Genomic DNA, 55,356 nt, shown 5'->3' with positions numbered 1-55,356 from the left:
AAACGGGTTTTCCTCACGGAAGGTCTGCATTTGTTAAAAATGAGCAAATAAAATATTTCAAATCAATCTTAAATGTTACTTACATTACTGATGATGCAAATAGCTGTGTAATAAGCAGGATAATGTACAGGCAGTAGGTTGTTATCACAAAATAAACCCCTTCATTGTTATACAAGACCCTTATTTCTCCGATAACAACCTGCTGCCTTTTCTCTTACATACTGTATATCAGGGCCATTGTTTTTTTCTCAAGATGCACACCAGTATTGTTTATTAGAATTTGTGAGTCAGTTGCAGCACCAAATCTGGCAGCAGGAACTGTGCCAGTTACAACAGATTTTAAAACCAAAATGTGTACCCATTCTTGTCATAGGACAACTCTGATTAACTTATTTGATCCACTTCAAATGTTGACTAGTATATTTTACTGCTTCTTGCATGTGATCATGTGCCCATCTTGCATTCTTTCCCCAGTGCCACAGCAACATCAAAGTGCTCATGTTAGCTTCTTTAATGTATACACATTTTACTTAGAATTTGAATAAATGTAGATCTGCCATTTAATTAATGGCATTTATTAATTGTATTTAACATCTCAACAGCAGACACATTTTAGAGAATTATTAGAAAACTCCTATACCTTCTATAAAATATTCTAAAATAAAATTTTATATAAATATTACAAAAACTATATAAACTTTAGACTCTAAATATTAAGTCTTTGAAATAGGCCTTATAATATAGTAACTGTATACAGTATAGTACAGTACAGTGCTCTCCAACATGGTGCCCGCACAGAGTTTGTGAGTGCCCACCAAAGAACAATAGCTTCATTTTTAATATTTGTGCATTACATATTATTATATTAGCTTGGCTTCTTTTATACATTTTAAAAATTGATAAAACAAATAAAATCAAAATCAACAAGTAAAAGAAAAAAGTTTTGAGTAGACTATATAAAAAGTAGCCCTATTATCCATTTTGGTAGCCCTTGCTCACAAAAAGGTTGGAGACCCCAGGTATAGTTTAGTGTAGTGCTGACTTTGAAAACATCCCAGCAAAGAGAACAGTTTACACAATAACAGCAGGGTTTTTATTCAGCCAGGACATGTAACAAAATAATTACTTTTTGTGTTTTTACAACCCTTATTTTGACAACCTTTATTGACAGCATAATTTCTTTTATTTTAAAAACAAACACAGCACCAGTATTTAGCTTTTTCAATTTGTGATTGTTTTTTAGATAAGAATCTCCACCATGTCGAGGTCAGAAAGGGCAATCTTCTTTCCTCCACTGAGCTGTGCTTGACCCTCTAGGCCTTTAGTGGATGAATAATCTGCACACAAACACAAACAAACACACACACACACACACACACACACACACACACACACACACACACACACACACACACAGTATCCATAATTAAAGGGATAGTTCACCCAAAAATAAAAATTCTGTCATCATTTACTGACCCTCATGTCCTTACAAACCTGTATATTCTTTGTTCTATTGAACACAAAGGAAGATATTTTGAAATGCTTTAAAATTGGTAAATCACGGCATGAACGAAATTTTATTTACACCATTAGTAAACAGTGTCTGGGGTATGCATGGTGAATGTTGTATCTGGGAAGATTTTTAAAGGTGTTAAAATGTACTATATATTTCCATTTTCTCCATTTTACTTACACCATAGCCTATTCAGTACAAAAAATACAACAACATATCACAAAACATAAATAAGGTGAAGTGTACATAGTCCACCAACGTGTAGAAAATCATACACTCTAAAAACAAACGGTGCTATATAGCACCGTTTGTTTTTAGAATTTGCACGGCGTACATTTATAGACAACAACAATACGTAAGGACATGTTTATGTAAGCAATAAGGTACGAGAGGCTGTGCTGTATCGTGAATAAGTAACGGCTGAAGGGCGTTGTTAGGCACGACGCGAAGCGGAGTGCCTGCAACCCCTTCAGCCGTAACTTATTCACGATACAGCACTTGCCTTGAGTACCTTATTGCTTTTATAAAACGGTTACCACACAATATTAAAGGGAAAAAAATATTAGTGCAACTTTCATGAAGTTAAATTAATAAAAGCATTCCTTCCGCTAGAAAAAAATAGTCCCTGACTGCGAACAACAACATGAAAGTTCAAATAAAAACAACAAACTGTTCTCAGACTTTGTCTCATTATATGTTTATGTGTTGCTAAGGGTGTTGCTAAGGGCGCAGTGATATTAAATAGAACCGTTGGGTGAAGCGGTCATAGCAGTGTTTTATTGTGAATAAAGCACACCTATTGACCAATCAGAATCAAGGATTGGAACTAACCGTTTTATAATTATCCATAGAGAATAAAATCATAGTACTTCTGAAATAATGTATGCAATATGCATCTAGCTCGAGTGTGGGGGAGAACCGTGAGAAACAAATTTCTAAAACACTGGTAAAGAACTACACTACCCACTATCTTAAAAGCCGGAGTGGAAAAGGGAGTCGGGCCAACTACCAAAACACACTTGTTGCGTGTCTACAAAACGGCATCGTTGCATGGGTTGTGTATGTGTGGGACGGGTCTATCAAAAGAAGGTGTTGGGGTAGGGGTGTATTTGTTTAGGTGATTTCAAATGTCAACATTGGCTTTCAGCGATCATGCACCCTGCCTTTAAGTGAGATCACGATTATAACAGCAGCGGCCATCATGAGACCTCGTGCAAGGGAACCCCAATAACATAAGAACGACATGCGGATGACATCAAGCCACGAGGGCGATTCGAGAAATCATACGGAAGAGTTTGCTTTCGAATCGCTCTCGTGGCACTTTGATGTCATCCATCTGTCTGTTCCTGTGTTATAGCATGAAGTCGAACACAAGTGTAAATGATCACTGTTAGTAATGTACTAAAGTTCAGATGTGTAAAAATATTTTAAATAATCTTTAATGAGAACCATTATAGCCTGTTAATTTCTGACGTTTTGTCTGAATGCTACTGTAGTGTACAGCAACTGCCGCCCCTGGAATCAGGCCTATTGTCTGCAGAACCACATTAGTTGGCAGCATCAAGTTTTATACAGAAAGAATTGTTCTTAATCTGTACTTTGGTATTGGCCAATAGTTGTTTTTTTACAATGAGTATCGGCCTAAAAAATCCTACTGGTGCATATTAATATATCCACTGGGAGTCAGGAAACCTGAAATCAGCTTTCATTGTAATGTGACGACACACAGATTTATGGCCTGGTTTCACAGACGTGACTTAGCTAGCCAGGACTAGGCCTTAATGAAATTAATACATTTATGCATCTTTTGTAAACATGAAAGCAGTTTCAGGTGTTTTCATTAGTCAGTTTCTTTTGTCTCACCTGTCTTCTCGTGTCTTGTAAAGGTTGCAGCTCTAAACATCTCAGGACTTTGTCCTGTTTGACTGCTGCTGTCTCTGCTGGCTGATTTTGAATGAAGGGACAGGAGAGGAGTAGATGGGAGAGAGAATGAAGCAAGAGGAGGTAGAGATGCAGAAGAGGGCAGGGGTAATGTTGAAGAGGTAGAGGGAGGGCTGGAGCGAGGAAGACGGGACAATGAGGGGATCAATGATGATCTTGAACCAGCAGAGGCCAGGAAGGGAGAAAAAGAGGATGACGAAAAAGATGGAGAGAGAGAGGAAGCAGGGATAGGTGAAGAGACAGAGACTGAAAGAGAGGGCAGTGAGGGTAGGATGTGCTGTACTGTATCTTTTCCCAGAAGTACACCTACAAATAAAATCAGAGATTCGTCTTTAAAAAAAAATAGTTTCCCACTAAGCAAAATGTAAAAGTTGTACTGTGCTCCGTTAAAATTACAAGAACCTACAAACTACATTAGTTACCTTTAAAGGATTACCTGCCAGCTGAAATTAAATCAAGTCAGGTTTTTTGGCCATGCAGTGTATACAGTTATGTACTTGGCTATTTACGTTTTACTTACTAATTACTTGTTTTCTAACTAATTACTTACTAATTACTTGAAAGCAGACACTACAACTAGCACTGAGATGCTACAAAAATTATTTAAGAAAATATGGGAGGAAGAACAGATCCCACTAGAATGGAAAGAAGGTCATCTCATTAAGCTCCCAAAGAAAGGAGATCTTAGTTCCTGCTCCAATTACAGAGGAATAACTCTGCTGTCAATACCAAGCAAAGTATTTAGCAGAATACTGCTAAACAGAATGAGGGAGGCAATAGACACCCACCTTAGGGACCAACAAGCAGGCTTCAGAAAAGATAGATCTTGCACCGATCAGATTGCAACACTGCGAATTATAGTGGAACAATCTCTGGAGTGGAACTCATCACTATACATCAACTTCATAGATTACGAGAAGGCCTTTGATAGTGTCGACAGAGATACTTTGTGGAAACTGTTAAGACACTACGGGGTACCACAAAAATTAACAGAGATAATCAAGGCCTCCTATGAAGGACTATCCTGCAGAATTGTTCATGGCCAACAAACAACCGAGGCCTTTGGAGTACAGACTGGTGTCAGACAGGGCTGTTTGCTTTCACCCTTCTTATTCTTGTTGGCCATTGACTGGATCATGAAAATGTCTACAGAGCAAAAGAGAAATGGCATTCAGTGGACACTATGGAAACAGCTTGATGACCTGGATTTCGCAGATGACCTGGACCTACTATCACATACACAGCAACAAATGCAAGAGAAAACCAGCTCTGTAGCACATTACTCTGCATGCATCGGCCTGAACATACATAGAGAAAAGAGCAAAGTCCTAAAAGTTAATACATCAAGCACTTTACCTATAACACTAGAGGGGGCGATTCTGGAGGAAGTGGAAAGCTTCACTTATCTCGGAAGCATCATCAATATACAAGGAGGGACTGATGCTGACATAAAAGCAAGAATTGGCAAGGCAAGAGTTGCTTTCAACCAATTGAAAAAGATCTGGTCCTGTAGTAACTTGACCCTCAAGACTAAAGTCAGGTTATTCAACACCACTGTGAAGCCTGTCTTAATGTATGGAGCAGAAACATGGCGAACAACAGCAGCTGGCTTAAAAAAGCTACAGACATTTATCAATTCATGTCTCCGAAAGATCCTCAGAATCCGCTGGCCCAATATCATCTCCAATGAAGAGCTCTGGCGACGCACTCAACAGGAACCTATTGAAGAATTAATCCGTCAACGCAGATGGAAATGGATTGGCCGCACCCTCAGGGGGCCGGCCTCCAGCATCACCAGACAATCCCTTACCTGGAATCCGCAAGGCAAGAGGAAAAGAGGTCGTCCCAGAATAACCTGGAGAAGGGAGCTGGAGGCAGACATCAAAAAGAGTGGTCAAAATTGGGGACAGTTGGAAAGACTGGCCAAGGACCGAGACGCCTGGAGAGACTTTGTTTGTGGCCTATGTCCCAGACGAGACGACAGGCTATGATGATGATGATGAAATACAATCCTACAAATCATCTTAGACTTACGGACCATTTACCAAGATCATAACGTGTACTTGAATAATTGTAAATCACAGTCTGTACATCATAATGCAAGAGTTATAATAACACCTGCAGTATAACCATCAAATTGCATCTAAACTTTATTTCCATACAATGACTTTAATATCATGTTGTTTCAATGTATTTTTCTTCATTAGTTTCTTGTTCTAAAATTAAAATTGAATTGACTGAACATAAATTTATGAAGCAAGAAAGGAAAAAGTAAGAGGGGCAAGTTGTTATTCATAACAAAATAATGAATCGTTGCTGACAATAAAAATGACTGAAATACAGGACTACTGATTTTAAGTGTTTAAATTTGATATACTATCCTATCAGTACTTAGAGCAGGTTGCCCGGACAGAGTCTGTGAGGTGCCCGACAAAGCACATTCTATTAATAGTCTCAATTGTTATTTATTTATTAAATTTACTTCTTTTATGTATGTTAACATTTTAAAGAATGTTATAAAACGGTTAGTTCCAGTCCTTGATTCTGATTGGTCAATAGGTGTGCTTTATTCACGATAAAACACTGCTATGACCGCTTCACCCAACAGTTCTATTTAATATCACTGCGCCCTTAGCAAACCCTTAGCAACACATAAACATATAATGAGACAAAGTTTGAGAACAGTTTGTTGTTTTTATTTGAACTTTCATGTTATTGTTCGCAGTCAGGGACTATTTTTTCTTGTGGAAGGAATGCTTTTATTGATTTTACTTCATGAAAGTTGCACTAATATTTTTTTTACTTTAATATTGTGTAGTAACCGTTTTATAAAAGCAATAAGGTACTCGAGGCAAGTGCTGTATCGTGAATAAGTAACGGCTGAAGGGGTTGCAGGCACTCCGCTTCGCGTCGTGCCTAACAACGCCCTTCAGCCGTTACTTATTCACGATACAGCACAGCCTCTCGTACCTTATTGCTTACATAAAACATATCAACAAGTAAAATAAAATAAAGTCAAAACAAAGTAAAACAAAAAAGATTTGAATATACTATATCATATTATATATACATTTTTAAAGTTTTGGCTGTGAAAAGTTGACATATCTTATTAAATTAAATTGAAATTGTTTAACTTAAATTAGCCAATGGTCCGATTCACATTTTTAAATGACCTTTGGTGTGTAAGTGTATATTAGTACATGTTAATGATATGCAAAAGATACAGTAAACGATGGCGCAATTTAATATCTCCAATGTAAATCTCTTTTCTTGGGCTATAACAAACACACGGATTGTAGGCAAGAGTTTACTTCCTGAGATGTGTTACGTAATGAAGATCGACATTATCATAATTCCTCCCGCTTGGACTCACAGCCTGTAAGTTAACTCCTGTTAAAAAACTGAATTTCTTTGAACATGGTAAGGAGCGTCAGAGGTATACAGACCCATCACAACGTACAAATCTGGAGCTACAAAAATGTACGATATGTTGAAAATAATGTGTTTTCTGAACCATAAACCACGCAAACACATTGTATTATACCAAATACACAAAATAAGGTTGTTTTTATCAATGAAATAGGAGCTCTTTAAAGTAACATAAAATGTATGTTGATTTGACAAAAAAGCTGCATATTTTTTTACAGTGTGTGATTAAATGTTTTCAGACTGTAATGTTCATGTATCATAAGGGCCTTCTATTAGTGGAAAAGATGGTATGCAGTGTATGATACATGAACAGGTAGGGACCTGAAGACACTAAATACCTGATTTGCTAAGAAATTATATTGATTTGACCTTCCCTTCATTTATTTTGAGCTTTAAAGGTTCATAATGACCAAAGATTGTGCTCGATATAAATACTGTATGTATGTATAAAACAGTGTATAGAAAAGTGCACTGAAAAAAAGGATTCATTCAAATTTTTTTAAGGTAAGTGGTTGCAATCAATTTATTTCAGCTACATTTAAACAAAAAACAACAAAACAAAACAAAACAAAACAAAAAACTTTTGTTTAAAGGTAGCTTAAATAAATTGATCTGTCTGCGCATACAGAAATTCAGAAGCTACACAATACACTGGCCTTAATAATATCAAAAATAAACTAACAATATGAACAACCCACACCTCAATCCCAGACTCAAGATATAAAATGTATAGATCTTCTATCCTTATGTTTGAAAAAAACTATTAGCCGTTAACTATCAAAACACTACTGCCTCGAGTGGTTAGGCAAATACATGAATATTACAAAAATTAAAACAATTGGCAAAAGACATGGCACAAAAAAGCCCTTTTCGTTCAAATATTTTTGCACTATACTGCTGACATGGATTAGAAGATTTATACTACAATACTCACTTGTGCTGCCCTTCCAGCTGTGCTGGTCTCGGCGATCAGTCTGCGATGTCTGCCTTATGTGCAGCCCTGTTGCTATTGAAATGGAGGGCACAGAGTGTGCAGGTCGAAGAGGGGCAGGTTCCCGACGGGAGCGCTGTTGTAGGACTTTAATCATGGCGTCTTTCTCTAGCAGCTGAGCATGCAAGTCCTTCATTCTATAACAGGAAGCACACAGAGTGAAGCATTTTATTATTTTTCTACAGTTAAAAAAAGGTGTATGGAAGTTGTTTTCCCAATGCATGATGACATGATTCATTTACTCACTGAATAAATAAAATGCTTCTCAAAACAGCTTCACCAAACGGCTCTGTTGACATTGCAAGGCTTAATGACCAGAACCGATTTTTGTCCCATCTCTTTAAAATTGACTTAAAACAGGACTCATGTCTGATATCCGTGTTGACATTAATCTCGGCCTGCATCCCAGTTCGCCTACTACTTGTCATGGTCCTCCTGCCCTCATGTCATAGTTTTTGCTCCATGTGGCAGTATCATGGATGACAAGCATGGACAAATAAATAGATTTCCCTATTTAAGAAAATTCTTCAATAAATTCATATTGAATGATGAAATAACTAGTAGGAGTTTACATTCAACACTGATTTGATATTATAGAATTTTCTTCAAAATACATTATGATTTACATATTGAAAATAAAAGATAAACATGTTTTCCTGTTTATGTCATAATTACAAATTTTGAACTGGTGTACTTTTAAACTGACCTGCCTTTATATATACAAGCAAGACACTCCCTTAACAGTAAACTCTGATGCTATGCATGAGATTATGCGAGTATCTGGCAAACGCGAGCGCCTCTTTTATCATAAACCCTTTAGACGCGTCTGCAGCAGGCACTTGTTTTGATAAGACATGTGATGCACACAGGTTCACTTGACATGCAGAACACACATTTTGAAATTACGAACCACACACATGACGGGCTGCATACATGTTGTGACGAACTTCGCATCGAGCGAAGAAAAAAGAAGTCACCGGCCGCCACTGCTCTCCTGAAGGATTTGTGTTTGTGAAAATAATATGTTATATAGTGTTTATTGTATATGTGCGCATATGATGTTTAAAACAGTTGACCTTTGCTCCATTTCTTGACAGCGCCGGCCGGTCTGGGCTCTTTTCTCATCCTCATACTGCCAGAGTGAGCCATCACTGTAACTGCCATTACGAGAATGGTGGATTATAGTTGTGTCTCTGAAAACCAGCAAAACACACAACCACAAAGTCACTTTTGGGTTATTGAATATTTCAAGTTTAAGAAAACAAGACATTTGTAACATCTGCTGCACAGTGTTTTAGGTCAGGGGTTTGCCTTCCAGGGTACACAAACTGATAAAAAATTGATATATTTATGTAAAGTGCATTGGTTAAAAGCATCTTTCGAATACGTAAAATAAATCAAGGTTGTAAACGGTGGTGTAAACGTTTTATCCTGCAGCCTAGTATGTATTATTAAGGAGAGTTTTGTGAACACAATTTTCTTTCCTATTGAAACAGGATGCTAGGCTGCAACATATCAGAGGGCTGTTTTTTTAACAGCCAAAAGCCTTTACCTTCTCTTACAACCTCTCTCTCACAGCCTTGCCCTACTGGCACAGTGTGTCTTAAATTTTAGGATGCAGGAAAAAAGGGGAGAAATAAAGATCTGAGTGACATTGAGAAAGGCCAAATATGGCAAGGCAACTGGGTCTGAAACTTTAAGGCAGCAATGGTTACCAACAGTGGTCAGAGGAGGGACGAACCACAAACAAAGGGTGCTGTAAATAAGCACAGTTTTATAACAACACATAAGAAAAGAAGTGAACCTTTGGGTCTGCACACTGTCTATGTTAATGTGCTAAGCAGTGTGTGAGGCTTTAGGGACAAAATCAGTCCAAGAATTTATGTTGTGGATTTTCTCAATAGTACCAGGGTTTCCCGCAACACTTTGCAGTTCGGGCGGCCCGCCTAAGCTGGAAAACCCTACCGCCCTTAACTAGGTCGTCAAAAAAAGGCCGTCAAGTGCATCTCGAAGAATAGCATGGACGCGCTTCACAACACGAGTGGCCACAGGGCCGAAACGACGTGGTCCGTTGTCATGAGAAATCCGGTCCCCCTTGGCAATTCTGCCCCCTTAGGACCCCCGTGTGATTCCATTGGCTGAAAAAACTCCTCATGGGGAGTTTTCTTAGCGCCTTATTACCATTCCTACAAAATCGCGTTATGATTTATGTCGTTAGAACGTTGTTAAAATTACAATTGATGTCTTTTAAATGATATGTTTCATATAGTAGTATATAAATGAGGCTATAGGTGGGAGATCTACACATTGCTTGTGTCATTTTATTATTTAGATTATTATACTGTACCCTTTCCACATTTGTACTGTGTAAAGTTAATAAATTACTTATACAAAACATGATTACTACATCTTTAAATCAAACATTAAAATGATAATTTATAAGCCATGATTACTACACTTTTACTATTAAAAAAATACATTTCGAACGGTATGTTAATAATTAAAAAAATAAAAGTATTGTTTTTGTAAAAGCAGATGATGACACAAAAGTACTGGGGTCCTAGGGGGGACCGAATTGCTCATGACACGTTCACTGCACGTTCACTGTCTGAAGGATAACTAGCCAGTTGATAAAACATCTTGGTGTATATTCATGTAACAACAAAAACATAAAGTGCAGTACGATATCAGTATGTGGAGTTTGTTTATACCGAAGTGGAGCGAAGCATTCAGGAGTCTGATGGCCTGTGGGAAGAAACACCTCCTGAGTCTCTCAGTTTTGGCCATCAGGCTTCGGAAGCGTTTCCCAGATGGGATTAATCGCGGGATTTAACTTTGTGTCATGCAAAATTTTCAGTTGAGTTGAATATTTGCCACTTGCGCAAAAAATTGAGGCGTATAGTGCGTGTTTTTGCATCATTCACTTCACCCAATTTGCATAATTCGCATTGCTCCATAGTCGCGTCTTTACATTGACTTTGTATGTAATCTTCTCGTGCAAACCGTTGAATTCGCGTTTTGTATGTTAAGTGTATACTGACCTCTGTGCTGCTGCTGTTGCAGCGGCCTCCATGGCAAAGTGTCTCATTGCACTCTCCTCCAAATACTTCTGCTCCCAACGTGTCATATCAGCCTCTAATCCCAGAATCCTCTCCTCTCTTTCCCTCAGTAAATCTAGCAGAGCAGGGGCATTGGTCTCACAAGCAGCGAGGGGTACTCCTATGCCAGCACGCTACACACAGACACAAACACACACACCCACACACACACACACAAACACACACACACACACACACACACACACACATGACAGACAGTGATTATGGAAACTGTCGGGCTGGATAATTGCAGCCCTTCAACTTTTAGCCCTGCTGTGGTTGACAACTCCCTTGTGTGGCACTAAAGAAAGCAGACAATATGTCTCTGAGCCTGCACGTGGTATGGTGATGTACAGTACGTAATATATGTTGATGTATTTGTAATACCATTTAGGCTATTAAAAGACATGGTGAATAAATGTGTTTTTTTTTTGCATGCCTGTTGTGTTCGCAAGGCCTCCAGTTCTCTTTCCAGGCGAGTACGCAGACGTCTCTCGAGTTGTTCTCGTTTCTCACATGCTGCCTGGAGCTGTGCCAGTGCCTGCTGCAACCGTTCCACCCGCTCCACATACATCTGTTTTTTACTTAACTGTAAAACAGAACGAGAAAGACATGTACACTGTTTTATATATACTTATATATACTTGTCGGCCCCATGAAGAATAGCCACTACCTTGGTAATGGCTAATGGGGATCCAAATAAACAATAAACTTGTCACTTGAATGCTTTCAGTATTTTGTAAGGACTCACCTCTTCCTCTAGTCTGACAACTTTACTCTGAGCATTATTCAAAGCCTGTTCTAATATCTCAATGTGTCGCTGCTGATCTTCATTGGCTGATCGAAGACTTGATGCCTCCATTTGTAATTTCTCGAGATCTTTCAGACTTTCTCTTTCTGAGAATAAAAAAATAACATGTTAAATTCAATGTAGTTTATTTTAGTAAAAGTACCAGAGGCTTGTATAACCTCTTGAGTCATACGATCATGTGAATGAAAAAAAGCTGCCACCAGAATTGACAGTCACACACTCGTACATTCAGCTGCTCAAATGTTTTTTTAAACACAAAAAGCACGGCAGTGGTTCAGTGGTTCATGTAGGTTGTCTACACACCGGAAGGTTGGTGGTTCAATCCCCGGCTCCACCTGACCAAGTGTCGAGATGACCTTGAGCAAGACACCTAACCCCAGCTGCTCCCGATGAGCTGGATGGCACCTTGCATGGCTGACACCGCCGTGTGAGTGAATGGGTGAATGCAAGGCAATATGTAAAGCGCTTTGGATGGCCATGGGTCTATAAAAGCGCTATATAAATGCAGTCCATTTACAACAAGTGTTTATTTATGTCACAGACACAAAACAACAGCATAAGACCTACGGTAAATGATTGCATAAACATCAGTCATTAGTGATCGCCAACACCGCTCTTCTCTACTGTTTCGGTTGTATAAGTGACAACGTTTAATTGGTCTTTGCATTTAAAAGGTGCACTTATTGCCACCAACTATTAGCACTTTATTATAAGTGCTCATTTTTAATCATAATGTTGTTGATGAACCAGTGTTTTGGTGGCATGCAAGTAAATTTTTGAATATGTCTGCAGCTCTTAGAAACTTTTTTTGGTGGGCTTGAAAATATTTTGACCCAGCGGGGTTAATTGTAACGCTGTGTTACAACTAACTAACCCCTCAGCACTTACGATATGAAAACAGCTAAGGGTGTTTTCACATATGTTGGTGCGCACCGTGGTGCGGCCTCGGAGCGCACCAAAATACATTGTATCATTTTTCAGTTAGTGCGGTCCGTGTTCACATATTATTTTTTTTTACTGTACTTGAAATGCTGCACCGTACACCACGTGACAACGGTCAGCCCTGCCATTGGTCTCTGACAGCTTTTACCGTGTCATACGCACAACCGGCGCAACGTCATAGAATGTCTCTGAATAGGTTCACGCCCACTTTTGGGGGAAATCAGACTAGACCCTCCATTGGCTTCCACTCAAAACAGCGGAACAAAGCAACCTTCGTACACAGCCGGCAGGCGTAAACAACCCATGAAATCACTCAGATCAAACACGCTGAGATCATCTGTCCACCCTGATACGTTAACATATTTAATTTGGTCAATATAAAAACATGTCTCTTTCATTCTCCCAGCATCAAATTTGTGCACCCGAGTGTGGCTGTTGTGTTCACACTGACCCAAACGAACCGTACTCGGAGCAACACGTCATTTGGGCCGACCTAAACAGTGTATATGTGAAAACACCCTAACGTTCTTGCCGTTGTTTTAAATAGGCTACACACTAATGATTGGTGGCTGCCAACAAAATAAATGTGCCTATCATATCAAAAATCGTGTGTCAAATGTATTTTTGTTCATATCTTTAATATTGATTGAATAAGGTCACGTCAAATATTGAAATCACAATGAAATGAATGGCTAAAATCAGACTTTGATGCTCATCTCAGAATTTTATTTTGAAACTGTAGTATGGTTATTACAGACTGGGTCACATATAAACAAATGTTTGTCATAATTGTGCTGCTTTTTCTCACATATTTAGACATTTGTATTCATTTACAATTGAACTATTGATAGAAAAGTGCTGGATGAATGAATACAGTGTGGATACCGGTCTATTATAGACAGATATATAAACAATATCCACTTCAAGTATATTCACAAAATAATATTTGCCTACAACTAACCACCTGCCTGTTACAATTAACCCCACCTATGGGGTAAGTTGTAACGTTTGCACTTCTGTCACGTTTAATTGTCCAAGAATGGTAAGTACTAGAAACAAACTTCAAATGTTCATTTGTAGCAGAGATGTGTGTATTGCAGAGGTGTATAAAACTTAAGTATTTTAGTTACATTTTCCAAGCATCTATGCTTTATCAGAGTGTTTGTCTTGGGAAAAAATTTACTTTTCTTTACTAAAAAATGTTCACTACATTCTAAAGCATAAAATCATACTGTGTATTCATTATATATTGCATATTAAAATTGATTTAATGACTAATTACATATAAATTGTGTACTTTTACTTTCTTGAGTAAAAGTACGGAAAAAAAATGTACTTAAGTAAAAGTACAAAAAAATTACTAGATGTTTAATGTACTTAAATATTAAATATAAACCAAAAACTTGAATTTATGAAATGTAGTGGAGTAAAAATTATGATAATATGTTTTGGAATGTTTGTTTTCCAAAGAAAAACACTAATAAAATACGAATAATTGAAAATTGACGTTTATGTAGAAAGTAAAAATACTTAAGTACTATACAACTCTGGTGTGTTGCTTGTGTGAAATATAATTAATAAAACTCAAATATTTTTTGAATGATTGAGCCAAAACCAAAAAGCATTAGGTTGTGCCTTGCTCTCCCCTACTATGTGTCTTGTGGTTTACTGTAATGCTTGTTTACACAGACAGAATGATTTGAGTGTAAGAGATAAAGTAAAACAGGAAGTAAAGGGAGGCGCATAGGAAATAATTTGAGTAAATTTACACTAGACACATTTATTGCAGAGATCCGAACTGTAATCAAAAAATGTTCTAACAAACATTTGTGTAATAATGTACAACAACCAGAAAAAGATAAGTGTCTTACTTTGTGAAAGATAAAAGTGTCCATCTTCCTGTACCTTTAGCTCCTGATTGGCCAACTGTCGATTTGCCGTTTCCAAACGGTCTGGAACACATAATAAAAAAGTCTTATTACCAAGTGCCCCAAAACAGCAACATCATAACAATGTACAGTATTGTAAACAAATTAAATATAACTGCAGGCACCAATAACAAGGCCAACTGTAACATTAACAGCTCAAAGCAAATAAGCGTTTGACCCTCCTCCTGAAGGAGACCAGAACGTGTTTTATTTGAATTGATGTCAATGATTAGAGGCTTCAACCATTTTTGTGAGAAGAAAGTGTATTTATTAGTGTACTAAACTGACAGTCTGTCCGTTAATCTTCAACAAGTTTTACACTAAACAATACTTTTGTTGGGAACTGTATTTATTGTAGGTTTTCAGTAAAATGCTATTTTATAAGAGAAGGCAGAGTAGTGAATGTTACAACAGGTAGGACTCTTTTATGACATAAAACAAATTTATGACATTACCACCAGGGCCGTACACAGGATTTTATAAATACCGAGGTCCAAATATGTATTTTGCTAGGCCATGCATCCCAGAAAAAAAGAAATCTTATTTCCCTGCTCAACATATGTGAATTTAAAGGTCACGTTCCTGTAATGTTGCTATAATAGCATAAACAATACCTTTAAAATGATAAAGCTCAAGTTCACTGCCGGCAATATATTTTCTTTAACAGAATTCGCCTTTCAAAGCCTACAGCGAACGGCTGGTTTGGACTACAGTCCTCTACTTCCTGCTTTGATGACGTCACTAGAACAGTTTTTTGACTAAACTCTACCTACAGGAATGCTTGATTTTTTCCCCCAAACCAGTTCAGATAGGAGTTTTACTTAAAGCTCAGGGGCAGAAAGAAATTTGATTGGTTCACAAAAATGACCAATGAAAGTCCTCAACCGGAGCCTTCAAGGCAGCTTCTGCAGTGAAGCAATTCGAGCTCACCGTTGGTCAGGTGAGTAGCGCAGATGGTTAGATAGGAATGGCAAGTGACGGATGGATGAGCGATATAGCATTTTCCCAATGATGGATTGAGCTTGGAAACTTTTTTGGATTCTGTTTCTTGGGATTTGGAGTAACTGGCAGAGTCAATAATGGCCGTGGCTGCAACTAGAGCTGAGTTATATATCGCATGATTGTCATGTGCATCTCATCGGTCAAGCCGGTTCCGTGATTAGTAGTAAATTGCCATCACCTGCTTTCAGATAAAGCAGCATTTACTACATAGAGCCGTAGTTTACTGACAAGTTAGGCAAAATCACATTAATTATCGCAGGTGATAACATAATTCAGCCAGCAAAGAGAGTTTCATTTGATTATTGATTTAAACTTTTAAAAGGACGTTCAAGTCGCATCTGGGTAGTAAACATGGGTCAAGATGCTTGTTCCTTCTTTTCAATGCGCTCGGGAGGTTGCAATCCCATGACGTCTGCCGTTGCTAAGGTACCATGAGTGTGTTCTCCATGGTAGTTTGTATACAATCGCTTGCAATTACAACACCTCATAGGGAGGGAGAGCAGGAGATGTAATGCAACACATATTGAACTACGAAAAAAGAGAGACTTAAGGCATCAGGGGCTGGATTCACAAAACATTCTTAAGAAGAAAATTCGTCTTAAATGCCATTTTTATCTTCAATTCAAGCTTAAGAAAGAAAGAATATAGAGGGTATGCTTTTCCATGTGACCAAGCCAGAACTCGCCCTGTTGAGTGGCAAACGTTCAACAAAATGGTTGGTTTTCATAGCGGGTGCTGCGAAAATGCCAGTAAAACTGACTATTATCAGCTTAAATTGAATTTAGTTGGACTTGATAGCAGATGTGGACAATACTTAGTTACAATTTTAAAGCATCTGTGCTTTATTAGGATGTTTGTATGGGGATTTTTGTTTTACTTTACTACATTCTAAAGCATAATCATACTGTGTATTCTTTAATATTGCATATTAAAATTGATTTAATACCTAATTACATTAAAAATGTGTACTTTTACTTGAGTAAAAGTATGTTAATGTACTTACATTTTAAATGTAAAACAAAAACTTAATATTTATGAAATGTAATAAAGTAAAAATGATGATAATAATATGCTTTGGAATGTATGTTTTCCAAAGAAAAACACGGATAAAATACAAATACTTGAAAAGATGTGTTTAAATAGAAAGTAAAACCTCTGCTTGATAGTGACCCTAGCAACTTATCAACCCACCTGTGGTCTGTGGACGTTGGAATGAACGATCAATTTATTTCTCCTTTCGGTGTTTTTTGGCAGTCTGTAAAACGATAGCTCCGAATTCTTGTTAATCTGTTAGTGCAGTCTATCGCACAACACCATTTCGGCGAATTTTCGCCGATGTCACGCTGTACTCAAATGCTGCCGCTCTGTCTTTTGCCACTCAGTGGGCGTAACCACAGTCCCTCTCGCCGACGGTGACGTCACGTGCATACCCTCTATTTTGTATTCTCATAAAAGCTTTTTAAGAAAGTTCTTCTTTTTTCCTACACCTCCTAAGACCCGAGCTTTGTTTTTTTGTTTTTTTCAGATTTATTCCAGCTATTTGGGGTTATAAAGAACCAATAAATATAATAACCAAATATTTGTCTTTGAACCTGAAGCAGTGTAATTGTCCAAGTTTGTGTATAACAGATTTCAGTTACACAGTATGGTGCAAACAACAAAAAATGTGACGTCCACGTATGTAGACATCCAGGTCTTAGGAGGTGAAGGATGTTCATAAAAAATACTTAAGAATTCAAATTCTCAAAACAGAAACTGTCTTAAACATCTTAAAGATATGACAACCTCACAGCAGTCTTAAATCTCAAAATGTAAGATGTTTTATAAGTTAAATTGATTGTTTTAATTTAATGAAGAATTTCACACTCATAATAATAAAGTTTAATGGATAACTTCAGTAATATGTGACAAAACACATAAGTATTACTGATAATATTGCAGTAGCAAACATTTTACTTCCTTCATAATACATTTATTGTGAAATTACTAACTGCTCAAAGAGGCTATGAGCGGAAGTCAAACCGGTAATAGGTCCATCATGTGAGTTAAGCTCTCCGAAAGCCTGATAAAGTAAAGCACGCAAGGGGCCAGAGCGCTCCACCCGCATGACAGACCGATTGGGAGATTAGGGAATGATGTTTACTCACCACACCACCTTCATACACTAGCTGGCCTCTGTTACAACAGCAAATAACATATCACTCATCATTTATGTAGTATTTATCTCACATTACAGTTTTTCTCCTTTGCTAAAACACTATAACCAAGTTTTTTAACTAAAAATTCAAAACCATAACGTAATCTTTCAAAAAGCACATCCATTTTGCTTAACTATAAACACTACTCCTCTGCTTTAACACATGAGTCAGATATGGTGAACTGAAACTCTACACACAAATCCCTACATTTCTCGGTGCTTATACAATCTGGTCATATGGAAAGCACTAGCATTCAATACTGTTCACTCAAGTCAGCACAGCTTAGGCTCAATTAGCAAACAATTACCAAGGTGGAAACACTAGGAGTCAAAATTGAACTTAATAAGTTAAGATAATGATTAGAAATTAGTATATTAAAAAATAGAAACCACTGTTTATATATTTTTAATTATTAATATATGTTAAATAATATAATTTTAACATTTCATAAATATTGTGCTGTTTATGTTAAAATAGCTCAGCGGCCCTTCTACGAGACATCAATCTCAGAAACGGCCCAAACTAATTTGAGATCCCTCTCAGCATGGGGCAACGTGAGCCGAAATCACAGTCTGCGCTACTTTGTTAGGTGTCACTTCCCTTGGAAAAAGGCACAAAAACGTGAAGTATTTATTACAACAATGAAGTTACATTTACATTTTTAGTGACTAAAATCATATATAGACGGTTTCAGCAGTAACAACATAAACACGCGGCTTTCGTGGAACACACATAACTTCCGGTAAACTCTACTAAAAATAAATAACAACAAAGTCCTTTTAAAGTAGTTTATTTATATAACAAGCAAAATAAACAACGCATAGATTACCTAGAAAACCAAAACATTTGTTTTTTTCAACGAGGTATATCTTAAAGAGTTCAGTTTAGCAACTAGTCAGACCATTAAACAAACAGAAACCGGATGTAAAGTTTCCGTGCGTCCGATTTCATATATATATATATATATATATATATATATATATATATATATATATATATATATATATATATATATATATATATATATATTCACGTATACAGATAAAAATCTAATAATCTCATCTTAAATTGTGGCAAGAACTGTGAAACGTAAATGGCCACTGATGTCACTACAATTGAAGAGTTTCATTGCAAAACGACATAACTCCGTTTTTTAATTTTTTAGAAATCTCTTTTTTTTGGTTCTGCATTCCAATTAATATAAATTCAACTGCAGCTAAGTAGCACAATAACACAACATAATAACATAATAATAAACATGTTTTGACAAAAATGTTAAAAACAGAGTTATCTCGTTTTGCAAAGAAACTCTTCAAATATTGATGGGGTGATTGCTAGAGAATGAAATGCGTTTTTATTTCATCATAGAATGGGTGTATAGCTCTATCTATATTGCCAGACCTATGAGCGGTGTACAGAGACTAGAAAAGATGAAGCTTTAAAAACATCTCTGTTTTAGGAAGCCAGAACAAAGTGGGTTTAGAATCAAGGTCGAAAAATGTTTCTTCAGCATAGTCAAAACTGTGTCAAAGTATGTGTCTGTGTGTGCATGTGTCTCTGTAGTCACATATTAGACACATCAAACTTTATCAACTGCAGCTTTCATGGTGACAAAACAAAAGTCAAATACAAGTGCTTGTGCTGTCTGTTCAAAACTTGTCAAAGCAGATGCACAAATCTGCATTGTATGTAAGGTCAAGCTCAGACAGCACAAACACAGTTTTATAACAATCTGTAAACAATCTTTTAACCCTACACAGACCAACACAAGGTCCGTAAAGCATTTTGCAGACAGACATCCCAACCCGTTCAATTCAGTTACATTCCTGTCATTTTTTATTTAAACAAAGGGAATTAAATGCGCAAACAAGGCGGGAACCAAGTGGTGACCAAGAGAGAGTTTTAATGGTTTATTAAAATTTATAATTAAAACTGTCCTCGGGTATACACTCTCTGCCAAAAGTCTTGTCGCTTATCTATTTTGTAGAAACACTTGCTATTAACCTAGAAATAGCTCATATGAAACGCTAAAACCCTCCCAAATGATGTTTAACGCACTGAAATGAATTAGTTTCACTAAAAAAAAAAAAAAAAATTTATCATTTAATCAAGACAGAGTGGTCAAATTTTGGCAAGACAAAAGTTTTGTCGCCTGTACAGAAATTGAACAAATTTACTGCAAATACAAAAATATTTCAGCAAATTAAGTAGTGGTGCTGTGAGATCCAAATTTAATATCTTGTATGACTTCCATGAGCTTGAAGGACTGCATCCATGCGATTTGGCAAGGATTCATACAATGTATAGATGAAGTCATCCGGAATAGCAAAGAAAGCAGTCTTGCATGCCTCCTAGAGTTCATCAATATTCTTTGGTTTCATCTTCCATGCTTCCTCTTTCATCCTACCCCACATATGCTCAATGATGTTCATGTCTGGTGACTGGGCTGGCCAATCCTGGAGCATCTTGATCTTCTTCGCCTTGAGGAACTTTGATGTGGAGATGGAAGTATGCGATGGAGCACCATCCTGCTGCAGAATTTGGCCTCTTTTATGGTTGGGAATATAAGAGGTAGCTAAGATTTCTTGGTATTTTAGACTATTGATGTTGCCTTCCACTCTGCAGATCTCTTGCACACCCCCATACTGGATGTAACAGACCATGATTCTTCTGCCACCAAACTTCACTGTTTTCTGGGTGAATCTGGGATCCATGCGGGCTCCAGTAGGTCTCCTGCAATATTTGAGGTGACTTTGGTGTGTAATTTAACAGAAGATTCATCTGAAAAATCCACCTTCTGCTTTTCCAGCATCCATCCTTTCAGCAGGCTGTGGGCCTTGGCAAATGCCACATGGTTTTTCAATTGTCTTTTGTTTAGTGCTGGCTTCTGGGCACTGATTCGACCATGGAGGCCATTTTGAGACAAAATCCGACAAACTGTTCTGGTTGACACACAGACTTCAGGTGACCAGGTCTTGTGGAGCTCTGCTGCAATGGAAAATGGGCTGACCTTGGATTCTCTCGAGCAGTTGTCTTGCGGGGTCTGCCTTACCTTGGCTTGTCAAAAACATCTCCAGTCTCTTCAAATCTTTTTTTATCCTCTGTACTTGATGCTGAGACACATTGAAGGTGTCTGCCACATCAGCAGTGGATCTGGTCTTCAGCCTCTTGATAATCAAAACTTTAGTTTTAGGGTGAATCTTAGGCATGTTTGCAGAGGTCTAGTTGCACTTGATGTGAAGGTCTAGTGTACTAAGGTTCTTTTTATACACACCTGAGACCTAATTGATCCATCACAGATGAAGCTCATATGACAAGGTGACAAGACTTATGTCTTTGCAAAAATTGACTCAATGGGCTTTACTAAGCTGTGAATATTAAAATACTTTTTGACAGTTTAGTTTTACACTGAACCATCATTACAAAAGCTGTTGGGAAATGAGCCATTTCTTGAAAACAAATCTTGATTAGAAATATATTTTAGCGGCACTTTAGGTCAATTTGTACACAAGCAACAAGACTTTTGTCAGGGAGTGTACTTGAGTACTGACCAAAGTATCACTGGTATCATGACAACACTACGAGCCATGATGTAGCTATTGGAAAGTGTTTTCTGTTATCATGAGAATATCATGGAACGCTTTGTAACATTGCAGATCTTTACGTGGTCAAACAGCAACATTGCATACTAACTAAAGTTGAAAAGTACAATAGATCCAATTTCAAAATTCTTTTGATTATATAGATAAACTATAGTAAAGTTTTGTAGTAATATGCTATTGCATATGAAGAGTTTGGTTCCAAAACGCAATAAATCCATTTTGACAAATTTTGGTAAAAACGTGTTTTCTATACCAAGAAAGTGGCAAGATGAAAACAACTATTTTCTGTTACAAACTTTCACACAGCATCTTTAGGTTATAAAAACATAAAAAATTCAAATCCATAAGTTGATTTTCAAAGATTTATTATAAAAACGGATTATTTTTTCCACAAAATGCAATAAATCCATGACAAGTTTTTATTCAAAATGCTATAAATCTATTGAATCAATAGCCTATATAAATGTGCATTCATCTTTGCCATGTTATATTCATTTAGTTGACTAGTTGTACACACTAATTAAAAATATAAACATTAATGTTATTAATCAAAACACTTACTTTGTCATATTAAGAACCCTGTCATTGCGGTTACTTGACGTCTTCGCTTAACGTCTTTCACAGCGATCAGCTGTAAAATGTTTTTGGTCCTGCTCGATTTTCGTTGACTTTGAGTAAAATTATGTAAAGTTTTTCATAAGATCCTCTGGGGTCAATGTGTTATCATGAGAAGCTTGATGCTGTCGGGAGAACAAGCACCCGTCTCCCGAGTGCCTCTCAGGGAAATTATTAGATGTTGATGGCTTACGTTTCTTTCCCATCACAGAAAACCATCACAGGTTTAGCGATGCAATTAAAGTATTATTTTGTTTTGTTTGTTGATCACAAAGTACAAAGTAGATGAGGAAAACTAGGACTCCATGTACTCAGCGCGCCGCCATGTTTGTTTACATTGCGTGAATGGTGCACTGTGGGATTTATTGCGTTCTGTAAAAAAGGGGGAGTGGCGTTTATCGCATTTTGGGAAAAAAGGGAGAAAAGATGACAGAATAACACGGCGGATATTGGATTTTGCGTAAAATTAAGAATTTACTTTTAACTACTGACCTGATATAATGCTGATTTTGGCAATAACTCTTTTTTTTCAAAAATGGCGTTTATCGCGTTTTGGAACCAAACTCTTCATATACTGTTACAATACCATGACAGTTTTCTAAATGGCAATCTTCCAAAATTCCCATTCAAGGAACACTGATCAAAACTCTCAAATCAAAAATGTATGCCCCTAATCTAAAGATACCACACTCATGGTTTAAGGTCAAACCCTTTCAAAGTTAAATGCAAAAATGATCATATTGCATATCTTAGTAGACGGAAATATGCTGTATCAACCATCCTGCTTGTAAGAAAATGTTTCAAGATTCATGTCAAAATAGCAATGCCTTGCAAAGATACTGCCTTCTGGCCATTTTGGCAAACTTGTTAATGCAGTATTCAAAAGGGGTTCTTTTCTATCACAAATCTTTTTGTCATGACTGCATGGCAGTGGAAGAGGTTGAATGACTTTGCAAAAACAATAGGTGACTAAACACCTTTTTATAATTTTCTCTATATAGAAATGTTTATCAAAACCTGTTAAATATTGAAAAAGTTTAATTTTCAAAATAATTTTGTTGCTCTTTTAAGCTTTCGCAATGAAATGTGCCCAATTCTGACAAAACGGTTTCAAAAGATTTGCCAATACTCATTCTCACCTCTCAAGTCTCTGTTAAAGTCATGAAGTCGTCTGATCTCCCCCTCAAGTTTATTCCTCATGGTTTTATCTAGAGCCTCCCTTTTGGATGAACTCTTTACTAAACTCTCATATGTTTCAGAAAGGTGCTCAACCTCCATCTCCAACTGCAAAACACAGAAAAAGTGCCCATAAATGTTGCATAATAGAACAACCATATATTGCTGTCTATCATATTTAAATAAAAACAATTTTTAATTCAATCATTTTCAATTACATTTTCATTTTAACCTCCTAAGACCTGGTGTGTCCACATACTGTACATGGGCATCACATTTTTTGTTGTCTGCACCATAATACTTAATTCTGTGTAACTGAAACCTGTTGTACACAAATGTGGACAAAAACACTGCTTCATGTTCAAAGAAAATTATTTGGTTATTATATTTATTGGTTCTTCCTAACCCCAAATAGCGGGAAGAAATCTAAAATGCAAGCCAAACCAAAGCTCGGGTCTTTAGCCTGAGATACACTGCACGATTATTGACTATCCCAGACAAAAGATTGCCATCATGAAACAATCGTCGCGATTTCTGTGATCATGGCTCTTCAACAGTGGTCCTATGTCGTACAGTGAGTCAGGTTCAGGCTTACGTTTTCCCGGTCTTGCGTCCAAAGATAGCTTACGATAGTTTTCTGACAGTTGCACTAATGTGTGACTTAACCTAAAGCCTCCATGTCATCATTGTACATGCTTGTCGTACCCAAGTATAAACGATCCATGTCGCACAGTTTGATAAGGTCTTATAAGATCTTATAGGAGTGCAAAAATCCTGCAATGTATTCCAGGCTTTAGGAGGTTAATTTTTATGTTGACTGCATTGACAAATTGAAATATAAAATCCAACAGATGAGTTACTAGTGTAACTTTCGTCCCGACAGGAACTCATGACATTTAAACCCGATTTACTTTTGTTTTGAAAAACTCTGAGAAGGCAAACTTTGGGATGTATTACAACACTATATTACCTGTAGATTGATCAGTACCATAATACATGAAATGAGAAACACAACACGATACAAGAAAAAAATTACTGCTTTAGGAATTTACTTATCATTATTGACAATAGCTTTCTGGCCCTACACATGCAAAACCGTGACAAATAACACGATATTTGTTAGCTCTGTCAAGGGTTGCGTGCTAAAGATGCTGTCATGGTTTTGAATGCAAATGTAACCAGGGCTCTAAGAAAACCACTTTGTAACTTTCTTTCCCTGTTACTTTCGCCTCGGATCTCCCCTACACTGAAAAAAAATTGATTCATTCAATTTACTCAATTTTAAGGTAAGCGGCTGCAATCAATTTATTTAAACTACATTTAAACAAAAATAAAGAAAATAAATTGATTGCGACCACTTACCTTAAAAAATCGAGTAAATTGAATGAATCACTTTTTTCAGTTACTAAAATAGATAAAAGGAGAGGGGAAATATTTTATGTAAGGCCTTCATATAATTATTAAATATTATGATATAACACTATAATAGGATATATAATTTGGATTTAGGAAAGGATTAAGATTTGAACAAAACTGTTTATTACATTAAGCAATAAAAATAGTTTTCTATTCAAAAGTGGAGGAAAGGATGACAGTGAGTGACAAATGATGTTTATGACCGTGTACATTAGTTATTCCCAAAGACTGCAAAAACTGCAAAAGACCATAATGTGCTGTAAATTAAAAGCTTATCTTATATGTCACTTGTAAATTATGTTGTTAAGCCACAGTAAACATGCATGTATGCTTCACGATAGCTCCACCTTATTTTAAACCAGGAAAAACCCTGCAATAGCAACGAGCATTTCTTCAAAAAAAGCAAGCCTTCACTTTATGGGGCAGCACAGGCGATGCGTGGCACAGAATACAGATGTGAAGCTACTGTATGCCTTTTTTTTTAAAGTTGCTAAGTTGGGAACCCTGCTATGTATTAGAAACTCTCTGCTATGTGAGCAATTAAACCCACCCAATACGCTTTAAAAAAATGCAATTTTTGTCTTGCCTTGAGTAGTGCAAATGAAATGTCATATCATCAGTTGGATTTTATTTTTCAATTTGACAGGAAAGATGTATTATCACATTGAAAATGAAATTTGGCAAGTTTTCTATATTGAAATGGTTAATCGTGTTTTCATTTTTATTTTTATCATTTAATTATTTTATTTAAAATTGAAAGAATATGCCTTCCATAAAATATTTTCATTTTAAAATTTTAATTACTCATGCTATATAAATATTTTATTCTTACAGTATATTAAACTGTACTACTGTATATAATTTACATCCTTTAATATCCAGTATAATTATATTTTTCCCTGCCACATGTATGCTATTATTATGGAACAATTTAAAAAAACTTCTTATACAGCTACATAAAACATTGTTTTTTTATAAAGTCCAATTTTTCCTATAACACTAAAGCTTGTTACAAAGAGTTTTGTGTTTTCTAAACAGACGTATAGATAGATATTAGATCTACATTCTGTACCATAGACATTGTGCCACTGTGTAATTTTACACAGAAAGGGGAAATAAATAAAAATGTCAGATACCCGCTTTAGTTTGCCGGCTTTCTCACTTTGCTTGAGAAGTTCTTGTCTCAGACTTTGGTTCTCTTCTTTTAGGATCTCTAGCATCTGCTGGGTATGGCTTACCATAGCAAACACTTCACCTTGGAAAGGCTGCCCTAAAGGGGCCAGACGAACAGATGGCCCTCGGTTTACAGATTCAATCTGAGCAGAAGGAAATCTCATGGTATGTGGTTGTGATATATCCTGATTCTGCTGTTGAGAAGCCTGTGAAGGCAGGATACAGCTCTCAGTGTACACTAGACTGTTCGTCTGTTGGCATTGTGATGAAGCACTGGAAGATTCGGGCCACTGTCTAGAATGGAAAAAGACTGAGAGGTTGAAAATAGCCCAACATATTTTAGTGTAAGTTGAAAAAGCAGACCAATGTTATGAAAGTGTGTACTTTTTATTGGGCAAAATCAACCTATTTAATGACTCCTGGGATAAGAACAAGTCTTTTAAAAGGCAGCACATTACTTGTAATAGTCTGTAACAGTTACCTGGCTACATTCGTATGTTGTACTGTTTCCAGTAGGGGTGACGTCAACGTGTCACTGTGATGGTGAGTGTGTTCCAGAGACCCTGGGTTTAAGTTTAAAGTAGGTGGAAGTATTGTCTGTACCGTGAATTTGAAGGGATATTCTGGGGGAGGACCTCTTTGCTCCAAAGACCATTTTGGTGAGGGTAAGGGAGATGGTGGTTGTGTATTCGTAGCAGCCCTGCGAGTTGCAGAGAGGAAATTTGGTGTGCTTTCAGCCTCATGTGTAGAGTCTCCTGCACTGGAGAAAATCGAAGATCCTGCACTTTGCTTAGCTCCACTGGATTCCAGACCGAGTTGCATGATTCTTTCACTAAGTGAACGAACATGACCATGTTTCAACTCTGACAGGGCTTCATCTTGAAGAAACATACCAGCAGTGCCCCCTGGCTGGACCCATGGACGACCCTCCGCACTGGCCTTCACAGGTACTGCAGGGAGAGATGTTGACAAAGATGACAGAAATGGAGGGGATGAGAGCGAATGTGCGCTGGAGAGTGATGGAGGACAAGAGTGTGAACCAGTGGTGCTGTCAGATACTGTAGAACATTGTTGCATCTGCTGAATCTGGTTGCATTGTCGCTGACATTGGTGAACAAGGTTTTCATTGCTCTCAAGACTCTGGGGGCTTTGATTTTGGGACTGAGGGTCAATTTGACTCTGTTCTCTTATGTATTGCGGAGATTGGACCTTAGCCTCCTCATAAGACGGAAGCTGCAGGGTGTCAAACCCGGGCAAAGTAAGAGTTGGTTGGACTGCTCCACCTGCACCCTGGTTTACTTCAGAAATCTTTTCCATAGAGCTGCTATCCACTTGATGCTCCTGGCCTTGAGGTTCTTGTCGTGGCTGACTTTGTGGGAGCACAGGCTGATGGGCTCTCTGCCCCTCCTCTTGAAGGAGCAGGATCTCTGTAAAAGGTAAATTTCTTGGCATGCGAGAGCTGTTGCTGTCTATCTCTCCTCCAGTTCCACTTGTTCCGTATCGCAAATGTTCTTGCATGAGCCTCTGAAGTACGGTTCCAGATTCACTGTCCTCAGATCCATGCATGTCTGCTGCTGTGGAGGCGGGCAGGAGGTAGCAGGGATATTCACAAATGACCTTGATGATGTTACCTGAGAAAAGAGAAGCATTTAAATTTTTCACAGATATTTATTCATTTAGCAAATGTTGTTATGTAAAAAGACTTATTCTCTCATTTGTATTTGACATTTTTCTAAAAGCAACAATAAATAATCTTAATTTTTACATCCTTTCACAAGTAAAAATTACTAAATCATGCTTACAGATTCTATATTTTGTCTTCTATAAGAGTTCTAATGTACGGTTGTGTATATGTGCCATTCAAAAATCTGCAGTGACAATTAGGATTACCAAATGTTTAAAGGTTTGACAATGTAGAACCACCTACAAATTAATTAACCGACTGCACATATTTAAGGACCTGAGTCCTTTCAGCAAGTATAGTAAGATGCTTCACACATTCTTTTGATCTGTTGTCACCAGTGCCTCGTTCTACAGTATGCTGTATTGTGCCGGGTCACTAGGTTTAAAGGAACAGTATGTAAGAAATGTATATCAATTAATCATAAAATGGCCCTGATATGTCACTAGACATTAGGAAATAATTTTCATTTCAAATACTTATATCAATGACAACAGTGGTATGGCCAGGATATTGTCATTTCAAAAGTGGAGTTGCAGCCCTCAACTGATGTTTATGTTGTCATGTTGTGTATTGGCCACCAGCTGTGTGATTGCAGTACCCGTTTTAGCCACAAGTTTTGTGATTTAAAGGTTGATATTATTAAATCATGCTCTGTTATTGGAGTGAATCTGCACATGCTTGAGGCTATTGCAGAGAGAAGAATAATATTCAAACTCCTGACCATCATGGACAATACATTCATGACATAGTTGCTGAAATAAAAAGTACATTCAGCAATTGACTGATCCAGTCCAAGTACAACAGAGAACACTAGAGGAGGTCATTCATGCCTACTGCCTTCAGACTTTACAATTCATCCACCTTGTGCAGAGGTATCATTCATTAACCCTCTTTCATGGGACTCTTCATCTATTCTACACTGTTAAAAATCATATGGGATATCTACTTAAATAATGGGTTGGCACTGGCAAGAAAATTACAGGTAACATTTCTAAAAAATAAATCATGTGGAATTACCTAAAAAGTGAAATTATTTACACTGTAAAAATTATTACGATTTCTACTCAATTATATTATGGAAACAGATCACAAGCACTTAACTTGAAGTTAACTTCTTTATTTAAGTTTAACATCATGCATCATAATATACAATAAATATTATGAGCAACTTAAGAAGAGACTTATCTCAGAACTGGCATTAGCACAGTACTGTTCACTGAGTGATGCAACACACACCATGATGCTCATGTAGCCTCCCAGAGTCTAAACACAAGCACCACTCTTCTAAAGAATGGTAACCATAAAACACAAAAATAAAACAGAAGCTCTTCTAAATCTTGGAAGGTTGCTTTAACCTTTGTTGGGTCAAATATAAACATTCCCTGGGTTAATTTAACCCAATGGCTGGGTTTATCCCTTTTTGACCCAATGCTGGATTAAACATGACCCAGCATTAGGTTATTTTGGGTCATGTGCTCCATAAACATTTTTTTTAAAGATTAAACTCCTTTTTACAAATGTAAACATAACACAATAAAGTAAGATACACTTATTATGTGTTAATTTAGAATTACTCATATAAAATTGTTTTAAAAAATTTATAACACAGTGTATCAATACTATTAAATACACTACAAAAAAGTTAAATACATAATGCAAATTAATACAAAATAAAATCGCTGTACTATACTACTAATCGCTATGTACTATTTCACTGTTTCATTATTATCCGATCGTGGTGAAATCTCTATTCTTATTTTACTAGACCTTAGTGCAGCATTTGACACAATTAGATCACACAATCTTACTCAATAGACTAGAAAACTATTGGCATCAGTGATCAGGCGTTAGCATGGTTTAGATCAGTGGTCTCAAACTCCCGCCCTCCCCCTCTCTGCGGCCCGCGTCACCTTTCAAAAATATAACATAATCTGGCCCGCAGAAAGAATTTTTATTCACTTTGTTTTATATTTGTTTGATTTTTGATTTAAACGTTCAAGTGTTCGTTCACATGTCGCGTCTAACAACGCGTTAAAACGAGTCAAAGCATTACTTTCCAAAGTGCTCGGGAGCGGAAGTTGCGCTCCGTGGCGTGGGTCGCGTCACCCGTTGCTACGCAGCTATGAACCGTGCGCTCCGTGATGTCGAGGATAACGGAATGCGTGATCGGATTTTAATTCCTCAACTGAACCTTGCGTCAATCATACCATTGTCACCATGCGATCAGTTCATGTGGTCGGGACGTTGGCCCTGTTCCGCCCTTGTGCCCCTCAATGCGCATTCTCGCTAAGGGGTGCGAGACCGTAGGGTGTCCCAATCCTCTAATGCTGTTCTCCAGGGGTGATCATAAGTGCACTTAATGCACCCCTTTCGCAAGTGCGCATCAGACAACACTTTGCTATAGGCTATTACCCAGAATCCTTGTAGTGTCGTAACGTTTCCAACCGCTAAACAATGAGGGAGCAAAACGCTATGCTATTGCTATGGTCGGACGCCGGGAAAACTCAGAAGTAAAATAATTAAAAAGTTTACTTCACAAAGATTAGTTTAATGAATTTTATACTCATAAAATAATAAAGTTTAATGTCTTACTTCAGTAATATGTCATGAAACATATGTATTAGTGATAATATTAGCTTACATTTGACTTTATAATACATTAATTGATAAATTACTACAGCTCGAAAACGCTCTGAGACTGAGCAGGAGTCAAACTGGCAATCGATCCGCCATGTGAGTCGAACGCTCCGAAAGCCCGGGCACACTTCACCCTCCGCGTCCATATCTGTCAGGCGGACGCATGTGTACGGGAGACAGAACCAGGCATGTAGAGTTAAGCACCCGCATGATGGACCGATTGGGAGATTAGAGAATGATATTAAAGGAATAGTCTACTCATTTTCAATATTAAAATATGTTATTACCTTAACTAAGAATTGTTGATACATCCCTCTATCATCTGTGTGCGTGCACGTAAGCGCTGGAGCGCGCTGCGACACTTCGATAGCATTTAGCTTAGCCCCATTCATTCAATGGTACCATTTAGAGATAAAGTTAGAAGTGACCAAACACATCAACGTTCTTCCTATTTAAGACGAGTAGTTATATGAGCAAGTTTGGTGGTACAAAATAAAACGTAGCGCTTTTCTAAGCGGATTTAAAAGAGGAACTATATTTTATGACGTAATAGCACTTTTGGGAGTACTTCGACTCGCCTGAAAAGTCCGCTCCCCTTCTCCCTCTCATAATGGGAGAGGGAGGGTGTTACTGCGCCGAGTCGAAGTACTCCCAAAAGTGCTATTACGCCATAACATGTAGCTCCTCTTTTAAATCCGCTTAGAAAAGCGCTACATTTTATTTTGTACCACCAAACTTGCTCGTATAACTACTCGTCTTAAATAGGAAAAACGTTGATGTGTTTGGTCACTTCTAACTTTATCTCTATTTTCAAGTATAATTACACATTAAATAATAGAAATTAAACATGACATTTACAGAAATATTGTACTTTTTTGAACGTTAAAATAGCTCTGTGCCCCCCCATGAAATGTCTGTCTTAGAAATGGCCCCAAGGCAGTTTGAGTTTGAGATCAGGGGATTATCATGCGTGTTTCATCAGTAAAACCGGTTCCTTGATTAGATTTCGCTGACAATCAGGGCAATTTCGCATTAATTATCGAGGACATATCGCCTGCGATAATTAATGCGATATGGCCCAGCTTGTCAGTGAACTACGGCTTTGTGTAGTGAATGCACTCTGTCTGAAAGGAGCTGATGGCGATTTACTTCTAATCAGATGCAGAGAACCTTATCCACGCTTTTATGACCTCAAGATTAGATTATTGTAACTTGTTACTCAGGGGATGTCACAAAAATCAGGTAAATACGTTTCGGCTGTTTCAAAACGCCGCCGCAAGAGTGCTCACTCAATCTAAGTAGTATGACCACATAAGCCCAATTTTGGCATCTTTACACTGTTACCAGTTAAATATCGCATTGATTTTAAAGCTCATGCGCTGTTTCTGCATTTCTGATTTTAATCTGGAGTACCTATAGAGTAGTATTACATCCTTTAGTCTTTAGTTTAATCAGATTTATAAAAGAAAGATTAGCTTTACCGATTCTTTCCAATAACGTACAAAAAAAAATTAAGAAGGAGGAATTACTACCACGAGAGGAGCGCGTACGAGTCTTGCAACACTATACAACACTGTTTAACTGATTCACTACATGTTTGTGTCATTTATATAATATGCATGCGCCTATTTCCAACATAAGACAGAAGTCTTACTTACCGCATGCACCTCATAACCCAGTTGGGAAAATCCAGCGCATCAAACACACAAGCAAAACTCTGCTGCTACCCCGGATAATAAACTATATCCATTATTTCCATAAGGCTGACTTTCTTCTCCTTACATCCAAAAACACACTTCTTCTTTCGTGCCATTGTTGAGTTTTGAAATTAAACAAAGCTGTGTAGTGGGGTATGATGTTTGCAAGTTCTAGCGTCTCCCGCTGATTGACGGGTGGGCGGGGTTTTCCGGGGAATTGCCCATATAAAGAAGTGATACGTATAGAAACCCTTGAAACGTCAGCTGGAAAAAAACTTTCCGAAACTGGTACGAACCCTGGCGAAGTGCATTCGGCACAGAAATACTCTGTAACATGTCCAACTGCTTTTTTGACACTTTGCCTACTTTTAGCATGAGGAAACAACTCTTAAACAGTGTTAATAAGTCAGAATGCTTGAAATACCATTGAACCACCCTTTAAAATATTGCTAATCACCTATAAAGCCTTAAATGGCCTAGAACCTCCATATCAGAATACAATCCATCACGTACACTGCGGTCCCAAATTCTGGTTACTTAATTATCCCTAGAGTTTCAAAAGTATCTAAATGTGGTCGATCCTTTTCCTACTTAGCATCTAAGCTCTGAAATGATTTGCCAAAAAAAATCTGACACAGTCGATCAAATTAAGTCTAAATACATTTCTCTTTAACAAACCATTCACACAATTTGTCTAGTAAATTTACTTTACTTTTTAATTTATTGTGGTAGCCCTGTTGGAGACCCCTGTTCTAGACCCTTTAGAAATCAACACAGTTCACATTTTCAGTCATTTCTTTGCTATTGGTATTATGTCAAACAAGAGTAATGAAACCTCAACTATATAGGTTTTTGGTGTATAAACAAATAGAACTTTATAATTTTATATTATTTTCCTTTAAATGAAAAGAAGTTTTATTAGCTTGCGCACAAAGGTAGTCTCAGTGTCAAACCATAAGCCTTACCGAAAGAATGAACCATGTGAACTACAAACACTAAATGTTTTGCGTTTCATCCTACATTAATTGAAAAGTAAATACAACATTAATTATTTTGTAGAGTAGATTATTTTTCAGAAAATATTTTTTTAAAGATTTCTTTTACAGTGCCACAAACAAAAGCTAACCTTTAATAAAATAAACTAGGGATCAACGATACTTTGCAGTACGATATTTTGCGATACAAAAAAACTGTAATGGTACAATGTGCATTACAGAGTGATTGGGATGTTTATACTATATGACACACTTTTCATTTTATTTGATGACCAACTCCGCGTCAGCATCACGTGCGCTTCACCACAGTCACACAGATATCGCTTGAATCACCTGCAGCTTAAACTAAACATCAGGGCAACATGACTTTGGACAAAGCTGAAATTGAAATAGAGGATGCCCCGTCATCTTTTAAGTCGCACATCTGGAATAACCTAAACTTTTTTTAATGTAGGCACAATACTTAGTCCAAAGTATATTGCATGTCTTTCCAGGTCAAAAAGACGTAGTATTTAATGTATTAAAAATATACTTAAAATACAAATAGTATGTTTATAATACATTTGTATTTCCAACATACTTATTTGAAGTGTATTAAAAATACATTAAATTGCATTTAAACATATTTTTTAAAAGTATACTAGAAGTACACTGGTAATAAATATATACTTAATTACATTTTTAAGAAATATGCTAAACTTAAGAATATTTTTAATGTATTTATATTAAGTGTACTAGAAGTTGCATTAAACGTATAAACTAAATTAATCGGCGATCATGTTTCACCAGAGGACTTGGATAAAACAACTCGATTTAAAATGTGAGCAGTTTTAGTGCATCTGACGTCGTCGAGTGAAAAAGTATTTTGCTTTTTGTTTGGAGATGACACGAGACAACACGAGGGGGTAAGTGATGACCGATTTTCGCATTTCTTTATTTAGTTAACTATCAAGTAAGTAAAATATTACAGTTGTCCTGATTTTAACTCAGCTTCTTTATGTAATGTTATGTCGGTGTCACGTGTGGTAATTGGAACATCGTTATTGTGTGACTAAGCATTTCTTTTAAGCATTTCAGAAATCATTAAAACCTTTCATTTTTTTTAGCAAGGCGACATAAATATGACCAACCAGAGCCAAGTAGACAGGAACAAATGAAGATACAGCCCATAGAAATACTTATTCTTGGTGGTAAGTTTGTTAATAATAACATTAAGTTCACGTTTAAGTTTTTCTATTGCTTCTCTTGCAATGCTAACGTTAGTTTAAAATGAATGTTTGAGCTGTCTTACCTGAAAATACCATGATATTACCATATGGTTATTATAACTCTAGTAATGTTCAATGGCTAATGTATAGCAGTTCAATCTTGACAACCTTATTGTCTTTTTGTTTATTTTTAAATGGTATTTCTAAATATGGACACAAAAATGACATTGTAAGAAGGGATACTTTTATGCGAGATTGTAAAACTGTCGAGGCTGGGTTTGATTATATTATATTATATTGTCTTAAATATATTGTACCCAGGGTAAGAAATTCTTAAAAAGAAAACAAATCATTAATCATCATTTACCTGCCTGTTGTTTTTCAGATCAACTGCTATTGACATTTTTGAATCGGAACAAATGTGGAGTGATTCTGAAGAAAAACGTTTGCAGCACATCCATTCGAGGAGGCTAATTTTTTGTCCTTTTGAGTTATTCATGTAAAAACCAGTTTTTTTATTGTAAAGCTGTGAGGGACTTGGCCTAGTCATCCTTGCATATACCATTTGGCAGGGCTCCAGACTAACTTTTTTTACCAGGAGCACAGTGGCCCCCAACTGAAAATTTTAGGGGGGCAACCAGAAAATTTAGGGGCACACACTGTAAATCAACATGCTAACCAAATATTCACATGTCTACTAATTTCCACTGTATAACTAATAAATACTTTAATTATATATTCAGAAAGTACAATGTGCTGTTTCAAATTCAGTGTCATATCACAAAAAAAGTCAAATTTGCTGGTCGCACATTTCTGATTTCCTTAAATCTGCTTAAACAGAGGTGAACCTTAAGTTTGCAAGACCACAATAGACGGATGGAAAATGATCTAGGTTCAAATAAAACACAATTATCAATGTAAAACATATCCTGTAATACACACAGGTTGCTTTATATCATGAGCCTGTTCTAATCCTATTTTCATTCCCACTTGTAGAGTGCTGTGACACATAAACTGACACGCTTGATGAGGACACCGTCAAAGCTTTAAAAGGTAAACTGAAAAGTTAACAAAACTTCCATACATGCATATCTATGCCAATTTATTTTAAACATGGATAGCCAAATGTTCATTCATTATTGGTTAATTGGTATATTCTGTTTCCTTTTCACAGACCGTGTGATAAAGCAGTCTTCAATTACTATGGTGTCTGAATTGCAAGAAGAAGTGACCCTCCACTTAAACGTGACATCTAAACTGTTTTGTGTTTTAGTTCAGCTTTGTATAGGTTTATCTTAAGTTGGTTAAAGGCGGAGTGCACAATTTTTGAATGCCAATGTTAACATTTGAAATTACCTAATAACAAACATGCATCTACCCCAATAGAATCTGGACCTTCTTTTGATAGAGCCACCACACACATACGCAACCCCGGCAAGGATGTCGGTTAGTAGACACGCCCCTTACTGCTGGTTGGCTACAAGTGTGTTTTGGTAGTCGGCCCAACTCACTTTTCCAAAGCGTTTTTCAAACATTGTGCACTCCGGCTTTAAATTGCACTTAGGCATTCTTTTTTCAGTAACTTTTTATGCAGAGAATTACATTATGATTATTATATAATCATTGCTTATGCATATTTAGTGATTGCATATTCATAGTGTACTTTTCATTAATACATGTAATGTTAATGTTGTACAATTTGATAGAAGTAGCTCTGTAATTGCATTTCTCAGATATTTGTTTTATATTGTTTCTCTTTGGTATCTATGTCTCTGTGCTTGATTAATTTACTTTAGATATTTTTGTAATGTACACAACATAATATGAAGTATATTAAATTGTTCTGTATTCAAAATCTGTGTATGTGTCTTAATATTTAATGATGTTGCATATTTTAATATAACATTTTTAATATTAAAAACAGCTTTATAATAAAATAGTAGTGTAATGCTAATACATTTCTATTAATGTAATGCTAGTATATTTATAATATGCTGATGAAGTACTATTAAAGTGTTCTTAAAGCACAGTTAAATTAAGCTTTAAATGTATTCTAACTGTATTTTTTAGTGTATGAGAAGTGCATTTCAAATGAATTTTAAAGAAGTACACTTAAATTGCACTAAATATATTTGAAGTTGTTCCAATTTAACACAATTTCAATATATTAAATATATTGCAAATAGATTAAAATTGACTGATGCATTTAATATATTTGAAGTTGTTTCAATATAATACATTTAATATGTATTTAGTATAGTAGCATTTAAATATATTAAGTATGTCCCAAAAAATACTATTTAAATATATTTCTTTTTCACCTGGGTTTGCAAACATATTTTTATATTGTTTTTCACCATTATTTACTGTGTAACCATTAAGGTCCACCATATGTGTTTCAATGAGGAATCCATTTAATTACAAACTTTTTAGATTTTCTAAGTAAATTGTGTTTAATGATAACAGATCTTTGTGTGTTTTCACCTTACCAGCCTTTTACCTAACCTTACTTATTACCTCAATTTACAACTATATTTAGATGGGCCTAAAAAATTACACACTGTGTAATATCATTATATAATAGTTGTCTGCTAATGTGTATCATTTGTTCTCAGCAAGAAAAAGAAATACAGCACCTGTCCAAAAATTGCTGAGGCATGAAGCCTTAAACATAAGGGCACAGTAAAAATGTGTCTCTGCTAGCAAATCAGTTTGGAGTGGACAGAAAGTCTTCAAAGGAATAAATGAGGGGTTAAGAAAGCCAAGAGTTGATGCTCATTTGGGATGACCTGATGAATGTACTGTCAGGTGATGAGTGCTAGCAAACAACAGTAATTTATATTTATATATTTATATTTATATCTATTTATATATTTATGTAAATATTTATTTATTTATTTATTTCCCTGTAACTGAATAAATATACAAATATTTTTCTTTAATATTTTTTATATTTGTGAATCAATCATGCTGTGGGCGTATTTGGAACACATGCAGGCTTAAATGGTGCCAATACCGATAAAGCCCATGACAGACTTTTGACTTTATTCTTAAATAAATACAATCTAAATAATATATTTCGAAATGAGAGAGACATTGCATTTTAACACACCTTCCTTTTTATAAGCCAAGTAAATATCTATGATAAACACCTAAACATTTGGTGGTCTTAATGGGTACACTTACCCTGAATCAAAATACGGTATTTTTATGGGCTTCTGTTTTGGTATTATATTTTTATGCATCTATGATTTGGCTATTTCAAATTCTATTCTATTCTACTTTGTTACTTTTGTAACAACATTTTTTATTAGATTGCGTTTTTTATTATTTATTCATAAGCGTTATTTTAATCAGCACTATACACCTTCTTAGTGTACATTAATTTCTAACAGGAAACAAATATAATCAAGCCACGATTTTAAAGCTAATACGCAACACAAGATAAATGTCAGTAAGGGTGGGCAGGGAAACATCTACAGACCAGCAACACAACACATGCTGACACACATTTAACAAGTCCAAAATAGCACCACCAGAAGAACTTCAGCATTACGTAGTAAGCTTTTTATAAAGATCCCACAATACAGAAGACTCAGTAAAACACTGCAGGATTTTATCAGCCAAAATGTGTAATTAATGTATAGACTGAAGGCTTAAAAGTTTCAATTGAAACTTTGAATCCATTGTCCTGAAAAATAAATCTACCACAAGAAGCCTTGGTGCTTGATAGACTTTTCTGAACTACAGATGAGAGTTAGTAAACACGAGTCACATGTTACATTGATCCCATCATCCGCTACACTGAAACAACCAACCAAACTGCACACAAGGCGGAAAAGTGAGAAAACTTTCGTTGAAACATTACCCGGTAAAACCTTGACCACGGATTTATCAGTCTGTCACTTTTGTGAGTTTCCCTGGACCCTCGGGAGCTGATCGGAGGTCTGCCTTCGACGGCACATTTGTCGGATTCGCAACAATCACGTCCATTCACTGCGGCATGACAGGAATGCGCGTGTGCTCGGAGCGCTAACCTACGCGTGCACCTGGGTCCTAACGCCATACCCCACTCCTTCATCTCAAACGCACGGGCGATAAAAACTGTTTAGTCAGCTAAAACACTGCTTGAATCAAGTCTTATGAGGGGTCCTCAATAGCAAATCCAAAACGGCAAAACCTTTTAACACAACTGGATCGTTATAATTATAGTACTTATGATATCAAATAAAGAGTCAAATGTCAATAAAATGCTGTCCCTTCCTTGGGCTGAGAAAAAAAATATTATTATCCTTTTAAAAAGTTAAAGTTAGACAGTTTTGTGCTTAGAGTTCTTAGATGTATGTGCGTTCACATTTTTAAAGACACAACAAAACTATATATATATAAAAACTGAAAAACAGACTTTACATTTATTACTGTAAATAATTAAATCACAAAATATACTGCATCCAACAGATATTTGTCAACATTATCTTTACTAAAAGAAAAAATATTTAAGGGACACCCCCCCCATGAATATTTTGACTTCTTAAAGAGTGAGTTTGTCTTGAAAAAGAATGTCTAGGGTGCTCAGGGAGTTCAAAAATAAACATTTAAAGGTGCTCTTTGGGGTTGGGAATTCCAAATGAGTGTATCGAAAAGATAAATCCAAGGCACTCTTCTTCAGTGAAATTTTAAAAAGCCTTAATTGAACTGGCTACTTTATATTAGAAAATTAAAAATACATGGGGAAAAGAGGTAAGTATGTTTTATTCGGGCTCTCATGTCGAGCACTGAGCTGTGTGACGAGTATTCGCGGAGTTTCAATTGATTTTTGTAACGTGTTTTGAGAGACAGCTGGCGGAGACAGAAATGTCTGGATGCACACCCTGTTTATTTTCTTTATTTGACAAAAACACAAAGATCTGTTGTTATTGTGAATGAACACATATTAAAGAAGACCCTTTACCGTTTCATATGATGTCAAACACGTAAGTGTATGATTATTAATGATGGAGTATTTTAAGTTGATTCTGCCATGATAAGGAAAAAACACGTCAAAACCCGGCGCCGCGTTTTTGGACCCCAGGGGGTTAAAGTGTGCTCATCAGCGCCTCCTTTGCCCCCTTGATGCGGTCTTCAGCGAAGCCCGCACTGCAGCAGGCTTCGCGCACTTTACCAACCCAGAAGTCCTTGCGAAAGGGCAATCAGACCAATCAGACGACGGAAGGGAGGAGTTCACACTGACGGGCAATTTCTTTACCTATTTCCGGTGTGATGCTCGAGTCTGTCCCAAAATACGACTCCGATGCACCCACGTGGACTTGCATCAAGGGTCCCTAAAGTCTGGACTACATTAAAGTGTGGACTCTGAGGAGGACCACAAGTCCGGAGTGTGCCATTTGGGACAGGGTCAGTCTCGGCAAAGGAGAAGTGTTCACTAACAGAGATTTAAAGGGATTTGTGAACAATATTTGAGAGAAATTGTCCTTTTGTGAACATATTTAAGTTCAACTTAAAATGGGGACAAAAACAAGGGTGTTGCGTTTATAATTTTGTTCAGTGTAATTAAAGGAGCTGTATGTATTGTTTCTACTTAAACTAATCCCCTTTCAATTTCCTGTGTGTGAAGGGGTTGTAATCTCACATTAAAATGATCCACTTTGCGGGTTTTGCTATAACCTCTGAAAAAAAAATGTATTATTACCGGGTTGAATTTGGCGCGAAATCCAGTGACGTCACCTGCATGCGCGCTCCCGAGCCTCTCGCCTCGTCTACTGACTTTGCACTCAACAGCGACGACACTGCAACATGTCTGATAACATTAAGAAACGACCTGCTCACAACACAACACAGACTTCAACACAAACTCCACATATTTTGAAGAAAAAAAACGTGAATCGGATCAACTTCGGACAAAAACACGGATTAACATCGGCAGGGCATTTGAATTATGGAGAAACCTCCGCTTTGTTTTGGGTATAAAAACGGATCCGGAGTTGGCCTTTAGCTAAGCTAACATTACTACAAAGCTTGTAAAATATATTTTGATTATGTGCTTTAGTTTTTTAGATGTTGTTTTGGTTTGCTAGCCTTCGCTTTAGCGTGTGTTTGCCCAGCCATGTTGTTCCTCATTGGTTTCCCAGCATCAAAATGTCTGGTTGTTGCCATGCGCGTAATTTGCACGGGGGTTAAGGGGGTCATGACCCCTGCAAAAATCTAATCCAGCTAATATAAGCAGCATGAATATCATCAAATAATTCAGATTAAAATAAATATGAAATATTCCGAATTAACACTTTTGTTCATTTTCTTTATTCATTTCATTTGCCAGCAATAAAGATAGTATTAGATTTCAAATTATCTGTAATGTACCCCCCGCCCACCGCACCAGCTACTTGGTATTACCCAACCCGCTTTCTCTACCAAGTTTATTCACTATTTTGCGCGTGCGCAGTGTCTGGGATAAATGGTTGGAGAAAGCTGACGGTGCATGATGAAAAGGACACTGAAAGGCAGCCAGTCAAGCCAGACAACGATTTTTCAAACGAGGAAAAATCCTGTCCAAACGGAGGTACACACGCGTGAACACACGGTGAACAGTGCTATTTTTAGCCTTTCTTTGATAACACTAAAGCTGATCTCCGTAGTTTCATTTTGAAAGCGTGTGAAAGTTGTGCAATCCTATTTCCTCAATTGAGCTAAAAATTCAGAGAAAGCTCTAACATATACACATAAAAAACAATGTGCAGCATGTTTACTTGCTATACAAGCAGTGGACTCTGACATAATATTAGTTCGCGTCCATATAAACTCATAATTACTCCCGCTCGCATTTGAATGACAGCAGAGAGACTCGCCCACAGTCTCGACAGACCACCCTCACAGTATTCAGGACAGAAGCGGTCGAAAGTGCACAAAAGAGACGGATTTAAATACCATGTGTAAACGTGATGTGTTTCTCTCGTCCACATGTGATCTGATCGATGAAAACACATCTTAATACCAAGTGTATACAGACCCCAGGTTAGCACAACTATGACACAGCAGAGGCTGAACCATGTTGCAGTTTGTCACATCCATCAGGAAAAATTGGACGTCTTAAGTCAGTGTGTGCAAAGTTAATTTCTTTTACACTGAGACGTAAACAGGTGTTTGGTGTTTTTATCTGAATGGTATGTGTGTTAAGTTGCAGCCTAATATGTTGTAACATACCTTAAATGTGATTTACAGATAGGCCTTCTTTTACATGCTTTTGTTTAGATTTTGTTAGTGGATGGTGAGTTTTGGTGATGCCCAACAATATGTGAAATCTGTTCTGAATAAAGGTGCAAGCTGCACTTCAGTGTGCCACCCTGTATTATGTAATGTATTGAGAGTTGAATTGTTCATAATAGATTTGCTGCATGTAGGTGCCAATACACTGATGAAATTGATTCATCTTTAAGTTCTTGTTTCATTTTTGATAAAATATTGAACAAACAAAAAATGTGGAAACTGCCACCGCTGGCTAGTGCTTAAACACTTCATTTAACTACTGTGTCATTATGGCATAAATAGTCAAGTGAACAGCTGCATTTGCGTTAAGTAGTCTAGGGGCTCTATCTTACACCCGGCGCAATGCAGCGCAATGCGCGACGCAAGTGCTTTTCGCAAGTTTCCACCCTGCGCAATTATAATTTTCACGTTTAGCGCCATGTTGTTTGCATTTGCGCCCCCTTTTGCGCCCATAGGCGTTCTGGTCTGAAAACGATGTGTGTTCAGGCGCATTGTTGGCGCGTTGCTATTTTGAGGCAACTAAAATAGACTACGCCATTGACCAACAAAAACCTGGTCTAAAGTATAATGGCGCAATATGTTTTTTTGTTATTTAAAGAGCGCATTAGTAATATGCGCCTATAAACGGGAGGACAACGCGGGTTTGCTTATCACATAGTACATGAATGCGCAGCAGCACAAAAAGGCTTTTAAATATGAAAGATTAAAGGATTGAATTTAAGAGATTATTATTGAGTCTCTTGGACATAAATGAGGACTAATTATGAGACGTTAGAAGGCACAAAGAGCTGCTTTACCTGAAGCCTGGTAAGTAAATAAATGCTTTACTTTAAACAAATGCATCTGTTTTTAAATGTTTTTTTTAATGCTACCTCACAAATTTATTGTATATGATGACTCTGTACCTGTGGATATGGCGAGAGGAGAAACATTTTTAAGTAATGCTTAAAAAAAATCTTGTGACGCTGTCCAAGTGCTGAAAGGAGAGCCGTTTGTAAATTCTTTATCTCCTGTTTGTTACAAATAAAGTATTTTTAGAGTACAAACCTTATCCCACATACTTGTAAATTATTTTTGATGATATTGGATAGCCATACAATTAAAGCAATTAAAAGTCTGCTTTTTTACTTCCATGACTAAAAGAAAACGATTTTTAAAGGTTTTAATAAAAAAATAACAATTTCAATACAAGTGAAAAACAACACAATTATTTAACATTAATCTTAAACTGGGGATCTTCTTTCTCGGCTTAGTTTTTCAGTTTACAATGTGTCATCTAAATAGAGATTAGACATAGCGCCAGCGCAACAGGCTTTTAAAGGGGATGAGAGCTGGGACTCTCATTGGTTTATTGCACGTTACGCCCAAAATACTCCCATTACAATAGGACCAACCCTTTTTGACCATTTTTCCCATCGTTAAATTAGCAAAAGTGGATTCGGACACGCCCATTTAGACGTTGCACTGTGCGCTTTAGATAATGCGCTTAGATCATTAAAATAGGGCCCTAAATCAGTAAAAGTATCACAATGTATTTCTACAACAGGAAAGGCAAATTAGCATGTTACCCACAATAAAATTATTCAATAAATAAATAAATATGCCGCAAGTTTAACCCCCCCAATGGAAGACCCAAAGTTATGCCCTTGGTTGTTGCGTTTGTTTGCACTAATATAATATACTAATATACGTATATATGTATCTGGCCAATTTATTTTTGGCCAGCTGCTAAGGTCTTCTATCCACTCCACTATAGTACACGGATATCTGGTAGCTGTGTTGAAAAAGTTGATAAGTCAACTTTTAAAATAACTTTCTCTGTCTGTGTTGCTTCACTGCTGATTCTTGCCATACTTCCGTTGCCAAACTGTGCGCGCATATTTTGCCACGTCATCATTGTGTACAAAGAGTAAAAGGGTCTATATAGTTGGTCACCTACTGGACACCATCATGCTTACCCATCTTAGCCATTTAGAGCCAATTTGTTTGCCAGATTTTAATTATCAAAAGTGATTACCAATTTAAACACTTTAATGACATTATGAAATATTATACTATATTAGTCCTGATACCAAAAAAGTCAACTTCATAAATAGGCCTACAGGTATCCATTGCGAACATATTTTATTATTAGTCTTAAAATGTCCACAACATAAAATCATTGTTGAGCCACAACATTGTCAAAATACCATATGCTGCACTGATTTCTAAAGACTGATGGGCAGTGGCTGCGACTAGCGTCTTGAGCTCAAACAACGCTAAGAGAGAGCTTACGAATGGTCCAGACCAACCTTACGAAAGTGTGACTTACAGAAGATATACTTAGCATAGGAATGTGTCGGGAATCGTGCCATAGGGTTAAGAGTGATGTTAAGGAATAGGTTAAGAATTACTTAACAATAAGAAAATTTTGGGGAACTGGGCCCTGAACATTAGAGCATGATGCAATCGGTCACAAGACACATAAGAGCCAATGCTATTTCACAAACAAAGATGATGTATAATTGTTTCTTCTGGCAGCAATTTTTGAATCAGCATACACAGGATCTTATATCTACAGTGGATTGTGATCAGTTTTGCGTCTTTTCTTTATATAAATCGATCGTTTGGCGTCGGTAGGCTAAATGGAATATTTTAACTTTTTGAAAAAAAGTTGTGATTGTTTTGTATGCTGTGTTTTATATCATATAATAAATAAATAAATGGGAACGTTATTTGCTCTAAATGCCTGAATAGTGTAATGTGTAATATAAATCAGTGATTCGTGGGAATTTGGATAAAACAGGTTTAAATTTTGAAAAAAAAGTTAGTTAAATTACAAAATCTGAAGGTATATCATCATAGACCAAGGTCTTGGCTGTTCAGCAATTTACTGGTGCAACCTCCCGTTCGTATTTTTTTTTTATAAAATAGGGGTTTTTCCAGTTATTACTCATACAACATTTACTTTAAGCCTAAATAGAAAAAGTAATGTTTTTTTATTTAATAAACATATTTTTGTATTAATAGAGACTATTAATTTAATAACTCAACAGCACTGAAGAAACATATTGTAAGCATATTCGTTTAAAACAAATAAAACTCCGTTTGACGGTGGTGACACTAATCTGACGGTGGTGAAATTGGCCTCATTATTCCAAAATGTATACCACTCAAGTCAATGGTTTCTTGCTTAAACTTTAAGTAAATATTTGGTCCAAAAAATAACAATCCTGAGCACTGTGATGAAAAAATATTAAATCATAACTTCCTAAAAGACATTAAACCTGACAGAAAAGACAGAAAACCTGACGGTGGTGACATCTGACGGTGGTGACAAAAACCTAATATAGATTAAAAAATAGATGAGTTGTTCACATTAGCCATCTTGTTTCCCCTGTACTTCAGACCTCTTCTTAAAAATGATACATTTATTTCATAATCTAATCTAATATTTTTTTTACAAAGATGACAGTGTTGACATGTTATGGTTGTCACAGTAGCAGTGCCCAAAAATATGAACACGTTTAAGAGAAAATATCAAACATACAGGAGCTTGAGTGATCTTGAAGCATGCAGTAGAGCTGAAGGTTTGCAAATGGGGTCCTCAGGAATGCAGTTGACCCTGTAGTTGTCTGATTTTATTGCTTTTTATAAATATCTGACGGTGGTGACGAATATGTGGGACACATTTTGAGCAATCACAAAATAATAGTAAATGTTGTTCAAAACTCACTGTTTGTAGTTTTTAATATATATATTACAATGTACTCTTTCATGTGGTAAATATATTATTCAATTCAATTATTACTTTTGGCTTTTTTAATCAAGTTGAAATGATTATCTCTTAACCGAGGACAGCTGATTTTGTAGGCAATGGGCCAGCATATAATCATTAAATTAATAAAAAATAAAAATAAACCTATAAAAAAAACTTACATATGTGCAAAAGACCCCCTGATTATAACATTGATTCTTTTTCTTAATGAAAATGTTATTAATTTCCAACAGAATTAGCACTTTTCTTAGTGGGATATGTTTTTGCCAAAGTTTCAAGAATCAGTGAAATACAATTAATCCTGGCAGTTTAAACTGAAAATCGTTACAGCAAAATTATACCCCAAAATATAATTTCATGTCCTATTCAAAGTTATTAAAGTTTCACCTGTGGCCGGTAGAGGCGCTAATTTAGTAAACGCATCTGTTGGTTGTATTCGAGATAATGGACAAACAACCAAAACAGTTGTATGGGTAGAGGATACATTGTATGTTATGGTTGCAGATTTGTTTGTATACAGTGATATGCATAAGGGTAGAGATGTATGAAACTGTGTATTTAACTGTGTATCTATCAATCTATCTATATTCATGGCAAAAATCTAATATTCTTAACAAGGTAATCTAGACAGTTGATAACACACATTGGGGCATGGCAATTGGACATCTCCAATTCATTCATTTCATGTCTTTGTACTGTGGGAAGAAACCAGAGTATCCAAGGAAATACACACGTGGACACAGGGAGAACATGCAAACTCCACTCAATTATATTCAATTCAATTTAATTCAGTTGAACAGAAAGGCCTCCGTACTCAGCCGGGGCTTAAACTGAGGACCTTCTTTAATTAACATGTCTTTAATAAAAAATAAATGTAAATTTACAGACTTTAATAAAGTCTTTAAATCAGACTTATTGAAACAGTATATAGTAATAGTTAATGGAGATGCAAAAAGGTCCTGTTTTTAAAGACAGACTGTATTTTTGTCTGCTGAAAGTTTTGTAGAATGTTTTTAAATATTTATGGTAATAGCTGCACTGTTATGTTGCTGAACAGTAAAATTTTCAGTGCTGAGTAAAAGTTTTAAAAGCATTGAATTATTGTGTTCATAGTTGCACAGATATAGTTAGACTAAGCGCGGTGTGTTTATGTCTACAGTTCATATACCCTTAGGCAGCTTATTTGGTTGTCTACTTATCAGGGTACCAAGAAGAGCAGAGACACTAAACAACTTACATTCTTAAAGAATAAAAACTACAGCTTTCCACAAACTGTGAAGGTGTTTAAGCCACATACATTTTAAATCAATCTCAAATACTATTAAAATAGTATGTGTTCATCAGAACGATATTTCTGTGTTAATCATTTCTATGTGACAAAGGCCAGGAAAAACATAAACATCCTTCTTTTGCCAGTCTTCTGCCTTTATTTTCCTTCCTTCTAACATCTATCCTCCCAGATTATAATTTGTTTCCTACCTGTTTCGATGCTCCCCGGCTGTCGTTTTGCCGCTTCTAAATACAGTATTATGTCTACTTTCTAGGCTACTTTCATCAATATTTATCCTTTTAAAATATGTTTTGCAATCAAGAAAAGACGGTGGTATTCAGGAATCCATGTTTTCGTCTGTAAGCATTGATATGAAAACAACGTAAAATATGCTGCTGTGCATGTGTCCTGACATGCCAGTTGAAGTTACATACATCCTCTGCCCAGACATGCAAGTGTAAGCAAACTCAAAAGACCTTGGAATGGGAACAAAGAATAATGGGAAAAGACATTGGTTGAGGAAGATAAGAGCCAATGAAACAGGGACAAAAATGCAAGAAACAAACCATGCAGACGTAGTATAGCTTGACATAAGTATACAGAAACAGAGCTTTGAAATAACTAGATATTAAAGTTTGAGGACAAACTTTATGTTGGCTTGAGAAAGCCTAGTCTGAGAGTAGAGTTTGACAACTTAGCATGAAGCTATCATGATTTAAGATAAAGCTAGCATGATTTAACATGAAGCGAACATGATTTAGCATGAAGCTAGCATGATTTAGCATGAAGCTAGCATGATGCTAACATGATTAGCATGACATTAGCATGATGATAACATGATTAACATGAGGCTAGCATGATTAGCATAAAGCTTACACGATGCTAAGATAATTAGCATGAAGCCAGCATGATGCTAACATGATTAGCATGATGCTAGCATGATTAGCATGATGCTAACATGATGTTAACATGATTAGCATGAAGCTAGCATGATGCTAGCATGATTAGCATGAAGCTAACATGATTAGCATGAAGCTAGCATGATGTTAGCATGATTAGCATGAAGCTAGCATGATTGGCATACAGCCACCATGATGTTAGCATGATTAACATGAAGCTTGCACGATACTAGCATGATTAACATGAAGCTAGCATGATGCTAGCATGATTAGCATGAAGCTAGCATGATGCTAGCATAAATAGCATGAAGCTAGCATGATGTTAGCATGATTAGCATGAAGCTAGCATGATGCTAGCATGATTAGCATGAAGCTAGAATGATTAGCATGAAGCTAGCATAAAGCTAGCATGAAGCTAGCATGAAGCTAGCATGATTAGCAGGAAGCTAGAATGATTAGCATGAAGCTAGCATAAAGCTAGCATGATGTTAACATGATTAGCATGAAGCTAGCACGATACTAGCATGATTAATATGAAGCTAGCATGATGTTAGCATGATTAGCATGAAGCTAGCATGATGTTAGCATGATTAGCATGAAGCTAGCATGATGCTGGCATGATTAGCATGATGCTAGCATGATTAGCATGAAGCTAGCATGATGCTAGCATGATGCTAGCATGATTGGCATGATGCTAACATGATTAGCATGAAGCTAGCATGATGCTAGCATGATTAGCATGAAGCTAGCATGATGCTAGCATGATTAGCATGAAGCTAGAATGATTAGCATGAAGCTAGCATAAAGCTAGCATGATGTTAGCATGATTAGCATGAAGCTAGCATGAAGCTAGCATGAAGCTAACATTTATTGCGTTGCTAGGGTACTAAGTTTGGTTGCTAGGGAGAAAATTGGCATCCCATAATGATCACCCTTCAAGCCACAAGTAAACGGTTCAACCCCCGTGTCTCTACAATGTTCTGATGCGGAGATATAAGGCTTTGTTTATTCCGTTGCTAGGGTACTAAGTTTGGTTGCTAGGGAGAAAATTGGCATCCCATAATGATTACACTTCAAGCCACAAGTAAAACGGTCCAACCCCCGTGTCTCTACGATGTTCAGATCCAGAGATATAAGGCTTTGTTTATTATGTTGCTAGGGGTCTTCATATTTTGTTGCTAGGGGCGTGGCTTAATACCTCAATAAGAATCCTAAGAGACTGATTGGATGCCTGACTAAAATGAGCCCACCCCTATGTCTCTATGACACTCTGGTGCAAAGATATCCATCTGGGCTTTTTATAATGGTAGTCTATGGGAGATGTTGCTAGGGTACCCAAAATTGTTGCTAGGGGCGTGGCTTAATAGCTCTGGGGTGATCCTAAGAGACTGATTGGATGCTTGAGTAAAATGAGCCCACCCCCATGTCTCTAAGACACTCTAAAGTGAAGATATTCCATCTGGGACGCTTTTATTCCCTTTTATGGGCATGTTTCCTGCCCCATTATAAGTCAATGGGAAATTTTGGGGGCCTCTTACACCCCAGGGGTACAGCTTACACCCCATTGTGAGGTATGTTCTTACACAGCCTGTCAGCCTCCTTAAATGTGATAAGCCACAAGTTTCTACAAGTTTCTCACTCGCAGCTATGACCCGTCAAAGTTTGTCTCAATGTTAAGTCAATGGAAATTTTGGGATGTTTGAGCGCCCCGTTTAGGAATTCGGAAGGTCCCATCAGTTAGAAAAGATATAGCAACTCGAGTCATATCAGACCGAAGGTATGTCCAAAGTTTGATGGCTGTAGCTTGAAAGCTCTAGGACGAGTTAGAGTTAGAAATTTTAGTCTCAGAAGAAAAAGAATAATAACTAGATAGAAAAGTTTGTTGACAAACTTTATGTTGGCTTGCCAAAGCGTAGCCTGTACGTTTAAAAAGGTTTGACAGATGTATAGTTTAGTAGGCTATCTGGCTGTTAGTATGTTTAAGTATGAAGCTAGCCTGATTTAGCATGAAGCTAGCATGATTAGCCTGAAGCTAGCATGATGTTAACATGAAATAGCATGAAGCTAACATGATGCTAACATGAATGAACATGAAGCTAACATGATGCTAACATGAATTAGCATGAAGCTAGCATGATGCTAACATGAATTAGCATGAAGCTAACATGAATTAGCATGAAGCTAGCATGATGCTAACATGAATTAGCATGAAGCTAGCATGATGCTAACATGAATTAGCATGAAGCTAGCATGATGCTAATATGAATTAGCATGAAGCTAGCATGATGCTAACATGAATTGGCATGAAGCTAGCATGATGCTAACATGAATTAGCATGAAGCTAGCATGATGCTAACATGAATTAGCATGAAGCTAGCATGATGCTAATATGAATTAGCATGAAGCTAGCATGATGCTAACATGAATTAGCATGAAGCTAGCATGATGCTAACATGAATTAGCATGAAGTTAGCATGAAGCTAGCATGATGCTAACATGAATTAGCATGAAGCTAGCATGATGCTAACATGAATTAGCATGATGTTAACATGAATTAGCATAAAGCTAGCATGATGCTAATATGAATTAACATGAAGTTAGCATGATGCTAATATGAATTAGCATGAAGCTAGCATGATGCCAACATGAATTAGCATGAAGCTAACATGATGCTAACATGAATTAGCATGAAGCTAGCATGATGCTAACATGAATTAACATGAAGCTAACGTGATGCTAACATGAAGCTAACATGATGTTAACATGAATTAGCATGAAGCTAGCATGATGCTAACATGAATTAGCATGATGCTAACGTGAATTAGCATGAAGCTAGCATGATGCTAACATGAATTAGCATGAAGTTAGCATGTTGCTAACATTAATTAGCATGAAGCTAACATGATGCTAACATGAATTAGCATTAAGCTAGCATGATGCTAACATAAATTAGCATGAAGCTAGCATGATGCTAACATGAATTAGCATGAAGTTAGCATGATGCTAACATGAATTTGCATGAAGCTAACATGATGCTAACATGAATAAGCATGAAGTTAGCAAGATTTATTATGAAATTAGCATGAAGCTAGCATGAAACTAGCATGAAGCTAGTATGACTTAGCATGAAACTAGCATAAGGCTAACATGACCAAAAGACCCAACCCCCATGTCTCTATGATGATTGGATCCAGAGATATAAGGCTTTGTTTATTATGTTGCTAGGGTGCTCATATTTGGTTGCTAGGGGCGTGGCTTAATACCTCAATAAGAATCCTTAGAGACTGATTGGATGCCTGAGTAAAATGAGCCCACCCCCATGTCTCTGTGACACTGTGCTGCAAAGATATCCATCTTGGCTTTATATAATGGTAGTCTATGGGAGATGTTGCTAGGGTACCCAAAAATGGTTGCTAGGGGCGTGGCTTAACAGCTATGAGACGATCCAGAGAGACTGATTGGATGCCTGAGTAAAATGAGCCCACCCCCATGTCTCTACGACACTCTAAAGTGAAGATATTCCATCTGTGACGCTTTTATTCCCTTATATGGGCACGTTCCTTGCCCCATTATAAGTCAATGGGGAAATTTGGGTGCCTCTTACACCCCAGGGGTGAGACTTACACCCCAATGTGATGTATGTTCTTACAGAGCCTGCCAGCCTCTTCAAATGTGGTAACCCACAAGTTTCTACAAATTTCTCGCTTGCAGCTATGACCCGTCAAAGTTTGTCGCAATGTTAAGTCAATGGAAAATTTGGGGTGTTTGAGCGCCCCGTTTAGGAATTCGGTAGGTCCCATCAGTTAGAAAAGATATAGCATAAATCTACGTACCAGTCTTAAAAGTTTTGTAAAGTTTTGTGGGTGTAGCTTGAAAGCTCTAGGAGGAGTTACTGTTAGAAAAAGTGTGGACCAGAAGAATAATAATAATAATAATAATAATAATAAGCTTAGATCGAAGAACAGTATGTTGGCTTTGTCAAGCCAACATAATAATAACTAGATAGGTACATTTCCTGAAGAAAATGTGAAGTGGTGCTTGCCGTGGCAAAATTCTGGGGACAATATATGATTATACTCAAAGCCAAAAGTAAAACGATCCAACTCCCGTATCTCTACGATGTTCTGATGCGGAGATATAAGGCTTTGTTTACTCTGTTGCTAGGGTACTGTATTTGGTTGCTAGGGAAAAAAATGGCATCCACTGGTGATTACACTCCAAGTCACAAGTCAAACGGTCCAACCCCCGTGTCTCTACGATGTTCTGATGCAGAGATATAAGGCTTTGTTTACTCTGTTGCTAGGGTACTGTATTTGGTTGCTAGGGAAAAAATTGGCATCCACTAGTGATTACAAGCCGAGTCACGAGTAAAACGGTCCAACCCCCGTGTCTCTACGATGTTCTGATGCGGAGATAAAAGGCTTTGTTAACACTGTTGCTAGGGTACTGTATTTGGTTGCTAGGGAAAAAATTGGCATCCACTAGTAATTACATGCCGAGTCACGAGTCAAACGGTCCAACCCCCGTGTCTCTACGATGTTCTGATGCGGAGATATAAGGCTTTGTTTACACTGTTGCTAGGGTACTGTATTTGGTTGCTAGGGAAAAATTTGACATCCAATAATAAATACACTCCGGGTCACGAGTCAAACGGTCCAACCCCCATGTCTCTACGATGTTCTGATGCGGAGATATAAGGCTTTGTTTACTCTGTTGCTAGGGTACTGTATTTGGTTGCTAGGGAAAAAATTGGCGTCCCATAGTGATTACACTCTGAGTCACGAGTCAAACGGTCCAACCCCCGTGTCTCTACGATGTTCTGATGCGGATATATAAGGCTTTGTTTACTCTGTTGCTAGGGTACTTTATTTGGTTGCTATGGAAAAAATTGGCATCCCATAATGCTTACACGCCGAGTCACGAGTCAAGCGGTCCAACCCCCGTGTCTCTACGATGTTCTGATGCCGAGATATAACTGTTTGAATTTTATGTTGCTAGGGTGCTCAAAAGTGGTTGCTAGGGGCGTGGCTTAGTAAGTCTTTACGGATCCCGAGAGACTGATTGGATGCCTGAGTAAAATGAGCCCAGCCCCATGTCTCTATGACACTGTGCTGCAAAGATATCCATCTGGGCATTTTATAATGGCAGTCTATGGGAGATGTTGCTAGGGTGCCCAAAATGGTTGCTATGGGCGTGGCTTAATAGCTCTGGGACTCTCCTGAGAAACTGATTGGATGCCTGAGTAAAATAAGCCCACCCCCTTGATTCTACGACACTGTAATTCGAAGATATCCCATCAGGAAAATTCTTATTCCCTTATATGGGCATGTTCCCTGACCCATTATAAGTCAATGGGGCACTTTTGGGCGCCTCCTACACCCCAGGGGTACAACTTTCACCCCATTGTGATGTATGTTCTTACAGAGTCTACCACCCTCTTCAAATGTTGTAACCCACAAGTTTCTACCAAATCCTCGAGCTGAGCTATGACCCGTCAAAGTTGGGCGCAATGTTAAGTCAATGGGATTTTTCGGGTGGTTTACCGCCCCCCTTTCCAAAATCCTGCACCCGATCCCTTATAAAAGTCATAGCACACCTCTCCTCAATAAACCGGTCATTTTGAGCCATCTTTCATGGGACTACGACAAAGCGTGCGGGACGAGTTACGCGCCGAAAAAAGTGTCCAGAATAAGAATAATAAGAACTAGATAGGTACATTTCCTGAAGAAAATGTGAAGTGGTGCTTGCCGTGGCAAAATTCTGGGGACAATATATGATTATACTCAAAGCCAAAAGTAAAACGATCCAACTCCCGTATCTCTACGATGTTCTGATGCGGAGATATAAGGCTTTGTTTACTCTGTTGCTAGGGTACTGTATTTGGTTGCTAGGGGAAAAAATGGCATCCCATAGTGATTACACTCTGAGTCACGAGTCAAACGGTCCAACCCCCGTGTCTCTACGATGTTCTGATGCGGAGATATAAGGCTTTATTTACTCTGTTGCTAGGGTACTGTATTTGGTTGCTAGGGGGAAAAATGGCATCCACTAGTGATTACCCGCCGAGTCACGAGTCAAACGGTCCAACCCCTGTGTCTCTACGATGTTCTGATGCGGAGATATAAGGCTTTGTTTACTCTGTTGCTAGGGTACTGTATTTGGTTGCTAGGTAAAAAAATGGCATCCACTAGTGATTACCCTCCGAGTCACGAGTTAAACGGTCCAAACCCCATGTCTCTACGATGTTCTGATGCGGAGATATAAGGCTTTGTTTACTCTGTTGCTAGGGTACTGTATTTGGTTGCTAGGGAAAAAATTGGCATCCACTACTGATTACCCTCCAAGTCACGAGTCAAACGGTCCAACCCCCGTGTCTCTACGATGTTCTGATGCGGAGATATAAGGCTTAGTTTATTCGGTTGCTAGGGTGCTCAAATTTGGTTGCTAGGGGCGTGGCTTTGGAGTGGCCAATTATGTGCCCAATTGTTACACCCCTAGTCACAAGTAAAACGGTCCAACCCCCGTGTCTCTACGATGTTCTGATGCTGAGATATAACTGTTTGAATTTTATGTTGCTAGGGTGCTCAAAAGTGGTTGCTAGGGGCGTGGCTTAGTAAGTCTTTAAGGATCCTGAGAGATTGATTGGATGCCTGAGTAAAATGAGCCCACCCCCATGTCTCTATGACACTGTGGTGCAAAGATATCCATCTGGGCATTTTGTAATGGCAGTCTATGGGAGATGTTGCTAGGGTGCCCAAAATTGTTGCTAGGGGCGTGGCTTAATAGCTCTGGGATGATCCCGAGAGACTGATTGGATGCCCGAGTGAAATGAGCCCACCCACTTATCTCTATGACACTGTAAAGCAAAGATATCCCATCTGGAACTGTTTTTTTCCCTTATATGGGCATGTTTCCTGCCCCATTATAAGTCAATGGGAATTTTCGGATGCCTCTTACACCCCAGGGGTACAACTTACACCCCAATGTCATGTATGTTCTTACATAGCCTACCACCCTCTTCAAATTTAGTAACCCACATGTTTCTACATCATCCTCAAGCGGAGATATGACTCGTCAAAGTTGGGCGCAATGTTAAGTCAATGGGATTTTTCGGGTGGTTTTCCGCCCCCCTTTCGAAAATCCTGCACCCGATCCCTTATAAAAGTCATAGCAGACGTGTCCTTAATAAGCCGGTCGATTTGAGCCTTCTTTCATGGGACTGTGACAAAGCGTGTGGGACGAGTTACGCGCCGAAAAAGTGTCCAGATATAAGAATAAATAAAGATATAAACTAGATAGGTACATTTCCTGAAGAAAATGTGAAGTGGTGCTTGCCGTGGCAAATTTCGGGGGACAGTATATGTTTATACTCCATACCACAAGTAAAACAATCCAACCCCCGTGTCTCTACAATGTTCTGATGCGGAGTTATAAGGCTTTGTTTACTCTGTTGCTAGGGTACTGTATTTGGTTGCTAGGGAAAAAATGGCATCCACTAGTGATTACCCTCCGAGTCACGAGTCAAACTGTCCAACCCCCGTGTCTCTACGATGTTCTGATGCAGAGATATAAGGCTTTGTTTACTCTGTTGCTAGGGTACTGTATTTGGTTGCTAGGGAAAAAATTGGCATCCACTAGTGATTACACGCCGAGTCACTAGTAAAACGGTCCAACCCCCGTGTCTCTACGATGTTCTGATGCGGAGATATAAGGCTTTGTTTACTCTGTTGCTAGGGTACTGTATTTGGTTGCTAGGGAAAAAATTGGCATCCACTTGTGATTACACTCCAAGGCACAAGTTAAACGGTCCAACCCCCGTGTCTCTACGATGTTCTGATACAGAGATAGAAGGCTTTGTTTACTCTGTTGCTAGGGTACTGTATTTGGTTGCTAGGGGAAAAATTGGCATCCACTAGTGATTACACTCTGAGTAACGAGTCAAACGGTCCAACCCCCGTGTCTCTACGATGTTCTGATGCGGAGATATAAGGCTTTGTTTACTCTGTTGCTAGGGTACTGTATTTGGTTGCTAGGGAAAAAAATGGCATCCCATAATGATTACACTTTGAGTCACGAGTCAAACGGTCCAACCCCCGTGTCTCTACGATGTTCTG

General features: G+C 37.4%; 1 protein-coding gene and 1 long non-coding RNA gene across 3 annotated transcripts; one reads left to right on the top strand and one right to left on the bottom strand.

Moving 5' to 3' along the window:
• Positions 1–1,070: 1,070 nt before the first annotated feature.
• On the bottom strand, positions 1,071–46,685 carry amotl1 (angiomotin like 1). Of its 2 annotated transcripts, none has more exons than XM_055195579.2 (12): positions 46,553–46,685; positions 26,317–27,466; positions 25,799–26,129; positions 23,210–23,354; positions 14,597–14,677; positions 11,724–11,869; positions 11,412–11,561; positions 10,916–11,106; positions 8,951–9,067; positions 7,818–8,011; positions 3,377–3,760; positions 1,071–1,337 (listed from the first exon to the last, which is right to left on the bottom strand). In XM_055195579.2, exons 2-12 carry the CDS (start codon positions 27,399–27,401, stop codon positions 1,240–1,242), a joined length of 2,922 nt encoding a protein of 973 aa, XP_055051554.2. In that variant the 5' UTR covers positions 27,402–27,466; positions 46,553–46,685; the 3' UTR covers positions 1,071–1,239. The 2 variants fall into 2 exon arrangements, with proteins under 2 accessions (XP_055051554.2, XP_055051553.2); XM_055195578.2 differs by lacking the exon at positions 46,553–46,685 and adding an exon at positions 37,925–38,123.
• On the top strand, positions 33,701–35,803 carry LOC129437456 (uncharacterized). Its single transcript, XR_012367445.1, has 3 exons — positions 33,701–34,038; positions 34,442–35,109; positions 35,231–35,803. It is a non-coding gene; the product is annotated as an uncharacterized lncRNA (long non-coding RNA).
• Positions 46,686–55,356: the final 8,671 nt, after the last annotated feature.

The sequence above is a fragment of the Misgurnus anguillicaudatus genome, chromosome 24, assembly GCF_027580225.2.
Source record: "Misgurnus anguillicaudatus chromosome 24, ASM2758022v2, whole genome shotgun sequence".
Lineage (NCBI taxonomy): Eukaryota > Metazoa > Chordata > Actinopteri > Cypriniformes > Cobitidae > Misgurnus > Misgurnus anguillicaudatus.
The sequence above is the reverse complement of the archived record's forward strand: the minus strand, read 5'-3'. Positions and strand labels throughout refer to the sequence as shown.

Excerpts from the sequence above, each read along its gene's own strand:
- amotl1 (XM_055195579.2), bottom strand. The coding sequence starts at position 27,401 with ATGCATGGATCTGAGGACAGTGAATCTGGAACCGTACTTCAGAGGCTC. Across the intron at positions 11,870-14,596 it reads ACACTTTTATCTTTCACAAA|AAAGAGAAAGTCTGAAAGAT; the intron begins GTAAGACACTTA and ends TTTTATTCTCAG. Across the intron at positions 1,338-3,376 it reads TACAAGACACGAGAAGACAG|ATTATTCATCCACTAAAGGC; the intron begins GTGAGACAAAAG and ends GTTTGTGTGCAG.